At 36.7% G+C, this 72089-nt stretch overlaps 1 protein-coding gene across 4 annotated transcripts; it reads left to right on the forward strand.

The window, feature by feature from the left end:
* Positions 1-7567: 7567 nt before the first annotated feature.
* Positions 7568-56872, forward strand: LOC148941071 (uncharacterized). Of its 4 annotated transcripts, none has more exons than XM_089105211.1 (2): positions 7568-7693; positions 56166-56872. In XM_089105211.1, exon 2 carries the CDS (start codon positions 56169-56171, stop codon positions 56799-56801), a length of 633 nt encoding a protein of 210 aa, XP_088961337.1. In that variant the 5' UTR covers positions 7568-7693; positions 56166-56168; the 3' UTR covers positions 56802-56872. The 4 variants fall into 4 exon arrangements, with proteins under 4 accessions (XP_088961337.1, XP_088961338.1, XP_088961336.1 ...); XM_089105212.1 differs by lacking the exon at positions 7568-7693 and adding an exon at positions 36746-36788; XM_089105210.1 differs by lacking the exon at positions 7568-7693 and adding an exon at positions 38897-38964.
* Positions 56873-72089: the final 15217 nt, after the last annotated feature.

Consider the following 72089-nt stretch of genomic DNA (forward strand, 5'->3'; position numbering starts at 1 on the left):
CTCTCCGACTCTGTTCAATTATTGTGTCGATTGGGTATTTGAAAATGCACTGTCGTCCTATCCAGGAGTTCAGATCGGACATAATCTTTCACTGACTGACCTCGATTATGCGGATGATGTTGGCCTCCTGTCAGACCCCGTAGAAGCTCAAAACATGCTTGACAATATGGTGGCCTAGGCAGACCTGATCGGTTTGAAAGTCAGCACAGAGAAAATGAAATTCATGTCAATTAACCACGACACAGGACCATTCCCACAAACTGTCAATTAAGTTCAGCTAGAAAAAATCAACTGTTTTACATACTTAGGCTCCCAAATATGTATTGAAGGATCTTCCAACGCTGATATCCAACAGAGAATACAGAAAGCGCAGACAGTCTTTGCCTCCCTTCGGAAACCCTTATGGAATCGCCGCGAAGTCAGTGTCCGAACGAAAGTTCGAATCTACATGGCACTAGTCCGCACCGTTGTATTTTACGGATGCGAAACATGGTCGGTAAAACTACAGCATGAGAATACAATGAAGGTGTTTGAGCATACCTGTCTGCGAAGAATTCTCAGAATACAGCTGCGTGACCGTATCTCCTGCACGGATCTACGTTGAATGTGCAATATTCAGAGAGATGTTGCGCTCATTATTAAAGAACGCCGTTTGAAATGGTTTGGCCATGTATTACGGAAGCCGCCAGAATACTTGCCTCGCCAAATACTTCTAGTCGAGGCTATTAGCTCCTGGAAGAGACGCCAAGGAGGACAGAGGAAGAACTTGTGGAACCTGGCAAAATCAGACCTTGAACCTATCGGGGGATTCAGAAAGTTCGGACACAGATGGTCAACTCAGTGGCTCGCTTTTGCAGAGCAGCTGGCAGAAGATCGCTCAACATGGTCCAAGAAGGTCTCCAAGATCATCGATGCCGGGCGAGGTGGAAAAGCCTGATTCCCGCCACAAGTACAAGTAAGTAATAGTTTGGTAGTTTGTCGTGAATTGTTTAGTGTTAGGTTCTAGCAATGAATTGCCGAGTTCCGGTTTTCAAAAAAGTGTAGTGTTTAATTTAGAATCACGAGTTTATTTTCGGAGGGAAAAAGGTTGAAAATGTCTTAGGGGTGATTAGGGGGTGTGCCATGTGGATGACAGGCATGTAATGTCGTGGTGGCGGGGTGTATTTTGATGGTTATTATGATAAGTTTGGTTTTCAAAACTTGAATCACCAGATTGAAGCATACGTTCTAACAAAAAAAATTGTCTTGGAAAAACATCTTTGGGTCATGATCTGATTTCAGGAGGGCAGTAAAGTAATGTCATTTTGGTGTGAATTGTTTGGGGTATTATGTTCTACAGCTTAGAAGTTAAGGTGGAGGCGTTTAAGAATTTTTTCCATGGAGGAGGGGGGAATCTAACAATTACTAAAAGAAATTGATATTTTCATTAAAAGTCTTAAAAAAAGTCTTAAAGATACCCCTTAAAACGCTTTAAGTCTATCTCTAATATTAATATTTCCTCCATAGAATTGCCTGCTAGGTACCATACCTTTCTTCTATTCACGCCTGTTTTTTTTTCATTGCATAGTCATGTCTCGAAAACACTGTTTTTTCAGAATTTTAACTAAAAACATATTTGCCTTGGGAACAATAATTTCTCGAAATAGATTTTCCCTTTTGCGCGTTCTGATATTTTTGCTAAGAAAATGACCCCTGGGTTGCATGAGGGCTGAAACAAAAGGAGATTATGCAAAGATAGGGGGTTCTGTTGAACGAGGATTCAGTTAGGTGGGCTCAGTAGCACGGTTATAAACATGGACTTGGCTGGGGAAAACTTGAATCACGGCATTTAAAGGCGTAATTTCAACAAGAAATGCCTGAAATATGTCTTGGGGGGAGATGGGGCGATGTCAAAGGGTGCCACAGAGCAGTAATAGTGTGCCATTGTGAGAGCAATTGCTTGGAGTATCACTCCCTAGCAAAGAAATTAATTTTCGGTTTTCAAGTAAAAACACTGTTTATTTTAGATTCACTAGGTTATTTTCTCAGCGAAAAGGTTTAAAATGTCCTAGGATCGGGGGATGGTGTCCTTTGGATAAAAGACGAGGGGGGGGGGTGTAATTCCATGGTGATGTAGAGTCTTTTGTGGGGTTTTATGGTAGGCTTGGGTTGCAAAAACTTGAATCACGGGATTTATATGCATAATGACTTAAAAATGGCTTAGGAATGTTGACGTGGTGTCAGGGGGCAGTCAAGTAATGTCATTGTGGGTTGAATTTCTTGGGGTATCATGTTCTAAAGATTAAAAGCTAAGGTGGAAGCATTAAAGAGTTTTTCTTTTATGGAGGAGGGGGATGAAAAATCTAACAATTACTCAAATTAAAGGACGTTTCTGTCGTTTCTGTGTGTGTGACGTCTCTCAGTGTGTGTCGTTTCTCTGATTTTGTCGTCTCTATGTGTGTGTCGTCTCTGTGTTTGTGTCGTCTCTGTTTGTTTCTCGTCTCTATGTGTGTCTCGTCTCTTCGTGTGTGTTGTCTCTGTATGTGTGTCGTCTCTGTGTGTGTGTCGTCTCTGTGTGTGTGTGTCGCCTCTGTGTGTCTGTCGCCTCTGTGTGTCTGTCGTTTCTGTGTGTGTGTAGTCTCTCTGTGTGTGTCGTCTCTGTGTGTGTCGTCTCTGCGCGTGTTTCGTCTCTCTGTGGGCGTCGTCTCTGCGTGTGTGTCGTCTCTGTGTCTGAGTCGTCTCAGTGTCTGAGTCGTCTGTGTGTGTGTATGTCGTCTCTGTGCGTTAGTCGTCTTTGTGTGTTTGTTGTCTGTGTGTGTGTGTGTGTGGTCTCTGTGTTTGTGTCGTTTCTGTGTGTCGCGTCTCCTAGAGACGACCCAAACACAGAGACGACACACACACAGAGACGACACACGCACAGAGACGACACACACACAGAGACGACAAACACACAGAGACGCCACAAACAGAGAGGCGAATAACGCACAGACGACACACAAGCAGAGACACCACCCACATAGAGACGACAAACACATAGAGACGACAAAAACGCAGAGACGACACAAACACAGAGACGACACACGCACAGACACGACACACACACACAGAGACTACACACAAAAAGAGACGACAGACACATAGAGATGACACACGGACAGAGACGACACACTCACACAGACGACATAGAGACGCCAAACACACACACAAGACACAGATTCGACGAAACAGAGACGAAACACACCCAGAGACGACACACACACACAGAGACGACACACACACAGAGACGACTAACACACAGAAACGACACACACACAGAGACGACACATTCAAAGACACGACACACACAAACAGAAGACACACACAAACACACGACAAACACACAGAGACGACACACACACACACACACAGAAACGACACACACACACAGACGACACACACACAGATACGACACACACAGAGAGACGAAACACACAGAGATGACACACACTCAGAGACGACACACACACAGAGACAACACACACACAGAGACGACACAAACGTAGAGACGACACAATCACAGAGACGACACACACACAGACGACACACAAACAGAGACGACACATGCAAAGAGACGATACACACAAAGACACGACACCCACACAGAAACGACACACCCACAGAGACGAAACACAAATAGAGACGACACACACAGAGACGAAACACACACAGACCCGACACAACCATAGAGACGACAAACTCACAGAGACGACACACACAGAGACGACACACACAGAGAGACGACACATATACAGAAACGACACAAGCACACAGACGACAGACACACAGAGGCGACGAACAAACAGAGACGACACACACACAGAGACGAGACACACACAGAGACAACCCACACACAGAGACGACAAACACATAGAGACGACAAAAACACAGAGACGACACAAACACAGAGACGACACACGCACAGACACGACACACACACAGAGACGACACACAAACAGAGACGACAGACACATAGAGATGACACACGGACAGAGACGACACACTCACAGAGATGAAAAATAGACAACACAGACACAGAGACGACACAGAGACGACGAAACACACACAGAGACGACACACACCCAGAGACGACACACACACACTGAAACGACACACACGCAGAGGCGACTAAAACACAGAGACGACACACACACAGAGACGACAAATTCACATAGACGACACACACAAAACACACGACACACACACAGATACGACACACACAAACACAAACCACACACACACAGAGACGACACACACACAGAGACTACACACCCATAGAGACTAAACACAAAAAGAGGAGACACAGCTGTGCTTCCCAAGAAAGATTTAAAATCATCTTCTACCTTTAATGGACTATGTTCTCTTAGTCTCTTTAGAATTTGCTTATTGCCGATAAGACTTTTAGGAAAATTTCATGACTTTAAACAATACTATAAATGTCTGTCAAAGGATTCGACTCTTTTACGATTTGTAATCAGATCCGATGACAAATCAATTAAATTGTAAGGCTTGCCCTGGATTATAACTTCATTCTTTTTCTCATCAATTTGTTCATTTTCAGCGAGATACGTGAAAAATCTTTTAATTTGTTTACGATAGGATTGAGGCAACAAGTCTACAACACTTGTTGTAAAATCTTCCTTTTTCGGTGTTTCACTGTTGACAGAAGGTTGATCAATGACATAGACTTTAAGTGGTTTTTCACGATAATGTTTATGTTTGTTGACATGACGAAGGGCATTTTGAAGCAAAATTAATTTTTCATCATCGGTAATTGTTTCATTGTTAATAAATTCATCAAGATTATCTTCAAAGTGCTCTTTTGGTGAAAGAGCAAGTTCAATTGGTGTCAATTTATAGGATTTAGTCATTTCTAGAGAATAGTGTTTACAAGTCCGACGATTGTCGGTAGTAACACTGAAAAGAAATTACCACCCGTTTGAACAAGACATTGTTTCCTTTCTGCAAGCTATAGCACGTATAAGTGATCGTTGTTGCCTTGTCTGCTGCTTATCACGATCTGACAGCTGAACATTACCCGCTGTTAAATTTAAACACAGTTCTGACAAGAGATTAATAAATTCCTTGTCAACACCATGTTTGAGAATTGCTTTTCTAAGTCGTGCTTTTGAATTGGCTTGCACGGAAAAAAAATGCCGTTGTTCCTGTAGCTGCATCAATGTCATGTTTACGACTAATGACCTTTTTACCATTCAAAGCTATATATATATACAGTAATTTCATTATTAAAAATATCAGTGACTACACGCAACTCTTCGGAAGTGTTTTGATTCAGGTCTAATAATATGTAACCATAAGGTTTATTAGTTGCTTGATCATATGCGGAAAGTAAAAATATATGTTCACCATGATAAATTTGTTTGTTTAGTGCTATAAGAGAACTTGAATCGCGAACAACTCTATAGATAATATAGTAGGTACAACTCAATGCAAGTGTTCTCATACATTTTCTCTGACGAAAAAGATTATGGGGAACAATAGTTAAATACATTTTTTCGTGATGAGACCGAACAGTAAACAATTGTAACATTTCCCGCGACCCTTCTTCAATAGATTCAGCTCAATCGTCAATAATCAACCACGATTTGACACGATAATATTAAACACGTCAAGTCCTTGTATGAATTTTATGCATGGATCAATCTTCTTTATTTTATCATAAGATTCTTGCCACATACTCTAGCAAAAATAGATATTTTTTTGGTTCTCTAAGTACATTTTATCACGACTTTGAATGATTCTCATTAAAAGTGTCGTTTTGCCAGACTTGGACGGTCCGCAAAGGAACGATCTGAATGGTGTTTTAAATTGATACATACTCTTCCAGTGTCAAAATGCAACTAACCTATTCCAACCTCAATCTGTTCAATAAATATTCAAAGGAAATAGAATGCACGGTTTCTTTCATTCATATATAGAAAACAACATAAAAATATATTTACAACATTAAATAAGCACTTTACACCTTATAAATGAATACACACTTTACGCAACAAAATAAACACTTGAAAATTACTTTTTTGCGCAATGAAATGTAATAAAAATAAGGGCAGTGTCGAGCCTGTGACAGAAAAATGACTAGATATAAAAAAGGCAGTGTTGAGCTGTTGACGGCAAAAACGATCTCGCCTCCCCCTCTCCACAACTATAGAGCTTTCTCCAGACCGAGCTGCTTTCTATAATTTAAACATTCAATTCGATCTGAAGTTAGGTAGTGGCCATGTGGTAGTAGTCTCACACCACCCTCGAGTACAAAATTCCTTCCGGAATCTTCCATTCTTGCTGAAAATCCCCCCTTCGTAAAATTCTTGCAGAAGATTCAGCCTGAAAAATTCTCCTTAGCATACTTTCATTTGAAAAGGACTTTAAGTTCAAATCGTTATGCCGATCACTCAGAAAATCCCCCTTCCGTGGAAACTAATTCCTGGAAGTCTAAACACGCTGAAAACTTCCTTCGAACATTTCTCTAGAACATCTCCACATGCAAAATTGAATAGGCAAAGAGAAAAGTAAGGTAAATATTAAGAATTCCGTATAAGAATTTAGTCAAATCTCCCCACTATGAAATTTCCCCTGACAAGCTCATCCCAGAAAATTTCCATCCATACATAAAATGGTCCCCAAGGAAACCAAAGTCAAACTCAAACACCCCCCCCCCAAAAAAAAAGAAAAGAAATGTGGGTAAATTTCCCAGTATCAAATACTATACGTAAACAATGGGCAAATATTTTAACTTAAAGACCTATATCCTTGGGCTGGAGGGGGGGGGGGTCAAGTTATCTCCACGGACGTGGTTTTTGGACCTTTCAATTATGCTAAACAAAATGGCTATCTCAAAATTTTGATAGGGCGATTTTGGGGAAAAAAGGGATGTGGGAGGGGGGCTAGTTGCCTTCCAATCTTTTTGGTCGCTCAAAAAGGGCACTAGAACTTTTAATTTCTGCTTAAATTGGTCATCTCTCAATTTTATAAGACCTTCGATTTGATACGATCATCCCTCGAAGAAAACACAAATAAATAAGCATCCGAGACCTTTATTCTGACAGAAGTTATAACATCCCACATTTTTCAGATAAGAGCTTGAAATCGAGACAGTGGGGTTTTCTAATACGCTGAATCTGATTGTTAGATTTTCAATAGCATTCTTTGATTTTCAGGGGGAGTTTCTCCTTTTTTTAAAAGTAGGCAAATTTCCTCAGGCTTGTAGCCTTTTTTGGGTAACACTAAGCTTAACGGATCTCCGGTATTTCGAATCACCATTATAAGCTTATCCTTTTTAGTTAGGGCGCCAAGCCAGGCTATATCGCTTATTTCTAGTCGGGGGTACGACGGAAAAAGGTTTTTATGAAAATTACGTCATAGGTAGACTGAAAAACGCCAAAGCTGAATATGTAAACGGCACTTTCGTATGATTCGGCAAACCAGAGATTCCTAAATTTAACCGAAAGGTTTCCGGAAATTGACATCTATCGATGTGCTATGAGCTGAAACCGCAAAAATCCCAGGCGTCACTACAACGTTTCGTCTTTTCTGTTTCGCGTTACAAAGCAGAAACAGAAGAATTAATACAGATTGGGCTATAGCCACACTTTGTATGGAAACCTGAAAATTTTGGCAGATTGTTCATCCAAAGGTTCTGTATGAAGTGACAGTCATTGTAAGTTACTCCCTTTTACGTTTATTTGAATGTCTGTATAGCCAGTGTGGTGTAGCCTAGGCTAAAGGAAGAGGGCTGTTCTTGTGGTTAATAAGTTCATCCCAGTTCTTATGCCTACTAAGCCTACTCATGCTTACTAAGGTATAGAATCTTATTTTTTTTAATCATTCCATATCCATATTCTGGTTTGCAGCCTACAGGTTTGCTAAATGATGCAATTTCGGGACCCAAATTAAAGCCCTGGGTATAAATTTAGAATTGTGACTCCTTATAAAGAGACATGTTAAAAAAAAACTATTCTTACATTAAAATATGTATAATGATCCTAGTTAACATATTATCCAAGGGGAGAACCTTTATGATCAAGTCTTAAAAATTATAATATTCTCCTAGCTAAAACGCAATGCGTAAATCTTTTGGAATTGCTGCTATGAATTGCCAAATAAGTTGTTCTAGAGATAGCGTTCATCCTGTTCATTGTTAATTTGTTATTTTTTACTGAGCAGTGGTGGAAATACAAAATATTAATGCAACAGTGGCGAAAATAAAAAATATTGCTATAAATATACATATAGATACAGAGTATATACCCAGAGTATATATACAGAGTATATAGTATAGGCTAGGCTAGGTTTTTATATCCATTTCATTTCTTTTCAATTCCGTGCAGGTTTTGTATTTTCGCCACTGCTCATTAAAAAAAATGGAATTAACAATAGTGGTGTTTTTTTTTGCGTGGTTGGTTCTGTGGTTTAATCGTGTTTTGCCATTTTTTCGTTTTCGACAAAACACGTAACAGCATGTTTTAAAAAAACTTCGTTTTTTTGCGAAACACGAAACATAATGTTGCCTTTTCGACTGTCTGTTTCCTCAAATTTGGAACTTGCTCTTTGTGCGTGTTGCGTGTTCGACTGGTCCCTATCCAGATAGAAAAAAGTTATCTGTAGATGATAAAAGAAAGGATAAGATGGAAGGGAAGAAAATGGACATAGATCCTGCTGAATATGCGTTTTTGAATAGAGGCCAAGGTGAAACATATGTGTACAAGAAAACAGGCAAGTAAAAAGCTCAGAATTTTTCCACATGTTTCCACAGTTTTGAATATTTTGCCACTTTTCCTAAAATGCGTTTTTATACGTTCAACCAGGAACATGGACAGAGAACACGAAAGCGACAAAAACTGCGTTTTTGGGCTAGAACATGAAACATGGAACATGAACCATGAAACACGGAACTTCGAAAAAAAACGCAGCTAATGACCAGGAACGCTATCTATAGAACAACTTATTTGGCAATTCATAGGGGCAGTTTCAAAAGATTTACGCATTGAGTTTTAGCATGGAGAATATTGACATTTTTTTCTTTTTTAAGTTGGAAAAAGAAGGGAAAAAGAAGAAAGACTTGATGATAAAGGTTCTCCCCTTGGATAATATGTTAACTAGGATTATTATACACAACCAGAGAGTAGTGCTGACGGAAGCAGCAGTTTTGTGGCTGACTTGAGCTGCACTCACGAGGAAGCAGACACTCGTGTTGTCCGTCACGCAGCGTTCTGTGTTAAAACTGGATTTTCAGACGTGATTATCGATGCCAATGACATCGATATCATTGTCATCTTGCTTCTGTCTTTTTCTAAAATTGAGGCATAAACCAGTGCAACACCAAAGATCTGGGTTTGCTTTAAGGACAAAGCTGTTTCTGTCACGGAGCTGGCAAATGGACTCCCCCCGTCTTTAGTGAACTCTGTGACATTTTTGCATGGTTTCACCGGCTGTGATACAATGAGCTACTTCTATTCAAAAAGCAAGAAAACAATACTGAAAGCAGCAATACCCTGGTTAACCCAAATTTCGGCTGTGACTGACCAGGTTTCAAGAGGCATACAAAAGGCCATTGAACTCGAGGATGAAATTGTGAAGTTGAGTCGGGACATTTTGATCGCGTCGTAAGGGAAAAACGAAAACTTTGACTCTTTAAACAATATGCGAGTTCACTTGTTTCCACACCGTAAAACACTAAAGAACCTACCTCCAACAGACGACTTGTTCAAGCTCCCAGTCAAAAGATGTACTTTTCAATGATCTGTAATGCTACAGGCGCTTTTGCCCAGTCCCATCTACTTTTCTCCCTTAGATTTTGACTCACTGGAACAACAATGTCCATTGAGGAGCCATTCACAAGTTGTGAAACCCTAAGTTTCGTGGTGTTTCCCCCCTCGTACGAGTGTGCCATTGTTATTTTTCGAATTAGCAAGGTTGATTTAGGTGGGGTAGGTCCGTTTTCATCAATACCTTTTTCCGTCGGGGTATATGTAACATTTTTACTTTTGGCGCCCTGACTATTTGATATATTAATTGATATCCTTAGGGCAAGGGTTTTGTAGTTATGCCCTGGGGGTATATAAGAACGATGTTGGCACAATGCACTATTTATTATTTTTTTTCTTTAGACCAGGGCACTCCGTATCGAAGAAATTGTCGTAGAAACTTCGAAAAGAGCTCATTCAATTGGAAATTGGAGTGGTTCGTGTCTTTTTTAATAGTCGAAAATGATTGGAAGGCAACTAACATCCCCTCCACGCCCACCTGTTCCAAAAACACATTCAATAAAATCTTTGAGATAGCCATTTTGTTCAGCGTAGTTGATTTCCAGATAGAAATTTTGTCTTTGATGAGGACACTCCACCCAAGCCCTCAGGGCTAGGGTTTTAAGTTATGCCCTGTGGGCATATAAGGTTTTATAGAAAGCGTTGTCGTAAAAACTTCTCAGCAGTTTGACCATACAAACTAAAAACATTTATAATGGACGAGATAGGGTGATCCTTTAAAGTATCGAATCCCCTTAATGTTTAACATTTTATATACGAAAAGCGTGTACAATATAACTATGTTTTATTTATATACTTTGACTATTCAATTGGGCAGCACTGACGAAAATAGGGCACTGACCATAAAGCTTCATAATTTTGAGACTATTAAAATACATTTTTTATAAAACATGATGGCTCGCATATAAGATGGGCCTAGACAAGAGAAATATGCGTTTATTTTCTTGTCCTATATATTGGTTACTTTGATATTGTTAATTAACTTAATTAAAACAATAAGTTAAAAAAAACTTCAAAAAACTTCTGGGGCATCATGAAAAGGATATTCAATGGATCAAAAGGCAAGATATACATGCTACTACCGCTATTAGTACTGCTGCTACTACTATTAATGCGACACTGACACTGCAACTACTTCTCCTACTACCGCCGCAACTTTGAGAGAACATTGACGGCTAATTCAAACTAACAAAAGACACTATGTACACTTAAACTGTCGAAAGAGTGTATTTTAATAATTGATTTCCTTATCAAGTTAGGACATCGGGTGTTACAGGGGATGTTAAAAAAAACAAAGATGATATGTGCATACTGCTACTAACGCTGCTACTGCTACTACAAGTATTGCTACTACACTAGCTAAGGGTGTTAAGGTGAAGCTTTCAAGGAATATTTAGGCAGATGTTGAGCTAAATCAAAAGAAACTATGCTCATACAGATTGAGAAATGGGTGACAAAGCAATATCACAATAAAGGCTTACATTATTAAGTTATACCTTTTAGGGTAAGTTGTGGCGGATTTTGAACTAGCCAGAAGATGATATGTATACTTTTGATACTGCTTCTACGATTACAGTAACTAATGACAATAAGGGCAATAAGTTGAAACTTTTAGGGTACGTTAAAGGGGACTTTCAATTAAACAAAAAAAACTAAATGCATGCCTGTCTACAAAGGGCATATGAACATTACCTTAGGCAGAGCTGCTCTATCATAACTAGTAATATCATTGAAATTTTAAAGGAACTAATTTAGCTGGAAATTAAAAGTTCTAGTGCCCTTTTTAAGAATAAAAAGTGATTGCAGGGGGGGGGGGGCAATCTGCTTTCCAATCCAATTTACCTGAAAAGGACTATGTCCGTACAAAACAAACAGAAATTGATTTTAAAGAAAACTTAAAAAAAAGTAAAGAACTCCATTAAACCAAAAATGAGCAAAAAAGAATCAACTAATCTACCAAGCGTAAAAATACCACAAATCAGCATCAACAAATAGATAAATTAAAAAACGAACAGAAATTACAACTAATAACCGGATCAAACTCAAAAGGAGCAGAAATTAACATAATTAGGGCTCACGATCCCTATGCCTTCTCAACGCCAGAACGTAATTTGCACTTTACTGAAACTTTTTTAGTATTTTCGCTTTTATAACTTTAATAAATCAAAAATTCAGTAAAGTGCAAATTATGTTCTGGTCTATGATTAACAAGTTTTCCTGGAGACAAAAACCATTGACGGAAGAATAGATTTAACTACCTTAGTAGGAATAGAATCTGGCCCAAACCTGGCTCAGTTTTTTAAAATTAGTTTATATTCATTTTTATTTGACATAGCTTTAATCACTGGTTAAGAAAATAATATTTTAAGTCTTTTTGGTTTTCAGGCAGTTTGTGGTAAAGCGTGTAAAAAAGAAGCGACATGACTCAGTAGTAGCCGCAACTCTAAAAATCGGAACTTGATATCAATTAATATATCAAATAGTCAGGGCGCTAAAAGTAAAAATGTGACATATACCCCGACGGAAAAAGGTATTGATGAAAACGGACCTACCCCACCTAAATTGACTTTGCTAATTCGAAAAATAACAATGGCACACTCGTACGAGGGGGAAACACCACGAAACTTAGGGTTTCACAACTTGTGAATGGCTCCTCAATGGACATTGTTGTTCCAGTGAGTCAAAATCTAAAGGAGAAAAGTAGATGGGACTAGGCACAAGCGCCTGTAGCATCACAGACCATTGAAAAATGCATATTTTGACTGGGAACTTGAACGAGTCGTCTGTTGGAGGTAGGCTCTTCAGTGTTTTACGACGCGGAAGCAAGTGAACTCGCAGATCGTTTAAACAGTCAAAGTTTTCGTTTTTTCCTTACGACGCGATCAAAATGTACCGACTCAAATTCACAATTTCATCCTCGAGTTCAATGGCCTTTTGTATGCCTCTTGAAACCTGGTCAGTCACAGCCGAAATTTGGGTTAACCAGGGTATTGCTGCTTTCAGTATTGTTTTCTTGCCTTTTGAATAGAAGTAGCTCATTGTATCACAGCCCGGTGAAACCATGCAAAAATGTCACAGAGTTCACTAAAGACGGGGGGAGCCCATTTGCCAGCTCCGTGACAGAAACAGCTTTGTCCTTAAGGTAAACCCAGATCTTTGGTGTTGCACTGGTTTATGCCTCAATTTTAGAAAAAGACTGAAGCAAGATGACAATGATATCGATGTCATCGATAATCACGTCTGAAAATCCAGTTTTAACACAGAACGCTGCGTGACGGACAACACGAGTGTCTGCTTCCTCGTGAGTGCAGCTCAAGTCAGCCATAAAACTGCTGCTTCCGTCAGCACTACTCTCTGGTTGTGTATAATGATTCTAGTTGACATATTATCCAAGGGGAGAACCTTCATCATCAAGTCTTTCCTCTTTTTTCCTTCTTTTTCCAACTTAAAAGAAAAAAATGTCAATATTCTCCATGCTAAAACGCAATGCGTAAATCTTTTGAAATTGCCCCTATGAATTGCCAAATAAGTTGTTCTATAGATAGCGTTCCTGGTCATTAGCTGCGTTTTTTTTCGAAGTTCCGTGTTTCATGGTTCATGTTCCAAGTTTCATGTTCTAGCCCAAAAACGCAGTTTTTGTCGCTTTCGTGTTCTCTGTCCATGTTACTGGTTTAACGTATAAAAACGCATTTTAGGAAAAGTGGCAAAATATTCAAAACTGTGGAAACATGTGGAAATATTCTGAGCTTTTTACTTGCCTGTTTTCTTGTACACATATGTTTCACCTTGGGCTCTATTCAAAAACGCATATTCAGCAGGATCTATGTCCATTTTCTTCCCTTCCATCTTATCCTTTCTTTTGTCATCTACAGATAACTTTTTTCTATCTGGATAGGGACCAGTCGAACACGCAACACGCACAAAGAGCAAGTTCCAAATTTGAGGAAACAGAGAGTCGAAAAGGCAACATTATGTTTCGTGTTTCGAAAAAAAACTAAGTTTTGTTAAAAAATGCTGCTACTTGTTTTGTCGAAAACGCAAAAATGGCAAAACACGATTAAACCACGGAACCACCCACGCAAAAAAAAACACCACTATTGTTAATTCCATTTTTTTTAATGAGCAGTGGCGAAAATACAAAACCTGCGTAGAATTGAAAAGAAATGAAATGGATATAAAAACCTAGCCTATACTAAATACTCTGTATATATACTCTGGGTATATACTCTGTATGTATATATATATATTTATAGCAATATTTTGTATTTTTCCTACTGATGCATTAATATTTTGTATTTCCACCACTGCTCAGTAAAAAAAAAACGGAATTAACAATGACCAGGATGAACGCTATCTCTAGAACAACTTATTTGGCAATTCATAGCAGCAATTCCAAGAGATTTACGCATTGCGTTTTAGCATGGAGAATATTATAATTTTTAAGACTTGATCATAAAGGTTCTCCCCTTGAATAATATGTTAACTAGGATCATTATACATATTTTAATGTAAGAATAGTTTTTTTTAACATGTCTCTTTATAAGGAGTCACAATTCTAAATTTATACCCAGGGCTTTAATTTGGGCCCCCAAATTGCATCATTTAGCAAACCTGTAGGCTGCAAACCAGAATCTGGATATGAAATGATTAAAAAAAATAAGATTCTATACCTTAGTAAGCATGGGTAGGCTTAGTAGGCATAAGAACTGGGATGAACTTAGTAACCACAAGAACAGCCCTTTTCCTTTAGCCTAGGCTACACCACACTGGCTATACAGACATTCAAATAAACGTAAAAGGGAGTAACTTACAATGACTGTCACTTCATACAGAACCTTTGGATGAACAATCTGCCAAAATTTTCAGGTTTCCATACAAAGTGTGGCTATAGCCCAATCTGTATTAATTCTTCTGTTTCTGCTTTGTAACGCGAAACAGAAAAGACGAAACGTTGTAGTGACGCCTGGGATTTTTGCGGTTTCAGCTCATAGCACATCGATAGATGTCAATTTCCGGAAACCTTTCGGTTAAATTTAGGAATCTCTGGTTTGCCGAATCATACGAAAGTGCCGTTTACATATTCAGCTTTGGCGTTTTTCAGTCTACCTATGACGTAATTTTCATAAAAACCTTTTTCCGTCGTACCCCCGACTAGAAATAAGCGATATAGCCTGGCTTGGCGCCCTAACTAAAAAGGATAAGCTTATAATGGTGATTCGAAATACCGGAGATCCGTTAAGCTTAGTGTTACCCAAAAAAGGCTACAAGCCTGAGGAAATTTGCCTACTTTTAAAAAAAGGAGAAACTCCCCCTGAAAATCAAAGAATGCTATTGAAAATCTAACAATCAGATTCAGCGTATTAGAAAACCCCACTGTCTCGATTTCAAGCTCTTATCTGAAAAATGTGGGATGTTATAACTTCTGTCAGAATAAAGGTCTCGGATGCTTATTTATTTGTGTTTTCTTCGAGGGATGATCGTATCAAATCGAAGGTCTTATAAAATTGAGAGATGACCAATTTAAGCAGAAATTAAAAGTTCTAGTGCCCTTTTTGAGCGACCAAAAAGATTGGAAGGCAACTAGCCCCCCTCCCACATCCCTTTTTTCCCCAAAATCGCCCTATCAAAATTTTGAGATAGCCATTTTGTTTAGCATAATTGAAAGGTCCCAAAACCACGTCCGTGGAGATAACTTGACCCCCCCCTCCAGCCCAAGGATATAGGTCTTTAAGTTAAAATATTTGCCCATTGTTTACGTATAGTATTTTATACTGGGAAATTTACCCACCTTTCTTTTCTTTTTTTTTGGGGGGGGGGGTGTTTGTGTTTGACTTTGGTTTCCTTGGGGACCATTTTATGTATGGATGGAAATTTTCTGGGATGAGCTTGTCAGGGGAAATTTCATAGTGGGGAGATTTGACTAAATTCTTATACGGAATTCTTAATATTTACCTTACTTTTCTCTTTGCCTATTCAATTTTGCATGTGGAGATGTTCTAGAGAAATGTTCGAAGGAAGTTTTCAGCGTGTTTAGACTTCCAGGAATTAGTTTCCACGGAAGGGGGATTTTCTGAGTGATCGGCATAACGATTTGAACTTAAAGTCCTTTTCAAATGAAAGTATGCTAAAGAGAATTTTTCAGGCTGAATCTTCTGCAAGAATTTTACGAAGGGGGGATTTTCAGCAAGAATGGAAGATTCCGGAAGGAATTTTGTACTCGAGGGTGGTGTGAGACTACTACCACATGGCCACTACCTAACTTCAGATCGAATTGAATGTTTAAATTATAGAAAGCAGCTCGGTCTGGAGAAAGCTCTATAGTTGTGGAGAGGGGGGAGGCGAGATCGTTTTTGCCGTCAACAGCTCAACACTGCCTTTTTTATATCTAGTCATTTTTCTGTCACAGGCTCGACACTGCCCTTATTTTTATTACATTTCATTGCGCAAAAAAGTAATTTTCAAGTGTTTATTTTGTTGCGTAAAGTGTGTATTCATTTATAAGGTGTAAAGTGCTTATTTAATGTTGTAAATATATTTTTATGTTGTTTTCTATATATGAATGAAAGAAACCGTGCATTCTATTTCCTTTGAATATTTATTGAACAGATTGAGGTTGGAATAGGTTAGTTGCATTTTGACACTGGAAGAGTATGTATCAATTTAAAACACCATTCAGATCGTTCCTTTGCGGACCGTCCAAGTCTGGCAAAACGACACTTTTAATGAGAATCATTCAAAGTCGTGATAAAATGTACTTAGAGAACCAAAAAAATATCTATTTTTGCTAGAGTATGTGGCAAGAATCTTATGATAAAATAAAGAAGATTGATCCATGCATAAAATTCATACAAGGACTTGACGTGTTTAATATTATCGTGTCAAATCGTGGTTGATTATTGACGATTGAGCTGAATCTATTGAAGAAGGGTCGCGGGAAATGTTACAATTGTTTACTGTTCGGTCTCATCACGAAAAAATGTATTTAACTATTGTTCCCCATAATCTTTTTCGTCAGAGAAAATGTATGAGAACACTTGCATTGAGTTGTACCTACTATATTATCTATAGAGTTGTTCGCGATTCAAGTTCTCTTATAGCACTAAACAAACAAATTTATCATGGTGAACATATATTTTTACTTTCCGCATATGATCAAGCAACTAATAAACCTTATGGTTACATATTATTAGACCTGAATCAAAACACTTCCGAAGAGTTGCGTGTAGTCACTGATATTTTTAATAATGAAATTACTGTATATATATATAGCTTTGAATGGTAAAAAAGGTAATTAGTCGCAATCATGACATTGAAGAAGCCACATGAACAACAGCATTTATTTTCCGTGCAAGATAATTCAAAACCACGACTTAGAAAAGCAATACTCAAGCATGGTGTTGACAAGGAATTTATCAATCTCTTGTCGGAACTTTGTTTAAATTTAACGGAGGGTAATGTTCAACTGTCAGATCGTGATAAGCAGCAGACAAGGCAACAACGATCACTTATACGTGCTATAGCTTGCAGAAAGGAAACAATGTCTTGTTCAAACGGGTGGTAATTTCTTTTCAGTGTTACTACCGACAATCGTCGGACTTGTAAACACTATTATCTAGCAATGACTACACCCTATAAATTAACACCTATCGAACTTGCTTTTTCACCAAAAGAGCACTTTGAAGATTATGTTGATAAATTTATTAAAAATGAAACAACTGCCGATGATGAAAAATTAATTTTGCTTCAAAATGCCCTTCTTCGTCTTGTCAACAAACATAAACCTTATCATGAAAAACCGCTTAAAGTCAATGTCATTGATCAACCTTCTGTCAACAGTGAAACACCGAAAAAGGAAGATTTTACAACAAGTGTTGTAGACTTGTTGCCTTAATCCTATCGTAAACAAATTAAAAGACTCTTCACGTATCTCGCTGAAATTAAACAAATTGATAAGAAAAAGAATGAAGTTATAATCCAGGGCAAGCCTTACAATTTAATTGATTTATTATTGGATCTGATTACAAATCGTAAAAGAGTCGAATCCTTTGACAGACATTTATAGTATTGTTTAAAGTCATGAAATTTTCCTAAAATTCTTATCGGCAATAAGCAAATTCTAAAGAGACTAAGAGAACATAGTCCATTAAAGGTAGAAGATGATTTTAAATCTTTCTTGGGAAGCACAGCTACTAGCGATTTGACACTCGTAACTAGACAAAAGCGAAGACGTACTGATTCACCCGGTAGTATACAAAAGGGCAGTAGACGGTTACGATCAATGTGGATCAAATTTTGAAAGGTGTTTATGAAAAGATTGGAGAAACAGGAAGTTTAAGTTTTCCAACTACACTTGCACAGGTTACCGGACTTAAAATGAAGCTAGCAAAAGAGTATTTACAAAAGGAATCCAGTTATACCGTTCATCGAAATCATAAGACTAGGGGTAATCATTATCAAAAAACTAAAGCCTTTAACCCTTAGCTTATAGTACAAGCAGATCTTTTGACTCTAGACGCGATTCAAAGGCGTCATAATAAACCGTACAAGTATATTTTACTTGCAATAAGTGTTTTTAGTCGGTATGCATATGCACTTCCATTGCTGCCAAAGAGAGGCAATGAAGTTGCTTAAGCCCTTGAATCCATCTTTGAACAAGATTCATATAAAAAAATTCAAACAGACCGTGGAAGTGAATTTGTGAATCCTCATGTAAAGAAGGTTTTACTGAAATACAATACAATGCTCTATCATAGTCATAGTCCGATCAAGGCGACATTGGCTGAAAGTTTAATACGAACTATTCGACTTTTAATTTGAAGATATTGTACATTGAAAAATACGGCTGCATTTATTTATGATTTAGATAAAATCATGCAAGTATACAACCAACGTCCTCATCAATCCTTGTCCAATACTAGTCCTCGGGAAGTTCATTATAGTGAGAGTACACATTTCCTTAAACAATATTCTAATGAAAAGGCAGGAAAGAAACAATTTAATGTTGGTTCGAATCAATCGTACACAAAATATTTTTGAAAAGGAGAATTAGTCGTGGTCTACTGAACTTTACTACTACTACTCTACTACTACCACTCTACCACTTAACATATCGTCTTCTTGATATGAAAGATGAAGAGATTCATGGCGTATTTTAGGATTACAAATTACAAAAAGTTAAAAACACTGGAATGTATCAAATTGAAAAGGTATTAAAGACTAGTAGACATAAGGGAAAGAAATATTTGCTTGTTCGCTGGCTAGGATAAAACTCTGATTTTGATTCGTGGATACTCGCTGAAGACGTTCATAATGTCTAAAGGTTTTTATGTGACATTTATGTCCAATGCTTCTGATCCTCTTTATGATGATTTGAATAAAACGAGCAATTTTTGGACAAAACTTTTTCCTGCCATTAAATTTGAGGGAAGGTATTGAGGGAACTTTTCCTGCCATTAAATTGATGAAGTGGCTCTTGTAGATTGTATTCTCAAAAACAGATATGATATTCTAAGAAAGGGTCGTATATATAAAATAAAAATTTGACCCCATGATTGGCCAATTGTTAGCGATCAATATGTAATTGTAAATATGAATTCATTTGAATACCCCTTTGCCAAATTATCATATAAGGAGTTTGGGAGTATGAATGAATTATGTCGTGCAATCAACAAAAAATTTCCCCTCCTAAAAATGGTGCCTTTCAATTCAATTATTCAAAAGTAGAGGGGGAAATCTACATTAGTTCGCCCATTGACAATGCAGAGGTTATTCTCAATGATAATCTAACAGAAGTGCTTGGTTTTAAACAAGATTTAATCAACGGTAAAAGTGCAGTAAGTGCTAGTGGCATGAATCGTGTCACTTTCGCAGAGTTTCCGCCCGCCTTCTACTCGGACAGTTGTATATTCCTTTATGCATCTTTTTTCGAGAGATCAAGAGTTGGTAATACCAATGTCCCCTTCTTGCGTGTTCTTGAACGAAAAACCTCCAATGACCATATTCGCCACTACAAAATAAAGCACCTTCAATACGTTCCAGTCAACACTTTGTATTTGAAGCTCTGTCAGTTAACATTAAGAAGCGAATTGGGTGATCCGCTCGCAATAGCAAAAGTTTTGGCTGTAATCACATGTCATTTTCGAACCATTCAGTGAAATGTCTAAAAGAACTCAGTTTCTATGTCCTGATATTGATTGCTATGTTGCTACTCTTGGACCGCACCAGTTGGGACATGGAAAGGACTATTATAGGTGTTGTTCGTCAATTTCCAGGTATTGTCTCGGCAGTTGGTTTGCTAAGCTGTTTCGCTCTGCACTACCCTTGCCAAGAAAATATAATGCACCGGTTGCAGCTGATTTTGCGTCCTCTACATTACATGATTGGGGCTCTGGGAAACATATTCAAGAAATTTTATCGCAAAATCTCAGGTCGAGTGCACGATCCCTTGGTGAGAGATTGAAACAACGAGGAAAAGGTTTAAAGAGGAGGAGAAAGCCCTCATCACTCATCAGTCTCAAGTGTTCTCCCGGGAAGCGTAAAGTATCAAAGAAAGTAAAAAGATCCAAAAAGGATTTCTTTTCCTAAGATGGCATATCTACCAAATAAAGATTTTCACCCTTCAGTCACCTCATCTCTAAATCTTTTCAATGCGGACAATTTAGATGTCAGTGTAAAACATGGATACTATGAACAATTTCACTCGCAACAACCACTCTCTGAAAATGTTGATTTTCAAATTTATTCTAATGAAGACTACATCATCGATTTGACTTCGACACTTATAGTTTTAAACGTCACTGTTAAAAATCGAACAATGAAAAACCAAATGCCGCCGAGGGGTTATCCTACGAAAATTGTGTACTACACAATTCATTTCGACAAATAAGCGTCTATATAAACGGAACATTGGTGAGGACGAGCAATAATCTTTCAAATTATGTAAGTTATATACAATTCATGTTGATGACACCAATGTCCTATAAGCAGTTGAGAGGCATGACTATTGGATATGAATATAAAAGAAATACTGAACTAGCAATATTCTTAGAGAGGCAACAACCAAAGATTTACATTTAGTTGGGAAACTAAATCATGAGATATTTTATATACCTCAATGGTTGCCTCCTAATGTAAAGATTGATATAGAAATACAACTCGCATCGTCCAATTATATTATACAATAAGTACTTGACGCTGCATCCGGCGTAACAGTCTCTCTCACGTCGGCAATACTTCATGTACGAAAACAACAAGTTATGAATTCTGTGGCTTTTGCAATTGAAAAATTAAGAGCCTCTGGAAATAATATCAAATTGCTCGTTCCTCATAAAATCACAAATTAACGTCATATTGCTACAGGTACGCGTACCTATACCGATTCTTGATTTATCAATGGTGAAATTCCTTCAAAATTGGCATTGGCTTTTGTAAAAAGTGCTAGCGCTGTTGGACCATGGACCAAAATAATTTAAAGCCACGACGATACCAGTCTCTTAAAAATAGACTGAACTCGCGTTTAGGGTTTTCCGCAATCAGCCCAGAATAAGTATTTTCCCATTGATCGCATTTATCATAGTGACAATTGGAGCATAAGAATCCGCTATTATGAGACTTAAGAATCTCTTCAAGACAAGAATTACAGTCTTTAATTTGCACTGCACATCCTCTATGCAATTTACACGGATTGCATAATTTACACCTTTCATTATAGTCATCAGCAAAATTACAATTTTCACAGGATGACCAGCTGCCCAAAGTATACAAGTATAATGGGCATGTGTAAAACATTTTCTCGATGTTGACACTCTCACTTCCAAAAACAAACTGAATCTCAAACAACATCTCCTAGGAGCGTTACAAAAATGCTTCTGTAGGGGTTAAGAGCAAAACCACAATATCATTCTGTCTCAATGAATATATCTATAATTTGAGTAAAAGCCTTGGGACCACGACGACGATAGTCGAAAGAAGGGGAATTGGTTCCCATTATATCATTAAGCATTTCTCCAGAAGTTTTCTTTGAAGAGATAATTCCAGAAAGTCATCATCTAAAACTAACCACTTTTCCAATTTTACTAGATTACGCATGATTTTCTGTTTCTCAAATCTATTCCTTATAACACTCTCATTGCCAAATACAGACTGTTTTTTAAAATTGTTCTCTTCAATATATTTCGCCAGCGCATTTAATCCACGTTGTAGTCTCTGTATATGCGCTATATTCACCTTAGCCGCGAAGCACAATTGTTCTTTCAACTTGAATTTGCTTAATGTTATAACATATCCGTTATACATCTTGTCCCATTCTAGGGTTAGTTGGGTACCCCTTGTAATTTCCACCGCCACTTTAGGTGCTCTATGTCCCGTTTCATCAATACTTTTAATATCCAATAGTGTGTAATTATCCATGTTGACTCTCCCACTTCTAGAAAGAAACTGACCCTCTATCAGTAGTTTAAACCACCTTGGAACGTGTCTAGAAATGATTTGTTTAGTAACAGGGAAAAGGGGGTGTCCTTGAAATCATGCCAAGGGAGGGATGACGCCTAGGAACAGGTGTGTCGCGTGACGGCAGAGGGCATGTTGTAGACATCCAATGGAAAAGGGAGGGCATGCGTTTGAAACCAGGGAGGGCATGCGTTTGAATCCTATCGCAAAAGGGATATGGGCGTTGTAGAAACTCTATGGTAATTCCCTATGGGCGTTGTAGAACCTCCTGCTATGGGCGTTGCAGAATAGATTGAGAGGATACTACTAATAAAAAAATCTTTTCAACTAAAAGTAAGGAGCAATATTAATACCCAATACGAACAGAAATTATTCTGTATATAAAGAGTTTGACCCCTCCTCAAAATATTGCTCTTTACTCTAAACTTTGACTGTTTGTACCAATTTTTTAAAAACGACTCCAGATTCACATGAGTCGTTTAACTAGAATCGGAAGCTTTTTTAAAAGTGTCAAAAACTTTAGCGTGAAGAGCAAGGTATTGAGGATGGGGCAATCCCTTCATATATGGAATAATTTCAGTTCGTTTTGAGTTTTAATGTTGTTCCTTACTTCCATTTGAAAAAAAACTTGTTTTTTTTTAACTTAGTCTGTATAAGAATCCAGATTTTGGATTCTTATCATAATTTTTAACGATAGTTGTAGTAAATGTGCTTTGGATTGATGGGTTCAGTGGTATAGTTGAAGCAGTGGTTAGTAAAAGTAGTAGTAGTAGTAGTAGCAGTAGTAAAACACAAAGTCAGAAATTGAGTCACAGTTGCAACTTGTTGAAATCGCAAATAGTCACAAATCCAAACAGTCAAAGTTGTAGTAGCTACTACATAGGTGTAGCAGTAACAATATTAGTAATAGTAGCATAAGCAGTAGTAGTAGTAGCAGTAGTAGCAAATCTAGTAGTTGTAGTAGTAGTAGTAGAAGTAGTAGTAGCAGTTGTAGTGACTCTGAGAGGTTTCCTTGGGGACAATTGTCTATGTGGATGGAAATTTCCTGGGGTGAACTTGTCAGGGAAAATTTCACAGTGGGGAGATTTGACAGAATTCCTATACGGAATTCTTTTTATTTGCCTTACTTTCTCTTTGTCAATTCAATTTTGCATGTGGAGATGTCTAGAAAAATGTCGGGGGAAAATTTTCAGCGTGTTTTGACTTCCAGAAAATAGTTTCCACGAAAGGGGGATTTTTGGAGAGATCGGGATAACGATTTGAATTTGAAGTCCTTTTCAAATGAAAGTATGCTAGGGAGAATTTTTCAGGCTGAATCGTCTGCAAGAATTTTACGAAGGGAGATTTTCAACAAGAATGGAAGTTTTCGGAAGGAATTTTATTGGGGTGGGGGTATATTTTACGTGAGAGGAACTATCCACGGAGGAGTTTTCCACGAGGGGAGTAAATTTTTCATGGAGGGTGAGCCAGGTTTACCGCCATAATTTGAAAAACGATTAGAAATAAAAAAAATCTTTTCAACTGAAAGTAAGGAGCAATATTAATGCCCAAAACGAACAGAAATTATTCTGCATATGAAGAGTTTGACCCCTCCTCAAAATATTGCTCTTTACTCTAAAGTTTGACTGTTTGTACCATTTTTTTAAAAACGACTCCAGAATCTTAAGATTCGTTTAACTAGAATTGGAATCTTTTTTAAAAGTAAAAAACTTTAGCGTGAAGAGCAAGGTATTGACGAGGGGGCAACCCCTTCATATATGGATTAATTTCAGTTTGTTTTGAGATTTAATGTTGCTCCTTACTTCCTTTTGAAAAAAACTTGTTTTTTTTAACTTAGTCTCTATAAGAATCGAGATTTTGGATTCTTGTCACTATTTTTAACGATAATTGTACTAGGTGTGCTTTGGACTGATGGGTACAGTGGTATAGTTGAAGCAGTAGTTAGTAAAAGCAGTAGTAGTAGTAGTAGAAGTAGTAAAATAGAAAGTCAGAAATTGAGTCACAGTTGCAAGTTTTTGAAATCGCAAATAGTCACGAACCTAAACAGTCAAAGTCGTAGTAGCTACTGCATAGGAGTAGCAGTAATAGTACTAGTAATAGTAGCATAAGCAGTAGTAGTGGTAGTAGAAGTAGTAGCAAAACTAGTAGTTGTAGTGGTAGTAGTAGAAGTAGTAGTAGCAGTTGCAGTGACCCTGAGAGGTTCAATTTCATACCATCAGAAAGGTTCATTTATGTGATATTACTGATACACCTTTTTGGCAACCTACTTGCATATAGAATGTTTTATTTTTCTTCAACATACACCCAAAAATCCCAGAAAGCTTCGCCTTAATTCCCTAAGCCATTTCAGATACATTTCAGATACGGCCTTTTAACATCTATTTTCAATAAAACACCCCCCTCAAGATCCAAAGAAAGCTTCAACTTGATACCTTTATCCATTCCTAAGATATCAAAAATACACCTTTATGGAAAACTTGAATGAAAATAGTATAATTTGATGAAGTTCAAAACTTCTAACAACTTGCTATGAATATTCTAACATAATACCCTACCTGTTACTGGGAAATTGCATATACACCCTTTTGATTAAGCTCAATATTATTACTAATTTCATCTCAATAGTCTTAGCCTTTTAGAAACATCCAGGATCAAACATTCCCCCCTTTCACAGTGATAAATTCTGTAGGTAAAAAATGGACAAATTGCATTATTTACATTCCTTGTCCTGGAGGCTGTGGGGCATGGCACCCATGGAGGCATAGCTATTAAACCTTGTGACTATTTTGAACAAAATGGTTTTTCAAGGTTTCTATCAGTGGTAAGGAGGGTATTTAAAGGGGCTGGCCCCCAGACCCCCATTGCACTTCCTGGCTGAAGGGCCACGAAACGGAGATCAGCAACGCCGGTTTGGATCTTAAGGGTCTAGTGCCGTCATACTTACTTTTACTTACTTACTATTTAAAGGGGTAAAAGGGTGGGGGCTGGTTTCCCTCTGGTCATTTTTCATCATTTCTCTCAACATGCCTTTAAAATTTAAATTTAATATCCTTGGCAGTTCTTTGGATATTACCTTATTACCTTAACCTCTTGGAGATTCAGAATAAAATATGCCCCTTTTACCCAATAACCGACCTTTTATATAAGAAATGAACAACTTATATATGTTACAACACTCGCCCTAGGGGCTGTAAGGGGTTATGCTATCCCCAGAGGCATATTTATTTGATTTTTCAACTGTTTTGATCAAGAAGGCTTGTTCAAAATTTTGATGAGATGTCTTTGGAGGGATGGCAGCTAAAATAGATTTGGAAGGGGAACTTTTTGCCCTCCAACCACTTTTTAATATCCCCTCAACATGTCCTGAAATTTGAAACTTAATGATTTGAGATGCGCTTAAGATATTGCAGATCTGCCTTTTTGATAAACTGGATGCACATAGTGCATTTTGATTGACATAGTCTTTAGTTTGACATAACCCTCAAAATTCTCTAAGGTTTAACCTTAATACTCTTGACATTTTCCCTTTTCCTAATGATAAATCCCTACATATAAATAACGGGCAAATTGCATAATTTATAATATTGTCCCGGAGCTGTGAAGTGCATGTCATCCCCAGAAGCATATATATTAGACTTTTTGACTAGTTCGAATTAAATGTCTATTCCAAAATGTCGATCACTGTCAACGAGAGGGAGGGGTACCAAAAAGAAGAGAGGAGGGGGACCAGGTTGCCCACCAATCACTCTTCGACATCCTGTTAAAACTTCGAAGTTTCAACTTAATACCCTCAGCTGTTCCTAGATATTGTTGATATTCCCTTCTGACAACCATTAAACATATAATGTGTTTTGAATGTTGTTCGGCATTCTTCTCAATATCTCCTTAAATTATCACATTAATACCATAAGCCTCTTGGAGACCAAGGACCAAATATTCCATCTTTTCTTCAAATAAAAAAACCTTAAATATCAACAATGGACAACTTGCATAACTTACAGCCCTTGTCCAGGGGCTGTGTGTTTTTTTTTCAACCTGAGGCTTAGTTACTTTACCTTTGGACTATTTTGAACAAAATGGCTGTCTCTAAATTTTGATCGGATGTATTTGGGGGGGGGAGGTGAGAAAAGAGTAAGACGTAGGCTGGTTGCCCTTCGGTTACTTTTGACTTTTAGAAAGGGCACTGTAACTTTCAATTTCCAATGGAAAGTGTACTCTGAAAAGTTTATAAGATTGTGCCTTCCATATGAAGCGTCTGTTCGAAAACAAATTAATAACATTTTGAAGGCTTTCGGCTCTTTACTTTAGGCTAGAGTTTTGCCTCTGAATAACCGAAATTGTAGTCTTTCTTCACAAATAAGGTTTAGATTACAATTTTTATCATAGACCCCTTGTTTGGAACCAAGTTTTCAAATATCCAGCTACTAGCCATGGTTTATTCCTTAATAAGCTGTGGATTGCTGTAACTATGATAGAGTTGTACATGTGATAAAAGCAAAAGGCCTGCCGACTCTGCACCGCATGGTTCGGGTCTATGTCTCAGAGGTCTGCTTACTTTCCAAAGCTTGGGACAGTTCCACCAGGCCATGTCTCTTCGTGCCAAGTATGGTACACTTTTTATCACGCCTTACTCATTATCGTCTTATGCACTACACTTCCACCACTGATACGGCCACCGGCTGGGAATTTTTTTGAAAATCGTATACTTCATAGGAATGTGTCTCCTTTTAAGCAATATTAATTATCATGAACAGTTTATCCCCCAGGTTCCTATTTATAATACAGATACCACCTGAAGACATCTTAAACAGTACATTATAATTATTTTCCTGATTACGATTTTCATCCTTTAAACTTCTTAATCAAAGGTAAAATGATTCCAACTTCCCAATTTCCATCTATTTCCTGCACTCCTGCATATGATTTCGATAATTGATCGGTCTTTCGTTGTTTTTGCGAGAGTTGGAGGAATTGCAAAGGTTATTTATGTTAAAAGCGCTTCGTTTTGTCTCTTGGTTATGGATTCCTAAGCGGATAAAGAAATTTGGTTGAATTTTCATATGAAACTGGTTCAAAACTACGAAGAAAAGTATAAGCAATAACAAAAAGTAAAAATTTACGCTTAAAACAGAAAATAAAGCATTACAGATTGAGGTTGAGACGTCATATATTATCTGTTTGCCATACATTCCTAGGCAAATGGAACAATTTGGCTGAAACTCGGCAAGTGTGACACTGCCTAGTTGAGGAACCTAAAAAAAGCTGAAGGGGAGGAGTAAAAGGGAACTAGTGGGGATGCATCCCTATATATGGTTTTGTTTAAGAGGCTTATTGCACATGTGGTCTTCTCTTGCAGATTGTCAAGATGGGGCTGCGAAGGGGTTTTATGTAGTGGGGGATATAGGGCAGTATGGGAAGCTCAGGATGATTTTAATTGTTTATGGCATCTTCGAAGTGGCGTGGAAAATCACCAAATTTAGTAAACTTAACATTTTGATGGTCAAGAGGGGGGCTTGAAGAGTTTTCTGGTGGTGTGGCGGGGCGATAGATCCGTTCTCAGTTATTTTGTTGTAACCACACCTGTTCTGTGAAATTCTATGTAAAGAAAAATTAATTTTACTGTCAAGATTTCGGTTGTTTAATATAGTAGTTTTCTGAAGTGTGCTGGGTAGTCGGCTAGTAAAAAAGAATAGAAGACTTTTTAGTCGAAGCTTTGGCGATTTAAGATGCGTAAATTGAAGATAAAGTTAGGAGGTGAGTTCAAAGAACGTTAGATAATGGTATAATTAAGGTAAAAAATGGTATAATTGCGTAAATGGTGTAATGATTTAATAATGGTGTAAAAATGGTATAACACATTTAAAGCTGATAATTCTCTGCAAGTGACAATACATTATAATTTTTAATTTCAAGAATCATCTTAAGTCAAAATCTAGTATGAACAAAATAGTCCTATGATATGATATCTATGAACAAGATAGAAAATCTTGGCTGGTTAAGAAGGCCAGTTGATTTTAGCTGGTACGTCTACTAGTTATAAGATTCTACTTTCTGTGTCTTCTCTAATATTTTAAAGTCATGAAATGACGAATAAGCAATCGTTTAGGGTAGGCTAATAGGAACAAAGCGCTAAATGCTAGAAGGTGTTGAGGATTTGTCTTTTTGAAGCTTTTGCCAATTAGTACATATTATGAGGTTTAGATGCTCTTTTGAGTAACGAAAACAAGAAGGCAAAGTAAAATATAAAAAAAGAATATTATATGTCGTATAGTGTTGGCTTTCAATACCTAGTTTGGGACCACCTATACTGTCAGAGGAAAACAAAAATCATGCCATGAAACACTGTGATTTAAAGGCCTTTGGGGATGACATGACTTACATATTCCCTGGGGAGTGGGGTGTTAGTTACACGATTTGGCTACTCTTCACATAGTACTTTTTGTTATTGGGAAATATACGATTTTTTTGGGAGGGGGGATTTACGCAGCAAAGATTTTCCATGGAGAGGAAAGTTTCCGGGAGGAACTTTCCAAAGGAAATTTTTACACAAGGGGAGGAGAGGGAAGGGTATTTCCTGGCACGATTTGAAAAACGATCAGAACCTAAATTAAAAAAAACTGTGACCGCAAGAAAGGAGCAACATTATAACTTTTGTCGAACAGGAATTATTAAGTGCATGAGGGGGGGGTTGTTGTCCCTTCCTCAGCTATTACTCTTTAATTTAACGCAATAAAAAAAAGAGTAAAATTGAGAGGCAAGAAAAAAAAAATAACATTACCTGCCTTATAGTGTGCAAAGGGACAAAGTGCCAAGTATCAGACGTTGTCTGCCCAAATAAGGCAAAATCAGGCTTTTATGAAATGGCGAAATGTGTGATGGTTTTCAAATTTTATAAGTTCCCAATACACTTAAGAGTAGCATACAATAAAGATTGCATCATATGTTTTTAGTTGTTTTTTCACCCTACCCACAAGTTCGATGGATTTTTTGGTTTCGCGAAAGAGAAGCATAAGAATCCTTCAATAAGAATAAGATGATAGCGGGATCATAAGAAAAATGTGTGGTCAAACTATTAGACAAAAAAAAAAAAGGCAAAGCCAGCCAAGTAGAACAGAGTATTTTCTGTATATAGTAAAGAGAATGAGGCAGCGTCAGAATTCATACAACCATGCATCTACGTATCTGTCAACTATCTTTTGTTAATTACTTGGAGGACTCCAGTCTGGTAAGACTGAGCTTCCCCTGCCTAGCCTTGATTGCCCTCTTTAGCCTGCTATATATTACAATCTATGACAATCTTGTATATGTATATAAAACAAGACTCTATAATTATACAAACACAGTCTTGTAAATGGTTATTGGATCACCCATCTTTATCATCACAAAAATGTCGATTGTTTCAGGGTGGTTAAAATTATAATCGCTAGCTTGAAAAGTTTAACAGGAATGCAATGTCTTGACAAAAATGAACTTTCTATAACTGTTGTATTTTGCTTTGATAATATTTTTGAAAAAATAATAATTTGAAGGAGAGATATGTGTACATACATGGAGGCATCAAAGCAAAGAAATTGATGGAGGCATTCTCCTAAACATAAATCCTCTGCGTCTCATCCAAGACCGTATCCAAGATTTTTGTCCGGGAAGGGAGAGGGGCTGCAAAAAGCTTTAAAAACACATCGAAAAAATTTTTCTGATCTTTTTGGTTTAATTCTTTTTTTATGTGGTAGATTAATTAGTGTTTATCTGTCTTTTCATCTGCACTCAATCTGTATAAGGCATTCCGTAAGACTAATCAGTGTAAGACTATCTGACTAACCAGTGTGATAATTTCATTGTGTTTTTCCTATCTCAGTTTTTCTAAGTAGTTCTGAGCGGCTAGCAACGCAGTCAGGACAGCCTTAGATAGTTCAGATCGCCTCTCCTGTTCCCCGTCAAATTTGACAAATCATACCGAAAATTTCAGCAAGAACTTTCGTTTATACGCATTGTTGTCACGATTTTACGAGTTCAACAAAAATTTAGAGGGCGGGGGTGTGTTGAACCCTCTAACCTTTTCCTTGGATACGGCCATGATCTGATCCTACCTTAAAAAGTTAAATATAATCGATATTCTAAAAGAAAAAAAATATACTACCTGCCCTATAGTTTTCGTTTTTGATACTAAATTGGAGCCACCCTTAATGGCAGAGAAGTATGAAACTAATCAGAGGCAACGCTATAGCGTTGCCTATAGTAAAGGCCATACGGCTCCAATGGTGTTTATTATTATTTTATTTTTTTCCCTAGAGGAACTTCATATGGAAGAGGTCGTCGCATAAACTTCAAAGGGGGCTAATTCGATTGGAAATCAAGAGTTCTAGTGCCCTTTTTAATGGTCAAAAGTGATTGAAAGGCAACTAACACCCCGTCCACGCCCACCATTTCCCCAAACACATCCAACCACAATTTTAGTAGTCGAAAGTGATTGGAAGTCGAAAGTAGTCGAAAGTGATTGGAAGGCAACTAACCTTTTCCCAAGCGACTCACGCCCACCTTTTCCCAAAACACATCCAATCAAAATTGTGAGATAGCCATTTTGTTCAACGTAGTTGAAAAGTTCTGGAAATTAGGTCTTTGAGGGTGAACCCCCCCTCTCCCCTACATCCCTCAGGGCAAGGGTTTTAAATTATGTCCTGGGGGCATAAAAAGTTTTTTTTTTATAGAAACCGGTGTCGTAGAAACTTCAAAAAGGGCTCATTCGATTGGAAATTTTAATGGCTAGTGCTGTTTTAATAGTCAAAAGTGATTGGAAGGCACTTCCACGCCCACCATTTCCCCAAACACATCCAATAGAAATTTTGAGCTAGCCATTTTGTTCAAAGTAGTTGAAAGTTCTGGAAAATATATATTTGAACAGGACACTCCCCCAACAGTCTTCAGGGCAAGGGTTATAAGTTATGCCCTGGGGGCATATATGGTTCTTACGGAAGGAATACTCTAATAAACTTCAGAGAGGACTCATTTGAATGGAAATTGAAAGTTCTAGGTCACTTTTTAACGTCAAAAGATATCGGTGGGTAACCAGCCCCCGCCCCCCATCCCCTTTTTGCAAATGCATCCGATAAAAATTTTGAAATAGCTATTTTGTTAAAAATAGTTCAAAGATCATATAACAAAAACTTCGGTGTCGACAAAACCCCCAGGGCCCGGGGGCATGCGTTGCAAGTTATGCCCTGGATGTATATATTGTTCTTGCGGAATGGATATTCGTATTAACTTCAAAGCGGGCTAATTTGATTGGAAATTGAAAGTTCTAGTTCACTTTTTAAGAGTCAAAAGAGATTGAAGGGTACCTAGTCCCCCCCCCCTCCACGCCTTTTTTATCAAACCCATCTGATAAGAACTTTGAGATAGCCATTTTTTAAAAATAGTTCAAACCCCATATAACGAAAACTCCGGGGTCGACACAATCCTTCAAGGTCCTGGGGGCATATAAAGTTTTTATAGAATGCGTTGTCGTGAAAACTTCAAAAAGGCTCATTCGATTAGAAATTGAAGTGGCTAGTGTCGTTTTTAATAGTAGAAAGTAATTGGAAGTCAAATAACAACCCTTCCAAGCCCACCATTTCCCCAAACACAACCAAACAAAATTTTGAGATAGCCATGTTGTTCCACGCAGTTAAAGTTCGGGAAATTATACCTTTGAGCAGGACACTCCCCCCACAGTCTTCAGGGAAAGTGTTATAAGTTATGCCCTGGGGGCAAATAAGTTTTTATTGAAATCTTTGTCGTAGAAACTTGAAATGGGCTCATTCGATTTGAAATTAAAAGGTCTAGTGCCCTTTTCAATAATCGAAAGTGATTTGGGGACAACTAGCCCCCTCTTCAACCACCTTTTCCCCAAGCACATTCAATCAAAATTTTTGGATAGGCATTTTATTCAGTGTTGTGGATTTCCAGATATAAATTATGTTTTTGAGGAGGATACTCCCCCACAGCCCTCAGGACAAGGGTTGTAAGTTATGCCCTGGGTTTACATAAGGTTCTTATAAAACGCGTCGTCGTAGAAACCACAAATAGGGCTCATTCGATTGGAAATTGAAATGGCTAGTGCTCTTTTTAAAAGTCGAAAGTGATTGGAAGGAAACTAACACCCCTTCCACGCCCACCATTTCCCTAAACATATCCAATCAAAATTTTTTAGATAGTTATCTTGTTCCACTCAGTGTAAAGTTCAGGAAATTAAACTTTCGAGCAGGACACTCCCCCGCATAGTCTTTAGGGTAAGGTCTATAAGGTATGCCCAGGGGTAATATAAGTTTTTGTTTAAATTTTTGTCGTAGAAACTTGAAAATGAGCTAATTCTATTGAAAATTCGAAGGTCTAGTGCCTTTTTTAATACTCAAAAGCGATTTGAGGGCAACTAACCCCCCTCTCACGCCCCAAACTAACATCCAATCAAAATTTTTTAGATAGCCATTTTATTCAACGCAGTTGAAAGTTTTGTAAATTAGATCTTTAAGGATGACAAGCCATCCCCCCTCAGAGAAAGGGTTGTAAGTATGCCCTGGGGGCATGTAAGGTTCTTATAGAAAGCGATGTTGTAAAAATATCCAAAAAGGGCTCATTTAATTGAAGATTGAAAGGGTTGGTACCCTTTTAAAAGTCAAATCTGATGGAAGGGCAACTAACCCCCCTCTTACCCCAACCGTTTTGCCAAACACGTCCAGTCAAAATTTTGAGACATCCATTTTGTTCAACGTAGTCAAAAGTCTGGAAATTAGGTCTTTTAGGATGATGACCCCATCAGAGCCCTCAGTGCAAGGGTTGTAAGTTATGCCCTGGGGGCATATAAGGTTTATATAGACAGTTGTTGTAGAAATTTCAAACGGGGCTCATTTGATTGGAAAATGAAATTGCCCAATTTAATAGTCGAAAGTGAGTGGAGAGTAATTAACCCCCCTCTCACGCCCATCCTTTTCCCAAACATGTTCAATCAAAGTTTAGAGATAGCCATTTTACTCAACGTAGTTAAAAGTTCTGGAAATTATGTATTTTAGGATGACAAATTCCCCAGAGTCCCCAGGACAAGGGTTGTAAGTTATGCCCTTGGGACATATAAGGTTTTTAATGATAGCGTTGTCGCAGAAACTTCAAAGAGGGCTCATTCAATTGGAAATTGACAGGGCTAGTGCCGTTTTTAATAGTTGAAAGTGATTGGACGGTAACATACCCCCCGATCACGCCCATCATTCCCCCAAACACATCCAATCAACATTTTCAGATAGCCATTTTGTTCAACGTAGTAGAAAGTTCTGGAAATTAGGTCTGGCAATGACAACCCGCTTCACAGCCTCAGGACAAGGGTTGTAAGTTATGCATTGGGGGCATATAAAGCTTTTATAGAACGCATTGTCGTAGAAACCTCAAAAAGGGCTCATTCGATTAGAAATTGAAATGGCTTGTGCCCTTTTTAATAGTCGAAAGTAATTTGAAGTCAACTAACACCCCTTCCACGCCCACGATTTCCCCAAACACATCCAATCAAAATTTTGAGACAGCCATTTTGTTCAACGCAGTTCAAAGTTCTGTAAATTATACCTTTGAGCAGAACACTCCCCCACAGTCTTCAGGGCAAGGGTTATAAGTTATGCCCTGGGGGCACATAAGTTCTTATTGAAATTTTTGTCGTTGAAACTTGAAAAACGGCTCCTTAGATTTGAAATTCAAAGGTCTAGGGCCCTTTTTAATAGTCGAAAGCTATTTGAGGGCAACTAGCCCCCTCTCTCAATCACCTTTTCCCCGAACACATCCAATCAAAATTTTAGGATATCCATTTTGTTGGGTGTTTTGGATTTCCAGATATAAATTATGTTTTTGAGGAGGACACTCCCCCACATTCCTCAGGGCAAGGGTTGTAAGTTATGCCCTGGGTGCATATAAGGTTCTTATAAAACACGTCGTCGTAGAAACTTCAAAAAGGGCTCATTCGATTGGAAATTGAAATGGCTTGTGCCCTTATTAAAAGCCGAAAGTGATTGGAAGGCAACTAACACCCCTTCCACGCCCACCATTTCCCAAAACATATCCAATCAAAATTTTTTAGATAGCCATTTTTTTCCACGCAGTTTAAAGTTCAGGAAATTATACCTTTGAGCAGGATACTCCCCCCACAGTCATCAGGGCAAGGGTTATAAGGTATGCCCTGGGGGAATATAAGGTTTTTATTGAAAACTTTGTCGTAGAAACTTGAAAAAGGGCGCATTCGATTGAAAATTCAAAGGGCTAGTGCCTTTTTTAATAATCAAAAGTGATTTGAGGGCAACTAAGCCCCCTCTCAAGCCCACCTTTTCTCCAAACACATGGAATCAAAATTTTTAGATAGCTATTTTATTCAACGCTGTTGAAAGTTTTGGAAATTAGGTATTTAAAGATGACAACCCATCCCCCCTCAGGGAAAGGGTTGTAAGTTATGCCCTGGAAGCATGTAAGGTTTTTATAGAAAGTGATGTTGTAAAAACATCAAAAAGGGCTCATTAAATTGAAAATTGAAAGGCTAGTGCCCTTTTAATAGTTGAAAGTGATTGGAGGGCAACTAACCCCCCTCTCACGGCCACCATTTCCCCAAACACATCCAATCAAAATTTTGAGATATCCATTTTGTTCAACGTAGTCGAAAGTTCTGGAAATTAGATCTCTTAGGATGATAACCCCATCAGAGCCCTCAGCGCAAGGGTTGTAAGTTATGGACTGGGGGCATATAAGGTTTATATAGAAAGTTGTTGTTGAAATTTCAAACGGGGCTCATTTGATTTGGAATTGAAATTGCCCTTTTGAATAGTCGAAAGTGAGTGGAGAGTAATTAACCCTCCTCTCACGCCCACCATTTTCCCAAACATGTTCAATAAAAGTTTATAGATAGCCATTTTGCTCAACGTAGTTGGAAGTTCTGGAAATTATGTATTTAAAGATGACAAACTCCCCAGAGTCCCCAGGGCAAAGGTTGTAAGTTATGCCCTGGGGGCATATAAGGTTTTTAATGATAGAGATGATAAACTGAAATGGCTTGTGCCCTTTTTAATAGTCGAAAGTAATTGGAAGGCAACTAACACCCCTTCTACGCCCACGATTTCCCCAAACACATCCAATCAAAATTTTGAGATAGCCATTTTGTTCCACGCAATAAAAGTTCAGGAAATTATACCTTTGAGCAGCACACTCCCCCCACAGTCTTCAGGGCAAGGTTTATAAGTTATGCCCTGGGGGGCATATAAGTTTTTATTATGCCTTCCCAAGGCCAGAAAATAATTTGTAGTTTACTGAAAAAAATACAAATGAATGGTAATTGTCAGTTTATTGTGTACACACTGATAGTTATTAATCAAAGCGTTAATATTAATTGATTTATTAAAGTTATAAAAGTAAAAACATCCCACCCACCATTTCCCCAAATACAGTGAATCTAAATTTTTTAGATGGCCATTTTGTTTAACGTAGTTTCAAGTTCTGGAAATTAGGTCTTTGAGGATGACAACCCTACCCCCCCCCCAAAAAAAAACCCGCAGGGCACGGGTCGTAAGTAATGCCCTAGGGGCGTATACAATTTTATGTTTGTTTGCTACCATTGTTACTACATTTACCACTAGTCCCCGGCGTCGCACCTATAAGAGAATAGATTTTAGTCTTCCTCAAATCTAATTTTTATTTACAAGATAATCTACCTATTCATGAGGTAGAAACTTTGCGAGTCACTGGCTGGACGCTGGTCTTCTTCATTATTCATCAAGAGAAGTGGAAATCTGGTAAAAACTAAATGGCTGTGACATTTCAGAATCCTTGCTGAATAGTTTAAATATCTAAGAGCTATGTATTTCTAAAAGAATTAACAATCAAAATTATTATTATTTTTATTCCTCGAAAATTACTGTATACAAAACTTCGAATATCGTATCACAAAATTCATCCTTTATCTTTGAATATTAGTGCGTCAAAAAAATAACTCCTTGAGGAAAACTTCAAAATTTTGTCTTTTAGAATGATAACCCCCTCAGAGCCCTCAGGGCAAGGGTTGTAAATTATACCCAGGGGGCATATAAGGTTTTTATAGAACACCTTGTCGTAGAAACTTCAAAAAGGACTCATTCGATTGGAAATTGAAATGGCTACTGCCCTTTTTAATAGTCGAATATGATTGGAAAGCAACTAACACCCCTTCCACGCTCACCATTTTCCCAAACACATCCAATAAAAATTTTGAGATAGCCATTTTGTTCCACGTAGTTCAAAGTTCAGGATATTATACCTTTGAGCTTTTCTCTTGTCTTGCTTTTCTCTGTCTACAATTAGCCATGTCTTGATGCAATCTATGCAACCTATTGCAAAATACTTGATAAATTCAATTCAAGTTTTCAAGTATTTTGAATCTGTCTGTCAAGTAGTTTTCAAGTTTTTTTGAATTGAAGTTTTCAAGTAGTTTGCAGTAGGTTGCATAGGTTGCATCAAGACATGGCTAATTGTAGACAGAGAAAAGCCAAGACAGATAGTCCAAGTAATTGAGAGGTAAATGTTTAAATGGCTGGGGGCACGGGTAAATGGCGGGACTGGCAAAGGTATGCATGACTCTCTTATTGGACACATACTTGTTTCTCTTGTTCTCTTGTTTTTAATAGTTGAAAGTGATTGGAGAGAATTGGACACAGCCCTGGGGGCATATAAGAACGATGTTGACACAATGTATTATTTATTATTTTTTTCCTTTAGAGCAGGGCACTTCGTATCGAAGAAGTTGTCGTAGAAACTTCGAAAAGCGCTCATTCAATTGGAAATTGGAGTAGCTTGTGCCCTTTTTAACATTCGAAAGTGATTGGAAGGTGACTAACACCCCTCTCGCGCCCACCATTTCCCCAAACACATCCAATCAAAATTTTGAGATAGCCATTTTGTTTAACATAGTTAAAAGTTCTGGAAATTAGGTCTTAGAGGATGACAACCACCCTAACAGACCTTAGGGTAAGGGTTATAATTTATGCCCTGGGGAAATATAAGGTGTTTATAGAAAGTGTTGTCGTTTCAAAAAGGCTCATTCGATTGGAAATTGAAAGGCCTAGTGCTCTTTTTAATAGTCGAAAGTGATTGGAAGACATGATATTTTTATAGTAGACATCGATGTGGGTATAATGTATTATTTTTTGTTGTTGCTGTTGTTTAGACCAGGGTACTTCGCATCGAAGAAGTTGTCGTGGGAACTTCGAAAAGGGCTCATTCAATTGAAAATAGAAAGGGCTGATGCCCTTTTTAATAGTTGAAAGCGATTGGAGGGTAAATAATCCCCCTCCCACGCCCACCCTTCCTTTTGCCCATTATGTATGAAAACTAAATGTTGCCTTAAGATTAAATCAAAATGCACTGTGTCAATGCTAATTCCCAATAAGGCATCTCAGCAGTATCCCAAGAACGACTGAGGGTATTATGTTCAAACTTTCGGGGCTACTTCTGCTCTTAAAATTGAATCAAATCAAAAGAGCGTAAGTGTATCCATGCTATCAAAGAAAGTAAACAGTTTTTTTTTGCGAATGGTTACAAGTTTTTAATTTCAGGCCAACTAGAGGAGGTATGAAACTAAATTAAACACTACTATTTGTGTCCAGATTTTTAAAAGGATGTATGTTGTTAGAAATTGCTAAAAAATTTTCTCAAGCATACAAATATCAGGCCAAACTATAAAGTCTTAAGAAAAACGAATAGATTTAAAGTATTATTTTCTTTTTCCCTGAAAAGACTATGTCAATATAAAACGAACAGAAATTAAGGAAATAAACTTTTTCCACAAAATAAGTTTTTCAAAGAAAAGTAAAGAACTCCATTAAGAAAAAGTGAGCAAAAATAAAATCAAATAATTTACCAAGCGTGAAACTACCACAAATCAGGATCGGTAAATAAGTGAAACCCAAAACGAACAGAAATTACAATAAATAACCGTGTCAAACTCACAACGAGCAGAAATTAACATAAGTTGGGCTCAAAACCCCTATACCTTCCCAAGGCCAGAACATAATTTGCACTTTACTAAAAAAATACAAATGAATGTGCATTGTCAGTTTAATATACATATACTGATATTTAGTAATCAAAATGTTAACATTATTTGATTTATTAAAGTTATAAAAGTAAAAATATAATATAATAAATAATAACAGAATATATAATATAATAAAGAAGCAATCCAATTTGATATATACTTTTCAACATTTTCTTATGGGCTTCAAAACTCAACGTTTTTTTAAAGGAATATTTGGGTTCGGTTACCCCCTTAAACCAAAAATAATTACAGAACAAATAGTAAATATAAATTTCTAAAAAAAATACTAATTTCAAATTTTTTTTTGTTATAAGACCCCCCCCCCCCGTCCTTCTTACAGAAAAGTGTTGATAGCCTGTCTACTCAAAAATCTTTTTTTCCCAAAGACATCACAAGCAAATGAGAGAAAGCAAGTGATTTTTTTTTTTAGAAAATACTAATTAATAACAAATACTTAATTTAGACCAATACACACACTCTGACGTAGCATCAGCTTTCTTTTACCATACGCAAGCTCTTCGGAAAGTCCCCGTTAAAGCCGTATATAAGAAGTGACAACTGTTGCTCCAAATACTTAATAAGTGATCGACTGTGCTCTCGTGAATTTATAGTTCTAACAGGGAATTGGTTACAGAAAAGAGGTCTACTCAAATCAAGGCTAGTAAATCTAAATGTAGATAGGAACGTGTAAGGTTGTAAATACGTATAAATAACACATAATTGAAAAAAAGTTATGTGTTTTTCCAGGGCAAAACCAAGGCCGTATCTAGGATACGAGGTTGGATCCCCCCCCCCCTTAAACTTATTTCTAACTATTAAAAACGTAAAAAATCCATATAAACACATTTTCGATCCGCTTTTAAAGTTTTATAAACCCCCCCCATCTTTAGAAAAACATAACCTCCCCTAACAAAGATCCTGGCTTCGGCCTTGGGCATAGATTGCTCCAATTATGACCAAAGTGTGGGGATACGGCAGGCTGTTAAGACTTTTTGAATAGCTAGTAAAGCAGTTTAAACCAATATTTTGTCCAAATCAGGGACCAATGCATGGGGGGACTCTGGGCCCAGTTGGAAATCATAAAAGACGTTGTTTTTTGGCGGGGAACTACACATCACATGAAATCACATGAGTTGAATAACCGAGTTTGTCTTACAGGGAACTGGTATATACATGATCTACAATATCGTACGATATTATTACTAAATTACGATACGTAAATATTTCTTTAAAGCTAATTCACAACAAGCCCTATTTATAGTTACCTTGGTATTCTGACTTTGACATCCAAAGACCGATTGACGTAGTGATACTTATAGTTGAGTTTATATATCGATTGATCGACAATCGTTTCATTTGAAAGTTCACTTTTTACCGTTCTAGAAACTTTAGAGGGGTGGCAGATTTCCAATCTACCACCAATGTAATTTCAAACTACTATACTTCCATTATATTTGTAAATCTCAAGGACAGGGAAAACTATTTCTAGTCCTATTGATGTACTTATTGTACTCAGATTGGTGAGCCATAGGCAAGGCCATATCCAGGGGCAGATGGTCACCCCCCCCCCCGAAGTTTTGTCCAAGTCGTGAACACATAACGAAATGCATGTAAACCAATTTTGATGTGTGTTTGAAAGTTTTTCTAACCCCCTACCCCAAAGGCTCCCCTTCTCCCAGAAATCGAATCCTATATACGGCCTTGACCATGAAAATTCAGTTCTAAAGTTTATCAAGTTCATTTTCAAAGAGTTCATGGTAACGTGACTCGTGACTCGGTTCAATAGTAACCGAAACCCTAAAAAACGGGATTTAAATATCAGTAGATACATAAAAAAATCAAATTATAATGCTGATTTCAAATATATAAGATTCATTAAGTTTAATGTTGCCCATAAAAAGTTACGAGCCTGAGGAAATTTGCCTGATTTTCGAAATAGGGAGGAAACACCCCCTAAAATTCAAGGAATCGTAATGAAAATCACGCCCATATTCAACGTACCAGAGAACCCTACTGTAGAAGTTTCAAGCTTCCATATACAAAAATGTGAAAATTTGCAAATTTTGCCAGAATACAGAACACGGATGCGTGTTTTTTTGTTTTTTTCCCCTGGGGTGATCGTATTCAACTATCGGTCCTAAGGGATCGGGAGAGGGTGCATTCAAACGTAAACTAAAAGTTCTAGTGGCCTTTTTAAGTGACCAAAAAAGATTGGAGGGAAACTGGGCCCCCTCCCACACCCATTTTTTCCCAAAGTTATCTGATCAAAATTTTTAGATTGCCATTTTGTTCAGTATAGTTTAAGGATCAAATAACTATGTTTTTAGGTGTAAGGTAACCCCCCCACATGGACAGAGGCTTGTAATTTATGAAATTTGCCAATTGTTTACATATAATATTTGTTATTGGGAAGTATACACATATTTTTCGGGGGTGGGGGGTTGGCTTGGGGTGGATTTCTATAGGGAGAGTCTTCCTTGGAGAGGGAGAGCTCCGAGGGGGATGAATTTTCCAGAGAAAACATTACACTGAGAGGATTTGACAGAATTACTATACGAAATTCTTTTTGATTGTATTACATTCCTTTGCCAAATTTTACATGTGGAGATGTTCCGGGGGAATTATCCTTCATGGGCCTCTAATTTCAGACAGCGGATGATCTATGAAAAATATTATGGGGCTCAGAAGGGAAATGACTTTTGTAAATAGTGGCCTATTTAGATTAGATTGTTTTTTTTTCACATCATAAAATAGTAGTAAGTCAACTCTTAGAAAAAATTGTTGTGCCGTTTTTGAGAAAACTTTTGGCATTTATGTACTATTGCTGCTCCTATAATAAAATAGATATTTTTGTCAATGTCTTAATTAATGGTTTTACCTGTCATTATATGTTTTCATTTGATTTCATGATAAATAAAGCGGAAGTATCGGTACTTCTGCATTATAGCGACCCCACTCAAGAAGTGAAGTTAGTTTAATTGTAATTAAATATACCAAAATATAATGAAAATATAATACTTTAGTAACAGCATTCTAGAAACTAAAACAAAGAATTATGGAAAGTAGGCCACCCAAGTTATCTAACCTGATCAACTCTATATATTATGTATCTAATTGAATTTAACTGCATAGTAGTTTATCTCACTCAGGCTATGCTAATTATCTCCAAGTGCACACAGAGAAACCGGTTTTAAAACATATCAAGAATAACACTGTGGTCGCTATAATGCATAAGTACCGCAGTATCGTCTAATAAATTGTTTAAGCATGAACAACCTCCAAGCCACGAGTACCATCGGAGCTGAAGATCGTCACCTTAGAAGACGAAAAGCATAAAAAAATATTTTCTAACAGTCGAAAACATACTGTTTTTTTCTTGGAATAAAATAACACACAGGTTTCTCGAAGATAAAACTTGCAACAAACAGAAACTATTCTGTGTTAAAGGGAGACTACTGTCTCCTCGGCCCCACTATTTCCACTATAATCTGGCTAATCCTATACTGAAAGTATTTTAAAGCGCAAAAATATACCTGGAGTTGGTACAATTCCATGCAACCGTTCCCAAAAAATTTATTGATAATGTCAAGAACACGACATATCTCGAAATTGACCAATTTCAAATTAAGATGCTAGGTATAGTTTCTTTAACCAAATTGGAATGCCATAATAAAAATCTTAAAGAAAAGCGATCAAAAACTGTTTTTTAGGGCCAACGAAAATACTGAAAAAGTAAATTGAATATTTCGGGAGGACAGCACGAACATAAAAGTTCAAGGAACATGCCAAAAAATGTGGAAAGACAAAGAAATTCAAATAATATGGAGAGTCAATGTGAAAAAACAAAACAATAGAAAAAGAAATAAAAGCTCAAATTAGAAGATAAATAAAAATAAATAAAAACAAAACTTTTACTGTTGGTTAATCAAATTAGCTTTTTTTTTCTAAAATAAGATATGAATAAAGTAACCACATTGGGAGAATGTTCCTCATAAGCATGACGAAGACATCAGTGTTCCCAAACCTTTTCCCGCGACGTTGCAATAGCTTTTAGAATGAGGAATGCAGAATACATTAAATTTAAAACTCTTTCTTTCGGCTTTAAAATTTCAACAACATTCATGTTAGATGCTTTTAAATGTATTAACAAGTCGCATACAATCAAAATGTGAATTGAAAAAGATTTTTTCTATTAAAACTATATATTTACAAAATTTTAAAACTGTCTAAATAAAAAGAAAACTTGAAAAATTAGTATAATATTAAAAAAAAACAATCCACCTAGAGGATATTTGGAATACTTCTTCACTGTTATTTATAGTCGTTGTAAAAACTGTACAATATACACTTTTTGATTAGCTATTTGATTTCAATCTTGGATTACTTAAATTTGCCCGACAGTTTGTCAGTTGGTGGCACAGTATCAATAATTATCCAGTATGACCTTTCCCTATCTCATCCATTATAAAAACCCGGACCGAGGTGCGAGTACTCCAGAGAACGTTTTTGCAGATATAAACATAAGCGGCATTAGATCTTTTCACGGGTAGACAAAGAATAATCCCCTACGGAACAAGTACTGACAAAACCACTTGACCGGCTCAACCAATAAGTGGACAATAAGTGCAAAAATAAGTGGGAGGAGCTTTTTGTTCGCACCGAGAATGAAGAGCCAGAAATCATCTGCGGTAAACTTACTGGTATATTATATAAACTGTGGTTGGTGGAAATATTTATATTTTCCAGATTTTAGGTGGGACATATAACCTTAATCTGCGCAATTATTAGCCCAAATAAAAGCCATCTGTATTATAAGGTTTATAGCTGGTCTAAGGCACAATAAAAATGTTACTTAGATTATTTATTGTTTAACTTCGATGGGTAAAACGAGGGAAAAAATACAGTTTGTATATCAGGCAACCCACAGTTTAAGGATATACCAGTAGCAACTTCTTTTTCCAAACATTTAATACCGCGCGTATAGACTCTGAGAATATATGTCAGAGCCTTGGCTCAGTTGCCATAAGCTCATCGTGATTAGTCCCCGAAGCTGCACCGAAAACAGGCGGCGACCCGCCGAAAACCTTTCAGCGCACCACCGCTGATACAGTCGGCGGCGGGGCGCCGCCGGAAATTTTAAGCGTCGAATTATTTTCTGAGACTATTGAGAAGCAAATATAATGCAAAATGTAATCTACTCATCAACTATAGACTTTAGAATATCATTCACTTGTTTCTGTCCTCTTCGCTGCAATGTAACATTTTCTAAAAAAAAAGACTTTCGACTAGCCATGATTTTTCTCGAATACCTTATTTATAAATGCTTTACCATATCCGAAAAAGGCAGCTATTCTACAAAAGCTTTAGAGCAAGGTTTCTACATATGTAAATGTTTTTTTTTTACATATGTACATGGAAGCATGTACAAAGTGGAAGAACTAAACTTATATAAAAAAATTCTTTGTCTTCCTAACAACCTTCTCGAAAAAATTCAAATTTAAAATAGAAATGAATTCCTCGAAAAATTTTGTAATTTTAAATTAGGTTCTTGATGCTGATGCTCAGTTGCCAATTGTGCAGGTTGCTGATCATCTGCCTCCTATTTTACCAAAATATGAACAATACAGCTCCTTAAAACGGAATTTACCTACAAGATGGAATGCAACATATAGTATGATGCAAAGTATTATTTAATACAATGGCCCTCTGTTGATCTGATGACCATATGAACCTTCTTGATGGTTCACTAACAAAAAGGGAATTCTTGCTCAAAATGGTTAAGATTCTAGTGCTAGAGACTGACATAAGGTACTCTATCACATCTCATCTAAACGGAATTTGTCCAATAGGCTCCTTCAGTTCAAATTGTAGTGAGCATTCTAGTGCAGTAGAAATTCTTTTGTAGAAAGAGGAGATGGCCCTCAAAAAGCTTGAATGGGACGCTGTAATCTCTGGTGCTTTCGGTGGATCAGCTACCCCAATCAGTTGTGTGAACGTGGCTAATGGTATTTCTCAGAAGACCAGAAACTCTAAATCTCTACATGATCATACATAACAAAAAGAAGGCTGCTTGATCAGATAAATGTGTGAGAGCGATGACGCAGAACAGGATGAAAATGATGATGTGATTTGGCTTCAAGTCAATTTATATCTGCACCGCCGGCTTAATTGTATCCGCCGCCGCCAATTTTTATTTCGGCGCGGCTTCGAGGTCTAATTGTTATGTGCACATCGGAAACAATTGTAATTACGCGTGCGTGAAGGCGGGGTATGAATCTTGTTTGGCTTTAAATCTGTGTCACATATTTTTAATGGAGAGTATAGTCATTGTTGCTACTGTATATTCTCTTTACTGTGATATATATTAAAAACCAAATAAGAGCCTAGCGTAACGAGCTAACTGTTCATGCTGGGACACTGAAACAAGAATTAAAATATATGCAGACTTTTTGAGTGAGCAGGACGGACCAGGTTAAAAACTATGGAGTATACCATTGACATGACTAAAAACTTTTAATAACTTTTTACTGTTCTTCATCTAAAAAACCATCTAAAATTAGGAGCAAGAAGTAAACAATTTATTTCTTACAGTAGAGCCTGGTTCCATTGGGAGTTCCTCTGCACTCTTCACTGTAAAGGTCCCTAATCCTAACGTTTACCTTAAAGCTAATTCAAACACCAAAATAAAGGGCAAGAAGACGGGCCAGTAGCTCCTACCAAGTCCTTATAATCCAAGTTATGTGCGTTAACTATTATACGAATTTTGTTTAATGTTCAGACTCACTTCGGCATCTAGAAGCCAGGTTTGCAAACAAGTAGGGGGCACACACAGCCCAAGACATATATTATTGTGGCCCAAGGCTCCAAAGAAAGTAAATGATCAGGCAGATTTAACGAAAAGGACGTTTTTCGGTATTTTTCAAGAAAATTTAAGGCTAAAAGTGAAAATTTAATAGCCCAATTGGTGGGAAATGGCCTACCCTGGCAACACAGGTAATATTATCTCGCTATTTATGCTAAAGTATTTTAGCACTATTGAAAAAGCATCTAATTGTATTAAAACATCCCTTGTGTTTCAAGAATCGTTTTTTAAGAATCTGGAGTAAATGTCAAGTTATAGGGTATTGAGGGGGGAGGTAAACTGTTTCACATGGAATTACTTCTGTCCTTTCAAAGCTTGCTCCTTACTTTCAGTAGGAAAAAACTAACTTTTTTATTTCATTTCTGATCGCCTTTCAAGTAATGCCGAAAATCTCTCCCTCTACGAACCCCTTTTCCACGAAAAATATTCCATGGAAAATTCCTCCACCTCCCCCAGGAAATTACCCCCTAAAAATTCCATCCTCGCAGCTAATTTCCTCCAGGAAATTTTTTGCGGACGACTCAACCTTAAAAATTCTCCTTAGCATACTTTCATTTGAACACAGACTTGATTTTATTTAATATCTGATTGTTTTTCAAATCATCTCATGAGAAATTTTTTCCTGAGATCCCCCTCCTTCCAATGGAAAAATTTCTTCCAAGGAAAATTTCCCCATGCAGAATTTATCCTAGCGATAATTCCCCATGAAGAACTTTTCCCATGGACCCCCCACCCGAGAAAAATCTGCAAAAGAATTCATACCCCGCTGAAAATTTTCCCCGGGAAAATCCCCCTAAAAATCTTCACATGTAAAATAAAGTCACTAAAGAGAAAGTAAGAAAAATAAAACGAATTTTATAGATGAATTCTGGCAAATTCCCCGTTTAAAATGTCCCCTGAAAAGTTTATCTTTGGAAACTTTCCAAAATAAAAAATATGTGCTTCCCAATAAAATAAATGCCTTAGTGGAGGGCGATGTGGGCGCAAGGTATAAGGGGCTCATTTGATGAGAAATTGAAAGTTTTAGTGCCCTTTTTAAGAGTCAAAATTGATTGAAGGGCAACCAGACCCCCCCCCCCTCCACAACCATCATTTCCCCAAACACATCCAATGAAAACTTAGAGATAGCCATTTTGTTCAGCACGGTTAAAAGATCCAGTAATTATGTCCTTGGGGAAGACGAACCCCCCCCCCACAGCCCTCAGGACAAGGGCTATAAGTTATACTAGTTACCCATTATTAATATATAAGGTTTTTATAGAAAGGGTGATTTATGGTTTTTATGGTTTTTATGGAAGAACTTCAAAGCCCTCTGCTTATTTGATTGGAACTCAGACGTACCAGTGCTCTTTTTAAGAGTTGGAGGGCAACTAGACACCCTCCCCCCCCCCCCGCGAAAGGTCCTCTTTTCTCCAAATGCATCCAATATAAATTTAGAGTTAGTCATTTTGTTCAAAATAGTCTAAAGATCACATAACAAGCTTTCCGGGTTCAAATGACCTCCAAGAACCAAGGGGCAAGGGTTGTAAGTTATACCCCGGGGATAAATAAGGTAAATAAGGGTTTTATGTCAGGAGTGGTCGTTTTAACTTTAGAGGAGGCTCATTTAATTGGAAATTGAAAGTTCTAGTTCCCTTTTAAGGGTTAAAAGTGATAGAGGACAACTAGTAGCCAATCTTCTCTGACACCCTCTTTTCCCAAAACGAATCTGAACATAATTATGAGATAGCCAGTTTGTTCAAAAGAGTCCAAAGAACATATAAAAATGGCTTCAGGGCAAATACAAGCCACCAGAGCCTATTGTCAAGGGTTGTAAGGTATGCCCTGGGGGATATAAGGCTTTTATATAAGCCCTTAGGGAAAGGGGTGTAAGTTAGACATTTCGTTTCAGATGAGCCCTTCAGAGAACGTTAAGGGGAGTTTTGAACTAATTCCGAACACATTATATGTGTATGGTTATATGTGTATGCTTATTGTCTTTCTTGGCAGGCGAAAGGCGAATAGTGTTTGTTTTCTTTTTTAATAAATGTATATCTCATATCTCATATCTCATATCTCATATGGGTTGTCAAAAGCGCGTAGCTTTTGACAATATACTCAGCTACTATATACTCAAATACTCAGCAATAACTGAGTATTTTAATTTGGAACTTTCTGAAAATGATAGGGAAGATTATCAATTGACCAAAAACACAATATTTGCATCTACTGCTACTACTACAGCTACCACCACTGCCACTACTACCACCACTACTACTACTACTACCACTAAAACTATTGCTTCTGTAGCGAGTGCTACCAAGGTTGAGGATACTGAAATGAATATCTGACAAAGCGTAGAGGGGAATGTTAAACTAAATCAAAAAATACTTTGCGCATACAGACTGCTAATATAAGCGTTTTAGCAATATTTTCGGGACGGCTTGCCGTATCAAGATGAAACTTCTATGGCATCATGAGTGCCATGTTCAGCAGACCAAAAGGCAACATGGACCTGCTGCTACTGCTGCTATGACTACTAATACAACACTATTACTGCTACTACTGCTCCTATTATTATCACTAGTACTGTATTACTTGTACTACTGAGGCTACGCGTATGAAGCTGAAATTTGACAGAATATTGAGGGGGAAGACGAACTGAATAAAAACACACTATATGCATGCAGATTGTCAAAATGGCGTAGCTCAATAATAGATTTGGGTGTTAAATGGTAGCTTTCGGAGAATGCTTAAATGTAAGATCAACTGACCGAAATATATTATGTGCATGCTACTACTAACACTACTACCACTGCTACTACTTCTACTGCTGCTACTGCTACTAAACTACACTAACTACTACTTCAATTGCAACTATTTTTAAGGCTAAGAGTATTAATATGAAAAGGGGATCAAAAGAGCACATCAGCAATTTTTCGGAACGACTTACAGCATCAAGTGAAACTTCTGGGGTGTCATGAGGGGGATGTTTAAATGACCAAAAGGCAACATGTACTTGCTACTACTGTTAATAATACTGCTTCTATTTCTGATACTACTACTAGTAATACAAAACTACCAATGCTTCTACTTCTCCTACTTCAACCGCTATTGCTAAGATACTAGGACTTAAGGCTAAGTCAAAGAAGGTGAAATTTGAGAGAATATTGAGGGGAAACTTGAACTGAATCAAAACAAACTATGTGCATCTATATTGTCAAAAGAAAATATCTCAAGAGTGGATTTGGGTGTTAAGTTGGAACTTTCTGAGAATAGTTAAAGGGGAAAATGAATTGACGAAAAGGCCATATGTGCATGGTACTTTTAATACTGTACCACTGCTACATTTACTACTACTACTACTACTACTACTACTACTACTACTACTACTACTACTACTACTACTACTACTACTACTACTACTACTACTTCTACTTCTACTACTACTGCTACAACTAGTACTTCAACCACTACTTCTATTGTATTTACTTGTAAGGCTAGGAGCATTAAGATGAGAATTTCAAGAAGTATATGAATTTACAGGTTATCAAAATGACATATCAGCAATATATAAAAAAAAGAAAATTAACGTGGATTGTAAGTTTAATGTACATATACTGACATTTCTTCCTTAAAGTCTTAATAATCTTTGATTTATTAAATTTAACAAAGTAAAAACATTTAAAAAGGTTTTTTCACAAACAGTGATAGAAATTCACAAAAATACCAGACATTTCGGTCACATATGCAGTGACCGAAATATCTGGTATTTTTCTGAATTTCTATCACTGTTTGTGAAACACTGTCGATTAAATGGATTTTATCCCTATTTGAACTTTATTTATTGTCACACAGCTTTTTAAATAACCTAACTTATAATAAATTGTTTTTATATAATTTATAGCTTTCGTTGTTTTTGTAGAAATGTCTAGGTTCCTCATAGATTTTCGTTTCATACTCAGCATGCTCTGTGGAGCATGCTGTGCGTCCACAGAGCATGTTCTGCGGAGCACACTCTGCGCAGCATACTCAGCATGCTCTGTGTAGCATGCTGTGCGTCCACAGAGTATGTTCTGCGGAGCACACTCTTGGTCCGTATGCTCTGTGAAGCAAGCTGTGCGTCCAAAGAACATTGGGTGTTTTCATTTTAATTAGTGCTAGAAGGCCAGTTTTGTGTCCTGGCATTGACTTTGCAATGTCTCTACAAATCAAAAGGTTTTCACAATATACCTTTCTCATCAAAAAAATTGTCAGAAATATTAAAATTTTACCGGATATGGCTTTGCAAGGAATAAATTTCGAAAAAATATATCTTTCTTTATATTATTCTCTTCAACACATGGACAATATCCAATTAAATAAGCGGTTTTAGCTACATCAGTTCCTTCTTCTACTTGTAGGGCGAATTTTATACCGCGTATCTGAGAAACTAATTGATCGCAAGGATCGTCTAATTGATAAACCCAGAACGGAGTTGTTCTGTAGCATACATAAAATCTCGCTAGTTTTACCTTGAGATGGCAAACCTAGCTTTTGTTCAGCCTGGGCATCTAAAACCCGTAAATAAGATATTTTTGTTTGAAGGCGTAGTTTTAATTTCATTTGATTTTTTGTAAATCCTGCATAATATTCATACCTCCCTCTGGACTAGTCCGGGCCTCACTAGTGAGGCGCGCCTCCCAGTTTGGAAACGCTGTATCAAACTAATTTTCCTTTAGTTGTAGGCGGATAAATATGTGAAGAAATGCCAAATGCTAAATGCCATTGATGGATTCCTTTTCTTGACACTAGCAGCAGTTTCCACTTTGAGAAACTGGGATAAACGAGTCTTCAATACCCGGGTCAGGCCTGTTCAGATACAAAATCTTTTGAATATTTGACTTTTTGAAAAGTTGCTTTTATGTTTAAGCTCATTTTCATCCAGAGAGAAATTTACATAAAATACATGCTTATTAGATTATTATTAACAAAAAATGGATTAAACCTTATTCTAAAAGATTAATCCTATATTTGATTATATGCTGTAAACAATAAAGCACAATAACATCCTTATATGCAAGAATACACAAATGCGTTTACAGCCGTATTTATGACTGGTCTTTCAGTGGTTGGTCTTTCTTTTCACATTCTTATGTTCAGGCTTCTTCGAAAGGTTAGTTTTATCTTTTGCACTGAAGATGGTTATGGCAGAAGCCTTTGCCGAAATATCTATCTTTTCCTTTTGTTTTGTTCACTGGCTAAAAATACCCCCCCCTTTAGTTTTATTCTTTTCTTAATTATTTTTCTCTGTTTTTCGTTTTTGTCGTACGTAAAAGAAAAAATTTACACTAAATTAGTTGCTTTTCAGAAAACAATTTTGATAAGGACCACAATACAGTTTTTATGTCATAGCTATTAACTTGACGATAAGTTATCACCTAGCAGCTATTGCCCCCTAAAAACAAAAGACAGAAATCTCACTTGTATCGCGTGATAGACAATTTTTTATGTAGTAGCTAATCATCAAAAAATTAAATACCTCAATTCCAAAGGCTCCAGCAGAAAAAGCAGTAACGAAAGTAATTGGTATTGAATAAAGTGTTCATTACTTTGAAAATAAAAATTGTTTTAAAAATGTATATGATTAAAAGCAAAGCTTTTGAATTCAGTTTTTACTTCTGTCTATTTTTCTCGCCATTTGACACCTGATTAAACACTCAAAGTATAAGCAGATTTTCTGTAAGCTATAAAACCTTCCTAATTATGGTGCAAGACAGTGTTTGCTCTACCCCAAATTTCACTTAGTTTTCTCGAATTTCCCGAAAAGAAAAATTAGCCCCCAAAATCTCCCTAAGAATTAACCTTCGTAAATTCACGAATTTAAACATAAAATACAGATTGTGAATTTTTTTACGTTGATTATCAGGGACAATTCAAAGAATCTAATTTTGTATGGTGAAATCTCCAAAAATTTGGGAATAATGAAAGCACTGAATCAAAGGTCTGTTTCTTCCGTTCTAATAAAAATGTGAGTAACGATTGAGGACTGACTGGTATATTTTCCTTTTTAATGTCTGTGTGCTTTATTTTATGTTTTATTTTGCCTTTTGTTTGTTTTTAATTGTTTTTTATCTCCTTGCATCCCCGGCTATAGAGCCTGCATGGGGGATATTTGATGTTTAATTTTTATGTTTAAATCTCATTTTATCCTCGAGACATATTTTCATAATCCACGAAAAAAATAAAAAAATAAAATCAAAAATCGAAGTCAAATAACCTAGCTCTTTTGCCTGTTGTTGATAGGTAAAATTTTGAGCTAGTAAAAACAAAACTCAAAAACTTAATTGGTTCTTTTTTATGTAATTTTAAGCCAATAAAAAATATAATCATTTTTTAGTCACAACGTCTAACGAAAAGTAAACTCTCTGTTTATCTGCCAATTAAACTACCTCAGAAAGTGTTCTAAAAGTAATTCTAGTGAATACTAAGTATATAAAATATCTATAAAGTAATTCAAAGTTTGCTTTTCTACAAAGTTTAATCGGCTGAGAACAGGCGTGTCAAGATATAAATCTAGCTGACAATAGAATAAAAGAACAAATTTAGATCATGTAGAGATGGCGGCCACAAGAGACCAAATCTCGGATGAATGGAATATGTATAACTTTAGAAGGAGCTGGGAAAAGATATAATTAAAAAGAACATACTGCGTTATTTGCCCTAGAGAATCTGTCATTGAATCAAAAGGTTACTGAAAATATAAAGTCTGAGATTACCAGAAAGATGATAGATTTATATAGAAGTTCTAGCATTAGGCTTTGGGGCTTGATTCCCAGGCTATAAAACCTAGCGGGGGACTATTTTGTAGTCTATTTCCTTCTGTTTTTTTTTTGGCGTCAATAAAATTGATTTTGACATCATATGATTTTCGATGATTGACAAATTTGATTTTTATGAAATCTATTTGTATTGAAAACAAAATATACTTTTTGCCGTTATTTTCTTGTGATTTTTTTCTTCTGTACCATAAAATGTGCAAAATTTAGTTTTTATTAGTCTATTACCGTGATTCCCAACGTGGGGCGCAGGCCCCACTGGTGGGGCATAGCAGTATTTTGGTGGGTCTTGGGCAGGATGTTTGTCCTTTGGCTAACCATGCTTTAGAGCCTTAATTTTTCAATGTGAATGACGTCACATTCATATCAAAAAGTTCGTGGTAACGAACTGTAAGTAAGGAGTGACCCGGCTCAGTAGTAACCGAAACTCTAAAAATGAAATTTTGATACCAATAGATACGTCAAAAGAATCGCACTTTTATGCTGATTTCAAATATACAACTTTCATCAGCTTTAGTGATACCCATCAAAAGTTTAGAGCCTGAACAAATTTGCCTTATTTTCGAAAAAAGAAGGAAACGCCCCTTAAAAGTGATACAATCTTAATTAAAATCAAACCATCAGATTCAGCGTAAAAGAAAACCCCTAATGTATCTGTTTCAAGCTCCTATCTGCAAAAGTGTGGAATTTTGCATTTTTTGCCAGAAGAAAGATCACGGATCGTGTTTATTTGTTTGTTTTTTTTTTTTTTGTTTTTTTTTGTCGTTTTTTTTCCAGGGGTAATCGTATCGATCAAGCAGTCCTAGAATATCGTGAGAGGGCTCATTCGAACGAAAATTAAAAGTTCTAGTTCCCTTTTCAAGTGACCAAAAAACTGGAGGGCAGCTTGGCCCCCTCCCATGCTCTTTTTTTTCCCGAAGTCACCCAATCAAAGTTTTGAGATGGCCATTTTGTTCAGCATAGTCGAAAATCTAATAAATATGTCTTTGAAGATGACTTAATTTCCCACAGTTCCCAGGGGAAGGGCTGCAAGCAGTGAACTTTGCCCATTGTTTACATATAGTATTGGTTAATGGGAAGTATACAGACGTTTTCAGAAGGGATTTTTTTCTGGTAGGGGGGAGTCAAAGAAGGTGTCACATGGGAGAATCTTTCCATGGAGGATTTTTCCTTGGGGGAAGGGTTATTTCTATGAAGGGGCGCCGGATTTCTCAGCATTATTTAAAAAAGATCAAAAATGGAATAAAAACAAGTTTTTTCAACTGAAAGTAAGAAGCAACATTAAAACTTAAAACGAACAGAAATTATTACGTATATGAGGTGCTTCACCCCCTAGTCAATACCACACTCTTTACACTAAAGTTTTTTTTAGTACTTTCAAAAGAGCTATCTATTCTAATTAGACGGCCTTTGTGATTCAGGGATTTGTGATTTGAACAAAATTCGAACTTTAGCGTAAAGAGCGAAATATTGAATAGGGGGAGATTCCCCTCATATACGTAATATAAGTAATCGATAGTAATCGATTACTCAATAGTAATTGAAACTTTAAAAAACGAAATTTTGATGTCAATAAATATATCAAGAGAATGAGCTTATAATGCTGATTCTAAATATATACATTTCTCTAAGTTTAGTATTACTCATTAAAGGCTACGAGCCTGTGAAAATTTACCTGATTTTTTAAAAAGGGGCTAAATACCCCCTACAAATGAAAGAATCTTAATGAAAATCACACCATCAGATTCAGCGTATCAGAAAACCCTATTACGTAGGTTTCAAGCACATATCAGCAAAAATGTGCAAATTTGTATTTTTTTTTTTTTTTTGCCAGAAGAAAGATCACGGATGCGTGTTTATCTTTATTTATGTTTTTTTTTAGGGGTAATCGCACCGACCCAGTGGTCCATGAATATCAACAGGGGGCTCATTGAAACGGAAATTAAGAGTTATAGTGCCCTTTTTAAGTGACCAAAAATGCTGGAGGACAACTAGGCCCCCTCCCACGCCCCTTTTTTCCCAAAATTGTCTGATCAAAATTTTGAGATAGCCATTTTGTTCATCATAGCTAAAAGGCCCAATAACTGTGCCTTTGGGTATAAAATGACCCCCCCCCCCCACAGCCCCAAAGAAAAGGTCTTGTACTGAGAAAATTTGGCCATTGTTTGCGCATAGTATTTGCTATTGGATACATTTTCGGGTGGGGGACAAATTTTCTGCTGGGGGTTTTTCCACGGGGGAAGGTTCCATGGGGAGTGAATTTTCCAGAGAGTGAACTTGTCAGGGGAAATTATACACTGGGGGAATTTTTCAGAATTCTTATACAAAATTCTTTTATATGTCTTGCTTTCCCTTTCCGTCTCAGTTTTACGCGCAGTGTTTAAGAGTAATTATCAGGGGTAAATTTTCACCAAGGTTGCCTAGAGGATATTTTGGTGAGGAGGGGGCTTCTCCGTGGGGGTGGGGCCTGATTTCCTGGCATTATTTAAAAAACGATCAGAAATTAAATGAAAAAACAAGTTTTTTCAACTGAAAGTAAGGAGCAACATTAAAACTTAAAATGAACAGAAATTATTACGTATATAAAGGGGGCTGTTCCCTCCTCAAAATCTCGCTCTTTACGCTAAAGTTTGTAGTACTTTTAAAAAAGTGTCTTATTGTTCTAATTAAACAGCCCTTGTGTTTCAGGAGTCATTGTTAAAGAATTGGGGCAAAATAGGGGCTAGAACCTCCTAAATCCTATTTTTTCAATTTCCTCTCAGTTTTTACCTTAATTTAAAAAAAACTCACTACCCCCCCCCCTCCCGAAAAAAAAAATCATGCGTACGTGCCTGTTCTAAGGTGTCAAAATTTTGCCCAATCAGTAGATGTTAAAAAGAATTTCGAAATTTGGGAATAAAAGGGTTTCACTCCATTCACCATCATACGAACGTAGCATCAGACATCACACTGTATAAAATCAAAATCTGCAAGCTTTTGAAATTTGTGATTGAAGTATAGTTCTCAAAATATGCTCCAATTGTTCCATTGTCTTCTATTCCAAAAACAAGGTTGAAGAAGGCCAATTTAAAAAGTAATTATAATATATTAAATAAAAATCAGCTAAGTTGTGCAAGCAGAAAAAGCTTTTATTCTTGGTTTCCATCATTTTAGATTTTATTTTGCATTAATCAAATATCCCTATGACATTCTACGATAATGTCGTGTCTGAAACTATTAATTACGGTTTGTTTTGTAATTTTAGTCATAAGCGTTAATTGATTATTTCGCCCATGATTTTTCATTTTCCTTGATGTGAAACAGGGTACCATTTACAAATAATGCTTTTACACTCTGTGGGATAGTTTATTACTTCATTCTTAATTGCTTCATGGAAGAATTGAAGGAAAATCGAATGTATTAAACTGAACTTTAAATGTAAATCCATATTTATTCATCGATAAACCAATGAAAATGTAAGTGGAATGTCAATTGTATGACGAAAAAACAGTTTCCCGTGCTGTTGAACTGGTTTTTACTACGCAACAACATTGATAACCCTTCAGTTGGGGAGGGGGGAGGCTCTATTTTGATTGCTTTACGAGAGTATTCGCGTAGATTCCAGGGGAGAGATATAGTATGGATATTTGTTAATGAAAGAAGAGGGGATGTCAACGGATTTTTTTTGGCAAAAAATCGTCAAAATTCCCCTTATCTAAAAAATATTGCAATTTTTTGGTGTTTTGGGAGGAAATAAAAACTTGACTCCACTTCTGCTTTAACAATAAAAATAAAGGCTGAGATCCAAATATCAGGATTTCAGTTTGACCGACTGATGAGTGTTTGAACACCCAACCTTCAGTTTCTCTGTCATTCAGAGCTGGTTGTCTTTCAGGCACAAATAACATAAACGATACGAATGACATAAATAGCATTGCAATGACCCGATTAGGGGTAATCAGATATCAGATACTGACAAATTTGAGAGGAAGAAACCTTGGATATGGGTACACTTAAAAGAAATTTACAGGAAGGGTTAGTTTTCAAAACTTGCTCATTGGATAAGGGGATGTGGCGGTTTTTTTTTGCCAACAAATATTATAGTTATTCAAATACTGAATTTGCACATCGTGTTATTTTTTTATTTTCTGAGGGGTTAAGCTATTGGTCTTGCTATAATTTTCGATGAATACTCTTAATTCGTAATTTTGTAATTTTAGGTTATGGATTGGAAATGCTGTCTCGCCGTTCTATTAGTAAGCATCATGTGGCTTTCAAAATCAGTGTTGTCAGAGCCTGATACTAGCCCAAATATGGATGTGGAATACGACGAATACGTTTTTGACCCAGACTATACCCTTGAATTTGATAAGAGAGGAAAGCCCTATGGTTATGGAATGCGAAAAGGGGGAAAACCAATGTATGGCTTTGGGCTTGGAAAACGGAGTCCTGGCCAGCAACAAAGTAGAATGAGGAAATATGGAAGAAGACTTGGTTTTGGTCTTGGAAAACGTAGCACCAGCCCTGAATATGATACAAATATAGAAGCCAATTATTTCCCTAGAATGACAAATTTCCAGCTTGACGACAGTTCTGATACAGCTGTAAGCGATGATAAAGACGTCAGGAAACGTGGGAAGTGTGTTATCGACTGTAAGCTGTCTTACCCTTCATACAGCTATGCACTGAAAAAACTGAGGGAACAGCAAAAGATTCGAGGAACTCTTGGAAAAAGAGGGAAAGCAGAACCAGAATCGTCTCGTCTACTACGACGATATCCAATTTACACATTCGGTTTAGGTAAACGTTCAGAAAAGGTGGAGGATATTGATGATTATGAGGAAAAGGAGTTGTAGTAAGAGTGTATACAAAGCGTGATTAAATACGTATTTTTATGATTTAATTGCTATGGGTGAAATAAAATTCGTCATAGAAACGGACACTTTCACAAAAGGGCCAGTGGATTACTCAATCGTTGTCGCTGTTACTCTTAAAGGTTTTATCTGACATTTTCAGACTTTAGAGGTAATTACCAAAAAACCGTTTGCTAAGCTGTTCTCACATAGAGGGTCAGCAGTTTAGTGCTGATCAGGAAAATTCTGATTAGCCCTTTGAAAACAGCTTATCAAACAGCTTTTTGGCAATTATATCAGAAGCTTCTCCTTGCGCCGGGTGGGATTGAACTAGAGTAATTTCGAATTCAAAGAGTCAGCCACATCCACTACACTGGCACAAGGTCTTACTTACTTGGAAATGTCAAGTATAACCTATAGGCATAACAGCAACGAACATAGTATTGCCTATAGTGATGGGAATAAACTAACGTGTAAGATTGAAAGTACTAAAAAATCTCTTAATTTAATACGCTTTGATTCAGAAAATCACAGGATTTAATGGTTCAGACAAAATTTACACTCTTTTTCATTAGCCTTAAGCATATGACAATCATACAATAATGATATCCTTTGACATTTCATTGAATTGATCTCTGTTTGAAAATACATTTAAACAACTTCCGAAAAAGAAGTTTATCGAACATAGTAAAGAGCCAAGTTAAACTTAGGAACACCAGAAATAAGTCTCCAGAAATAATACCAGAACATCAGAAAGAAATCTCCAGAACACCAGAAATAATCCAAACTCAAAACCACCAGGTTATTACAGTTAAAGAATAAATAGATCCGAAAACGAACAGAACTTAGAATGACCGATTATATCAAGCACAAGGATAAAAGGTACTAATATAAATAAATGAAAAAATCAGAGAACAAGTAAAAACTAAATTGAATATTCAAATCAAAACTAAAACGAACAAAAATACTACAAACAAGAGTTTGGCTACTGCTCCCTTCCCCTCTTCTAACCGTAAAAGTCTAAGATCCACTGTGTCATTGTTTTATTGAAAACTATATGTATCTTAATAATCTTAATCTATATTAGTGTATCTTCAAATTTTTTAATTTATTTATTTTATTTCATATATATCGTTAAAAAAAACGTAACATAAGCACATCCCCTCCAAAGGTCACAACACGATATGGAGGAGGGGTAATCAGACAAATCCACAAAAAGATATAATAACAATAATAACAATTAACATTAGCCTCAGAAGAGGTTTAATAAGCAAAATATAACTACAACATCGGTTACCCTGCTACCAATTACGTAACACTCATGTCCTTCCTTAACACGCTTCAATCAAAATAAAATACTTGTTTAAATGACTTATTACCAATAAATGACTTTATTCTATTAATTATTTACCCTATTAAATTAAACATTAAAATCATATTTAGAAAACAATTCATTCTTCAACAGCCTTTTTATATTCGCTTAAATAACCACTTTTAATATTCTCGTCCAGACCCTAGCCCTTCTAAAAACAATAAAAAACCCCAACCTAGGCGTAACCAAATTATTAACATGAACTTTATTTAGTGACCTTTTACCATGAGAATGTATCTTTAAATATGCATGAAAACCCTTAGAAAAGAAGTGGACTCACCTCTGACGCAATTATAGTATAAAACAACAGTATAAAAATCACTGAGAGCATCCACTGGAAGTATTTTCAACTTAGATAGATAGATAGATAGACTCATTTATTATATAAACAACTATCGTAGCCGTGGTCGAAGCCGTGACTAAATGGCGCTGTTTAGTACATTGAATAAAACTGGTCACTCGCGATTTAAATAACTGACAAAAAAAAGGCACGAATGAATTGCTGTGACGGGTTGTTTGACACTTTTGTGGCACTAGTTGGTTTTTATGGCGGGTGTTGGCGGTGATAGGCGCAGGTGGGGGAAGCAACGAACGGTGTTTCTGGGACGAAAGAAGAGACTGCCCGAAATTGCACATCAACTGCAAGCGCCTATCATGCAACGTTGGTAGTCGTAAGGCACTAAGGGCAGCCTCATAAGAGTTGTATTTCAGGCCTAGTATCACTTTCACTGCCCGTTTTTGAGTGGCCTCCAGATATTCACTTAGGTGGTCAATATTATGAGCCTGAGGGCCCCACACAGGACACGCATATTCTAGGATAGGGCGCACATATGTGACGTAAACCGTCTTCAGCTGGCTTTGTGAGAAACCCAGTCGGCGCAAGGTAATTAGCACAGTTTATAGACAGTAAGCTTATCGCAGATCATTTCTGGTCATCGTGAACAAAAAGCTCCTCCCACTTCTTTCTGCCTTAGCTTGTTTAGCCTGTTTCTGAATATACCAGTAAGCTTATCGCAGATCATTTCTGGTCATCGTGAACAAGAAGCTCCTCCCACTTCTTTCTGCCTTAGCTTGTTTAGCCTGTTTCTTTCCACTCGCACCCCTGTCCGGGTTTTTATAATGGGAGAGATAGAGAATGATCATACTGCTATATTCTGTCTACTGTGGTAATTAGCGACCGTAGTGCGCAACTACCTATTTTTACCAGACTGGCGATGTCCGCGCTAAATGAACAGTCGACACTGAAAGTAACCCCGAGAATCACTGGTTGAGGTTGTAGGGTACCACGAATCCGGGCATGAGAGGTCACGCTTAAGCGGATTAAACCTCATGACTTTTGTTTTATTCACTTTAAGCTGGAGGTCATTAATGACCTTAAGAAAGGATTTACTGATCTCACTGCTGAGCTGGGGATACACGTCTGGCTTTTCGCCAAGATATTTCAGAAGTAGGGAGATATCGTCCACGTATTTGAATCTGTCTTCAAACTCGAGGATAATGTAGTTAATTACCGATGAAAACAAAAGAGCTGCCAGCTTAGTGCCTTGCGGTGCGCCACACGTCAGTTCAGCCCACTCAGAGTTTAAGTCACTTTGGTAGAGGGCATAGACACTGGTAGCGGTTACGCAGAAAGTCAACAACTAAGAGCAAAACATGCTTCCTAGTGCCCATCTTTTTTAGGTTATTTGCTGCTGTATAATTGCGGATCAACTCAAATGCCTTACGATAATCGACTAAAAGCAGGTCAACGAGGCTACTGCCTTTGTCCAGCCACTCGGTAATCAGGTGGTAGAGATGTAAGAGATAACGCGTCGAACTACTCCCTTTCAAGCAGCCGTACTGAAATGGATCAAGGTCTGGCTGAATTTGGGCTAAGAGCTCTCTATAAATAAAGGATTTGGTCACTTTAGCCATATTAGGCGTAATAGAAATCGGACGACGCTGATCACAGGATTTCGGGTCTTTAACTTTGGGTAAGACGCGCACGTACGCTTTTTTCCAAAGACTCGTTAATTTATGATCCTTGAACGACTGATTGATCACTGATGAGAGTTGTTTTGCTAGAAACCTAGAATTTTCTCTTAAAAGTTTAACTGGCAATTCTCCTGGATAAGAAGCACAGTTGCTTTTCAACTTTTGAAGTTCTTTATACACCGTGAACTTGGATACCTCAACGATTGTATCTTCAGAGACGTCAGCAATGCGGGCTTCGATTTCGGCTTCGGTGAAGGACGGGTGAGAAGTACAGATTGACATATTTTTAGCAGTAATAACAATATTTTTTCAAAACTCAGACCGGAAAAAGGATTGAGGAGAAAGTCCCCAGCCACATTGAACTACAATACAAAATATAGTAGTGAATTAAACTAAAATATATTACACGGATTATTTCCTTCGGGAAACACTGCTTAAGTTTTCGGATTATACCAACATTTCTAGCTGATATATTTGAAACTTTCTTGATATCATCTTTAAATGAGTATAATTCATCTACAACAATAAAAAGGTATTGGATAATTCACATCCTCCATATTACAAGCCCCCAATCTTCAACTGAAAGTATCGATGGATAACAATTGCCAGACCTTCCAAAAACTAAAAAATTAGACTTATTTTGGTTAATAGCAATCTTATTGCATCTCATCCAGATAGATAACGTCTGAATAGTATTAGACATTGAAGTAACCAACAATTCTGTCGTTTTCGTACACGCAATCGGAGCGACGTCATCAGAAAACATTGAGAGATAAACACTAATCTCTTTATCGGAAAAGTCTGAAATCTTATTCACAAGTGGCTGAAAAGAAGAAGAAATATCATTGACATAGATAAAAATAATATAGGGCCTGAAATAGACCCTTGGGGCACACCACATCTAATTAGCAATGGTGGAGATATTGAGCGAGATATTTTTGTTCTTTGTGAACGACAAGAAAGGAAAGTAATGATCAAATTGAGAGATCTTCCACACCTTTGCAAATTTTCAGCAAGTGTAGAACGGTCAACTGTGCCGAAGGCTTTAATGATTTCTAAAAATATTGTTGTAACTCGGTAGCCTTTATCAAGAGTTTGATTTATGCTGTTCCTTGTCTTTTAACAGCACAGTTCTTTGTTCTTCACTCGATTTTGATACATTTCTCTCTTTCTTGGTATGGTATGTAATTTTCACTGCCACTTATCTTCTAACCACATAAATCTTTGTTCTCGCTGTGACATGTTTTTTAGCCGCATATATCTTTGTTCTTCACTTTCAATTCTAGTTTGTTTTTCTCCTTGTTGTCACATGTGCTGTATCCACATATTTCTTTTGATCTTCCCTTTTGTTTTTGACTTGTTTCAATCCTTGCTGCCGCTTATCTTTAAATTTTATACATTTTTTCAATACCCTTTACCTTTTCTGTTCGGATTGGTCTTGTCACGTTTGATGGTCTAGGTTGTTCATTTGTCCTCCAGGCATTATGAAACTACTTAAAACCCCTTTTTCTAAACAGACTAATTATATTTGGTATTTTAGCTATGTTCCTTTTGTAATGTTGCATGCGTCATAGATACAAAAACGATACGTTCATTCCTGGGGGGGGGGGGGGTGCATTTTTCTTAAAATGTACTAATAAACATGACGTCAATCATGTGGTTTTTCTTGTCAATCATGTTTCTTGTGCAATTTTGCCTGCATCATAGACACTAAAAACGATACAAACGATACAACTGAATATATATATATATATATATATATATATATATATATATATATATATATATATATATATATATATACATCGATGGGAAATTGTGACCCGAAAATTTATTTACCTACAAATTTTAGCGTTGCTGTTTTGAGCAGGGACAATGAAAATGTTTTCCAGAATTCACTGTAAAGGACATGAGCGCCATAGGTGAATTAATTTGAAAGGCCCTCTCACACAAAACAGCAATATTCAAAGTTTCAGCATTGCTGTTTTGAGTGAGAGGGCCTTCCAAGTCAATTCACTTATGTCCTTTACAGTGAATTCTGGAAAAAAAAATTCTTTGTCCCTGCTTATCGTATTTAGGAGCCAAATAAATTTCAGGCTCAGAATTTCCCCTCTAGTCCAGTGGAAAAAATTGACACATTAAAAGTCTTTGAATTTGAAATTAATTTCAATCATTGTTGTCTGAATCGTTATCATTGTAACGATTATCTGAATCGCTGTAAAATATAGATGCCGTCTAAGAAACGTTAAAGTACCAAGGGCTAATATATATATATATATATATATATATATATATATATATATATATATATATATATATATATATATATCTCTCGAAAGTGACTCCATTTTTTTCGGGAAAATTGACACCCTGGGATTTTCTGACCTAAAAAAAAATGAATCTATAAAAGAGTCAGAAGTTTGAGAAAATTCGTTAAGAGCCTTTATTTTGGAAAAAAAAAATCATTTGAGTGACATCATTTTATGAATACATTTGAAAAGCATGCAGGCGTCATATTTGCCTCAGTAGCGGTTGCAGCGTTTTTAGTGTCTATGATGCAGGCAAAATTGCACAAGAAACATGATTGACAAGAAAAATAAAATGATTGACGGCAAATTTATGAGTACATTCCAAGAAAAAATGCATCATTCCCCCCCCCCCAGGAATGAACGTATCGTTTTTGTATCGATGACGTATGCAACATTACCAAAGGAACATAGCTAATATACCAAGTGTAATTGGCCTATTTACAAAAAAGGCGGTTTAAGTAGTTTCATAATGTCTAGAGGACAAATGAACAACCTAGACCATCAAACTTGACAAGACCAATCCGAACAGCTAAGGCAAAGGGTACTGAAAAATGAAATAAAATCCGAAGATAAGCGGTAGCAAGAATTGAAACAAATCAAAAACAAAAGTGAAGAACAAAAGAAATATGTGGTTACAACACATCTGACAACAAGGAGTAAAACGAACTATAATTGAAAGTGTAGAACAAAGAAATATGCGGCTAAAAGATACGTCTTAGCGAGAACAAAGAAATTTGTGGTTATAAGAAAACTGGCAGTAAGACAAGCAACAGCAAAAATCGGAACGATCCAAAAATGAAAGGGAAGAAGAAAGAAACATTAGGTTGGAAGAACAACGCCACCATAATCTTCGACTCCAAGAAATGTTGCGCAAAATCCAGTGCTGACCTACAAAGATGCTATAAACTATGCAAATGTTGAATACAAGCCATTGGGAGCCTTCAACATCATATGTATTCCCTGTAGGGAAGACACAGCCATGTCGGGACCCGGCCTAGAAATCAGCTACAGAGTTGATTTTTCTTAAAACTGGCACATTGACATTTCTGGGAACAAAAAACATCTAAGAAGAGCACAGCTCTAAGTAAGAATTCTTATTTTTTCTAGGGTGTTTTTTTTTAACCTGTGGTAACGTCAAGATATTAAGAAGATGTTTAAATTGTCTGCGGTTGGAGGAAAAGCGACTATGAGAATCAATATATAGAAGCTTACCGCGTATCCATGCTGAGGCTCGACGGCGAAGCTACCGAGCAGTAGTCTCCCGGTGCTTATCACTGGCAGCGCAATGGCGCTGACTAAGTAAAGAACGATGTTGGCGCAATGTATTATTATTATTATTAATTTTTTTTCCATACCAGGGCACTTCGTATCGAAGGAGCTGGCGTAGAAACTTCCAAAGGGGCTCATTCGATTGGAAATTGGAGTGGCTTGTGCCCTTTTTAATAGTCGAAAGTGATTGGAAGGCAACTAACACCCCTTCCAGGCCCGTCATTTTTCCCAAACACATCCAATCAAAATTTTGAGATAGCCATTTTGTTCAGTGTAGTTGATTTCCAAATAGAAAATATGTTTTTTGAGGAGGACATCCGCCCGACCACCTTCAGGGAAAGGGTTTTAAATTATGCCATTGGGGCTGATAGGAACGATGTTTGCACAATGTATTATTTATTATTTTTTTCCTTTTGACCAGGGCACTTCGTATCAAAGAAGTTGTCGTAGAAACTTTGAAAAGGGCTCATTCAATTGGAAATTGGAGTGGCTTGTGCCCTTTTTAATCGTCGAAAGGAATTGGAAGGCAACTAACAACCCTCCCACGCCCACTATTTCCTGAAACACATCCAATCAAAATTTTGAGATAGCCATTTTGTTCAGCGTAGTTGATTTCCAGATAGAAATTATGTTTTTGAGGAGGAAACTCCCCGGCAACCCTCAGGATCAGGGTTGTAACCTACGCCCTGGAGATATAAATGATTTTTATCGAAAGAGTTGTCATTCAAATTTCAAAAATAGCTCCTCCTATTGGAAATTGAAAGGGCTAGTACTTTTTTGAATAGTAAATAGTGATTGGAGGGCAACTAGCCTCAGTCTTACGTCCACCTTTCCCCCAAACACATCCAATCAAAATTTTAAGATAGCCATTTTATTCAACGTAGTTGAAAGTTCTGGAAATTAGGTCTTTAAGGATGACAGCCCCCCCCCACAGTCCTTATATGCCCTGGGGGCATATAAGAACGATGTTGGGACAATGTATAATTTATTATTTTTTCCTTTAGACCAGGGCACTTCGTATCGAAGAAGTTGTCGTAGAAACTTCCAAAAGGGCTTATTCAATCGGAAATTGAAATGACTAGTGCCCTTTTTAATAGTCGAAAGTGATTGGAAGGCAACTAACACCCCTTCCAAGCCTACCATTTCCCAAAACACATCAAATCAAAACTTTGAGATAGTCATTTTGTTCCACGCAGTTTAAAGTTCAGGAAATTATACCTTTGAGCAGTACACTCCCCCACAGTCTTCAGGGTAAGGGTTACAAGTTATGTCCTGGGGGCATATACGGTTTTTATTGCAATCTTTGTCGCAAAAGCTTGAAAAAGGGCTCATTCAATTGGAAATTCAAAGGGCTAGTTCCCTTTTAATTAGTCGAAAGTGAGTTGAGGGCAACTAACCCCCTCTCCTGCCCACCTTTTTCCCAAACACATGCAATCAAAATTTTTAGATAGTCATTTTATTCAATGTAGTTGAAAGTTTTAGAAATTAGATCTTTAAGGATGACAACGTGAGTAACGCCATATTCATGAATACATTCGAAGAGCATACATACGTCATTTTGACTTAGTTTTTAGTGTCTATGATGCATGCAAAATTACACAAGAAACTTGGTCGACAAGAAAAATCATGTGATTGACGTCATATATACGAGTACATTTGAAGAGAATAAATTGCATCGTTTCCAACCCCTCCCCCTGGAGTAAACATATCGTTTAATATATCTACGACGCATGGAAAATTACATAAGAAACATAGCTAAGCAGTGGCGTAATTTCATCAAAATCCTAGGGGGGGGGGGGGTTGAAGCCAATTTTCCCAAATCAAATGAAAATGACAGTAAAAACTAAAAAATAAGCCATTTAGTACCATAAAAGGTACTATTTTGCACTATAAAGGTGATTTATAGTACTATAAAGATAAATATAAACTAAAAAAAAAACTGATCTGCTTCTGTTGATGCTTGAAATATGTGGATTTATCTTAGTTTTGACAAGATCTTGTCAAGATTTTGTTAGCAGAAACGAAATTTCAGCTGGGGGGGCAGACTGGGGTCTGGGGGGGCTAAACAAGGTCCTGCAGGGGAAGTTACCCCCCCTCCCCTGCCCCATAGCAAATTACGGCCCTGTAGCTAAGTATAAAATACCAAGTTTAAATAGTCTATCTTTAAAGGCGCCTTGAAGAGTTTCATAATAACAGGAGGAAAAAGGTACAACTTATACCATCAAACGTGACGAGGCCAATCTGAGCTACTAAGGTAAAGGGTATTGAAATGTTTAAGGTAATGATAAACAATAACTAAGAACAAAGATCTGCGGTCAGAATGCTTGAGTTAGTGACAATCAAAACGAGTCAAAAACAAAAGTGAAATACAAAGAAACAAGCAGTTCAAAGATAAGTGGCAGCATGAATTAAAATAAGTCAGAAACAAAAGTGAAGAACAAGGAAATATGCGGTTACAATACATGCATCAACAAGGAGTGGAACAAATTAAAAATGAAATTGAAGAACAAAGAAATATGTAGTTAAAAGATATGACACAGCAAAAACAAAGAAACATGCAGAATAATGAGGATTTTGAAAAAAGGCAGAGGCACTTTTGAAAAAAGGCACTTTTTAAAAAAAGTGCAGACCGCATTTTTCGTATTAGTTTCGATAGATTGCGCGATGTTTGATATAACCAGGACTGCTTTTTTGCCGGGTTCGTCTCGAAAGATTGGCGCTAAGTTAGAAATAACCGGAGACAAAAAAAAAAATTGACCTAAAACTAATCTAACTACAGCGGGCCATGCGCGTGTCGCGGCGCAAGCCACGAGACGCGCATTTTTTTTTTTTTGACTTTAGCAACGAAAATTGTTGTTAAGCACGCAAAAATTTTTTGCACTTTAGGAACTGACTGTCTTGGCAATCTTAGTTTTAAAAGGCTCTGGTGTATTTTTGGCGTGTTTTTTTCAAAGGGTCTGAACGTGTTTTTTCAAAGAGTCTGGTATATTTTTTGTTTCACCTGTAATGAAGTAGGTTCAGGCTATGGCCCCACGGGAGGAGGCCCCACGGAGGGGGCAGCATAGTTCAATTTTCGACTATGCTGAACAAAATGCCTATCTCATAATTTTGATCGTGTTACTCTGGAAAAAAAATGAGCGTGGGAGGGGGCCTAGTTGCCCTCCAATTTTTTTCACTTAAATAAGGCAGTAGAACTTTTAATTTCCGTTCGAATTGAGCCCCCCCCCTTGATATTCTAGGACCACTTGATCGATACGATCACCCCCGGGAAAAAGAAAAACAAATAAACACGCATCCGTCATCTTTCTTCTGGCAAGAAATACAAAATTCCACCTTTTTCAGATAGGAGCTTGAAACCTCTACAGTAGGGTTTTCTGATATGCTGAATATAATGGTTTTGGTTTTCAATAAGATTCTATCACTTTTAGGGGGTGTTTCCCCTTTTTTCTAAAATAAGGCAAATTTTTCAGGCTCGTGACTTTTGATGGGTAAGATTAAACTTGATGAAATTTATATATTTGAAATCAGAATAAAAATCCGATTCTTTTTATGTATCTTTTGGTATCAAAATTCCGTTTTTCAGAGTTCTGGTTACTATTGAGTCGGGTCGCCCCTTACTTACAGTTCGTTACCACGAACTATTTGTTGGTATTTCAATCGAGGGAGGGGTTAAGCGACTAGGACTGGATAAGGGTGGTAAGCTGTATCGTTCCATATCAGTTTTTTTAGCATTATTTTCATTAGCTATCTAATTATTGTCAGTATTATAAATCAACATCCTAATAAAAGATTAGTGGTTTTCAATAAAAGATTAGTGGGAGGGGGGTGATGTTTAGTTAAATAAGTTAGAGATATAAAAGTTTTGTTCGTGTTTTAAAAACCCCGAAAATCTTCTTTTAGAAAAAAATGTACTTTTAGAACGTCAGGGAAATCGATGCGCAATAAAAACCTTATAAATTATTTCTTAGTGGGCAGTTCATTTTTAATATAGAAGCGCGCACGTTTCCTTGCCTGCTCTCCATGGCATTAAGCTTATTTAAAACGTTATTCAGAACTGTCAATTCCAATGTTGCAATGCTCAAGTAGTTCCATTGGGTACTGGTGCATTATGCGGGCACCGCGAAGAAGTCAAGTTTGGTTAATGTTAATGAAATAAAATAAAATAGGATGAATATATAAAATTTTAGAAACAAATTTGGGCCATATATTGGCACATTAGGGGGGATGGGGGTGGGGGGGGGGGGTAAAGCATAGCATATATTAAATATGTAACCTAACCAAGGTATCTTTCTCCCTCCTAAACCCCAAAAACAATCGTTTAAATATTGAGAAACCACGCTTTGCCATCAATTTATCTAGCAAATCACCCGTTGTCTGCTAATGAAATAGCAGTTTGACGGGTTTCGTGACTGGTTTCTTTGATACGGTATATAGCGATGCCCGCATAATGCACCAGTACCATGTATTGTTTTGTAAAGTATGGATAATAAACGTTTTGTTGCAAACTTAACGTTTTGCAGGAATACACAGCTAGTTCCTTATAAATTTGGTTTATATTTCTGATTGTAAGAGGGCATAAATAAAATAAGCAGAATTTTATAATCGTTTATTGATTTTTCTATTACATGTATCTTTCAACATACAATGGATTTATATCATTCATTATTGAACATGAACATATTCAATAATGAACATGAACATGATTTTTGAACATGACCTCCTTGTTTGTCAAATCACTTCTTCAGGTGATGGTTGAATCCCCTTAGGATGTTTTGAGGAAATTCTAGAGATCCTTTTAACTTTCCAAAAAGTCAAAAAGTACAACTTTTTAACAGTCATAGAAAACATTTTTGGGATGTCCCTCGCATTATTGAATTTTGTGACACCAGGAAGGTAAATTCGGACCCAGGGTTTAGCATTGAATGATGGGGAAGACAAAAGTATAATGTTGTGTTTTTATTTCAATAATTGAAACTTCTTTGTTTTGAAGTCAGGTTATAGCTTACAGTATAATTTCACTAAATTTTATGACAGATACGGAAATTCAGCTTAGGTTTTCAAAACCTTGAAAATATCTTTAGAAAAATATTACTTCTAGAATACCGAGAAAGATTTAAAGGAAATGGGAACTTCATGGGCGGGGGTAAAAAGGGAGCCTTTGAATAGATTGGGGTGGAGGAGGAGCGTGCGTAGCTGTGTTGGCCTCAGGCGGCTTGGTGCTGCGATGAGTTGTTAGTAGTAGTAGTAGTGTATAATATTATACAGGTACTTATGTGTTATATCAATCGCACTTTGTTCTTGATATGTACTGATTTTATGTCCACTTGGAGATAATGAGCTTAGCCTGATAAAGTAAAATGCATGTACATTTTAATTAAATATTTAATATAAAGAGGTGGTTAGGTTACATCAGGTATTTAATATAGTTCGTTCGAAGCCGCCTGCTTTCCATAATTCTGTGTTATAGTTTCCATATTTTTTCTACTAGAGTATTATATTTCCATCATATTTTGGTATGTTTCGTTAGGATTAACCAAACTTCACTTCTTTGGTGTGGTCGCTAGAACGCGTAAGTACCATTATACATTTTTCAATATTTAGGAAGGGGAAAACACCACTCCATGATCTTTACTAATAATTAATCAAAAAGCTTTTTGCACAAAATAAGTTTTTAAAAAAACAGTAAAGAACTCCATTAAACCAAAAATGAACAAACATAGAATCAAATAATCTACCAAGCATACGACTGCCACAAATCAATATTAATAAATAAATGAAACCCAAAACAAACAGAAATTAAAATAAGTCAAACTCAAAACGAGCAGAAATTAATCTGAATAGGGGTCCAAACCCTATGATTTCTAAGAGCCAGAATATAATTTGTACTTTACTGAAAAAAGTTCAAATGACTTTACTGAAAAAAATATGCATTGTCACTTTAATATACATATGCTGATATTTACTCCTTAAAATCTTAATTAATTTTTTATTTCTTAAGGTTATAAAAGTGAAAAAATTTAAAAGAATTATGCTCTTGAGGGAGTGTACTCCTCAAAAACATAATTTCTATCTGGAAATCAACTACGCTGAACAAAATGGCTATCTCAAAATTTTGATTGGATGTGTTTGGGGAAATGGTGGGCGTAGAAGGGGTGTTAGTTGCCTTCGAATCACTTTCAACTATTGAAAAGGGCACAAGTCACTCTAATTTCCAATCGGATGAGCCCTTTTTGAAGTTTTTACGACATCTCCTTCTATACGAATTGCCCTAGTCTACAGAAAAAAAAAATAATACATTGTTCCAACATCGTTCTTTACTTAGGCAGTGCTACTGCGCTGCCTATGATATTACCTAGGTAAGTGAAGCTGTCCAATTGATCGATCCTCTCTCTACCTGACGTCACCTCTTCATCTTCACTTACTCCCAGCCTTAGCGACTTGATCTTTTTAACAATGATCTTCAAATATGTTCTAGCATTTTCATCTAGTACACTCAAATCTCCTTCAGACATAATCTCTTTGCTCTGTTTCTTGGGAGGAAGTCCATTAAATGATTCATGTAAATGGGTATAGAACGCACCCCACTTAAGTCCTAATTTAATTCAAAACCAACTACTAACCTCATTTCCTATTCCCTAATGCCCGGGTTCCCAACCCTGTGCCCGTGAGCTCAATGTTGCCCGTGGAACGATTCGTATGTGCTCGGCATTATTCAACCGAGACCGCATTTGTCCACAAACATAAAATTATAAATGAATTAATTAATTAATTAATTAAATAATTAATTAAAAATATAAATTGTTTTGTTTATGTTGTAGAGTTTCAATTTTTTTTTAGTGATTACGTTTATTAAATACGTTCATATGTTTGAGACATTGTGCGTACGAGGTGTTCCTTTGCTGACAGTTCTTGTTACAATTTATCTATCGAACAGCCAGACCAGTGTTTCCACTTCAAATTTTTTCAAATCCCTAAATGACTGGTGGAAAATCCCTAGAAACCTCCATTTTCAATACCAAATCCCTAAATGTTTCCCCATTTTCTGACTCCTTTCTAAGTTACAAGTGAAGCCTTGCTATGCTGACTTTTAATAGCATTTGTTCAAGACGCCTGATTTTGCAACTCAAGACCTTTACTTTGCCAAAATATCTTCTTTTTATATGTTTATTTAAAAAATGCTTTGTATTTGGTGACTACCTAAGTTCGGTTATGATTCATAGATTCCAGTGCCAGATCTCAGATTCTGGACCATATGAATATATTTTATTTATTTGTTTTTCTTTGCCATTATTTTATCCTTCTCCATTACTTTTTTTTTGCAGCACCCTTGTTTTTATTCGAATTGGTTCGAAGGATTGGTATGAATAAAATCCAACCGGTCGCTTTTGCAAGCATTATTTTTGTTTCGACTTTTTTCATATTGAATTATGTTAGAGTCACTAAAAATGTCAGAAAAAAAAGGAAAAAGTTATCTGTCGTCGGATTTGTCAAAAGCTGACTGGAAATATGAGATTTAAGGATAGAAATTCGCTTAAAATGTGCTTTAAGTAATACAGAAAATGTAAAATATACAACAATACTTAGGCATTTTTCACATCCGATCAAAATGGTTTAAAGATCATATAAAGAAAACCTCGGGGTCGGCACAATCCTTCAGGGCCCAGGGTAAGCGTTGTAAGTTATACATGGAGGGCATATACAGCTGTTGTGAAAGGGATGCTCGTATAAACTTCAGGGAGGGCTCATTTGATTGAAAATAGAAACTTCTAGTTCCCTTTTAAAGAAACCGAAGGGCACTTAGCCCCCCACGCCCTCTTTTCCCCAAACCCATCCGATAAAAAATTTGAGATAGCCATTTTGTTATAAATAGTTCAAACATCAGATAATAAAAACTCCAAGGTTGACATAAACCCATTTTTTAATTTGATATTGTTACTTTGATACCAGTTTTAATACTTTGATGAACATTTGATTTTTTAAAGTTTGATTTTGAAATAAGTAATTTTTAAAAACTTGAAACTTTTTGCAATCAAAAACGAACAAAAATTAATTAAAAAAAAACTTTCCGAAAAATAAGTTTTTCAAAGAACAGTAAAGGCCATTTTAAACTTAAGTTCAGCAGATACAAATACCTTTTAAAATTCAATCTAAAAACAACCAGAAATTACTGTTAAAGAATAAATGAAGCTCAAAACGAACCGAAATTAAATAAACAATCACAGTAACAAAAAATACAACAAGTAATAATATAAATGAATGAATAGATCTGAAAGCGAGTAATGCTTAGATTGAATATGAAAATCAAACTTAAAAAGAAAAAAAAATTTATATTGAAGTATAAATGAAACTTAAAACAAACAGAAATTA

Source organism: Artemia sp. Qi Xiang Cuo, chromosome 19 (genome assembly GCF_049724085.1).
Source record: "Artemia sp. Qi Xiang Cuo chromosome 19, ASM4972408v1, whole genome shotgun sequence".
Taxonomy (NCBI): domain Eukaryota; kingdom Metazoa; phylum Arthropoda; class Branchiopoda; order Anostraca; family Artemiidae; genus Artemia; species Artemia sp. Qi Xiang Cuo.

Excerpts from the sequence above, each read along its gene's own strand:
- LOC148941071 (XM_089105211.1), top strand. The coding sequence starts at position 56,169 with ATGGATTGGAAATGCTGTCTCGCCGTTCTATTAGTAAGCATCATGTGG.